We start from the raw sequence: 72,089 nt of genomic DNA, 5'->3' as shown, positions 1-72,089 counted from the left end.
CTTCGTGTACATTTTCCTCCTCTCACTACACTCGTAGGCTTTACGATGAAAAGTTGCTTTAAGTGTCCAGCTGCCAAAGGAACTGGTTCATATTCTGCGAATAACAACTTTTACTTCTATTCGTTTGATCATATGATATATATGTGGTCACTGCCACATTGGTCAGGAGTTCCTCATTCCTTCGGGATAGAATTGATTCTTGGTCATCCTCTAGTTGAATAATTCAGGAGGTCTGAGCATGATGACTTACAGGACGAAATTTGCTAAAACTGAGTAAGTACTTCTTACTGTCGATATCAAAAAATTATAGAAAAGAAAGTAAACGCAGAATATGCCTCTCTTGACCTATACTCACATGTTTGGAATCTTGTGACTGGCTGTTTGTTTATGACATCTCTTAGCGTGTGGTGTGACAAATTCTCGAAAGTCCGTCACAAGACACAACAGCGCGGCAGAAACGCGTCAGTTCTAATAGCGTCAAGTTAGGTTCTATGCTCTGCTTTCTTCAAAGCAAAGCAATTCGAGGGTACTTTTGTTTTCAACTGGGCTGTCTTGATCAACAGGGTTAAATGAATGACTGGTCGGGCTTTGGAGTCAGTGTAACTGGATAATACCAGAAAAAGACCAATGTTCATAACATATGGAAACATTCCTTCCTGTGAAAAGAGAACGGTATGTTTTCATATGCTTCTACGTTACTGATGACGACTCGATACTATCAGTTTACATCTTGAGGAGTGAGTTTGGAGTTTTACGCCACACTCAGCAATATTCCCCGCCATGTGTCGTCGGTCTGTAAATAATCGAGTCTGGACCCAGATAACCAAGTGATCAACAGCATGAGTATAACGATTCTGCGACCTACCATTAGGAACCGATGACATGTGTCAACCAAGCCAGCGAGCCCGACCAATCAGATCCCGTTAGTCGCCTCTACGACAAGTTTGGGTTGCTGAAGGTTCCATAATAATGATATTATACTTGTAATTGCTTGCATCTAATATGCCAAACAAACTAACCATCTGTACTCACCCTCGTCAAAGTGAAATATAATGTAACTGGCTTTTCTGGTCAAGTCTTTAAATTGATGCAGCCAGTGAAGCTGCCATTTCTGAGTCCACCACCATGAAATTGTATGAAGTTGTTAAAAGCTGCGTAAAACTAAAACTCACTCACTCACTCGTTACTTACTTACGTCCGCAGAAACATATTAGGTTGGGTGTAATGAATTTATTATGTCGAAACCTGGTATCCTCGTGATAGATGTTATGTCACAATAAAAACGTGACACTTGCAGCCGGTGTGAATGACATGAACAGTAATATATTTCCGACACAACCGGTATAAATGAGATCAAATGACGTAATACATTTGATGTTGCTAATGTAAACAACCAGGGCCTAGAAGCATTTGACGAAATGAAAACGTAAACTGAAAGTACTCACCACGAGTATAAATCCAATACAATTCCTTCGTAAACTCCAAACACACCACGAATGCCGCTCCAGATCCTGAGAAAATCTTCTTATTTTCCCCGGCGTTTTGTCGATTATTCGAGTCAGGTGAATATCTTATAAAAATGCGGCCTAGATTACGTGTACTCGGTCGACATATTTTATAACAGAACCCCCTAACAATTTATTTTCTAAAACAAAATACAATTTAAAACGAAATATATGGACAAAAAGAGCTAGCATTAACTATGGAGCTGAAATGCAATAATAAATCACTAAAGATGGACAATAAATTATAACTGAACAGATTAAAGCGAAAGTTTTAAAGATGTACAGAAAAACATATTAACTTAGAATAAAAACCAACAATAGCAATAACAATAACAAAATAGTGCACAATAAATGGATAATCTTTTAAATTTGAATCCTACCCGAAAATTATATGTCTGTATGAAAAATGGAATGATGAAATCAATATCGGAATTATTTTATTTATTTATTGTTTTTTTTAGAGAACTTAAAATAAGAATTACTAATCGGAGTTGTCAGTAAAATAAAATAATGTACTTTAAAATCTAAAGGATAATTTGAGATACTAGGCGGGGTAGGATTCAAATTCCAAAATTTACATCGTGGAGATACGCTCCTCCATTTCTGATATGATTGCGCGGCCCATTAATATAAGGACTCGTAGATCTTGCTTCATCTGAAAAAAAAGATAAGGACAAATACAATTCAGAACTAAAAATAAATCTAAGTCGCGTTAGCCGTTTTATTTTCGCGTCTATTAGTATAAATGAATACACACTTTGTCCGGGGACAAACTTTTCCCACTGACGGCTGTCTCCTCGATCCAGGAAGGAGACTGGGGGGAATCTTTCTGGGGGGAGATCTTTCTGCATTTTCTAAATTCAAGGAAAACAAATTCATGATTATACGCCTTATATACGGTAACGCGCAGTAGAAATTAATCGCGTATGCGTGAAGATTATAGCTAAATCTAATTTGTACCGTTAACAGTGCACTGGTTTACTGATACTCGCATATATCGTGTATGAAATCGATTTTGATACAAATGAAATCTAACTTACATTACTGACGACACTTCCCCGCCAAAACTAAGGCGTTGCTGCGCCTTATAGGGGTTCGCCAAGCCCAGAGGTGTGCTCACGGGGGTCTCCGTTATCCACGACTGCGATCGTAGAGGACATGCTGCCGGCGTGTCCATCTTTCTGGATTCGCTAAATTGACAAAACAGAAACAAATTCAGAATTATGCGTCTTATATACCGTAACGCGTAGTAGAAAATAAACGCGATAGCATCAAGATTATAGTTAAATCAAGTTTGTACTCTCTGCAGAGGACTGGTTTACTCATACTCGTATATACCGTGTATTAAATCGATTTGGATACAAATGAAATCTAACTTACATTATTGACGGCACTTCGCCATCAAAGCTGAGGCGTTTCCTAGTCTTGCCGGGGTTCGCCAACCCCAAAGGTGTGCGGGTGCATCGGCTAGAAAAGCCGCCTCCTGTCACCTACAGTCAATTTTCTGTGCCTCCCTGCGCCTCCCTGGTGCTCAATGCCATACCCATTTGCAATAGTTTCAAAACACGATAAACAGTGGACAAAGGGATGCCTGTTCTACTTGAAATCACTTTAGCTGATTTGAAGTCCTTGTTATAATACTCTAAAATCAACTTCCTTTTCTCAAAATCATCCATACTGAGGATCACTGAAAATGTCGTCTGCTAGCAAGTAAACAAAGGGGGATAACTCTTCACAAACTAATGAAAAAGGATTAACAGAGTTGTCTTTCTAGAATGAAACCAAGCACTTGATAGCTGGTCAAAGTTGTTTATACTAGAAATCCAATTAAACATATTCCTTAAATTCTGAGTAATTTCTGGTCATACTATACTTTTATGTAGTCATTTAGCACAATAACAATCCATTCCATTTGTAAAATCCGTTTTTCTTTACATGTAACAACGGGCACACAAGGCCAAACTCTTCTTTCTTTATTTCTTGCTTAACGTCTCACTCAGCAATATTCCAGCTATCTGTAAATAACCGAGTCTGGGCCACAGGCACCAGTCATCAACAGCATGAACATTGATCTACGCTACTGAGATACAAACTCAGCGAGAAAGATCACCCGATCCCGGTAGTGACCTCTTCCTACAATCATAGGTAGCTCAAGACCAATTCTAAACCGGATCTTCCCGACCCATACTATTCACTGATTAAGGCTGATCAATGGCATCCTTGTCCACGAATCTACCTGCGTTTTGCTAAATACCGTCTTTTTGACGGAAATGTAAGGCAACAGAGGTATATTTCGATGTTGTACCAGTCGGCCTGGAATGACTCCCTAGTAACAGTTATATAGGTTTGTAAACAAATTTACCCTGAAGTATGAGTCAAGTCAAGTCAAGTATTTTTATTCCGTATGTAGGCCACAGGCCCATATACAACATACATACATTTGTTTACAAATATAGATACACTTTAAAGGGCATACATATCTATAATACACGTGTTATTTGTTCAAATAGATTTCTTGTCAGTATGAATATAATATTTAATATAAACATATATGCACACCTTTATAAAGATTTAAAATGGAAACATTTGTGGTTTAAAGAAAAGTTATTGGAGTTTGATTGCTCTGATTTTATAAGCATGAAAGATATATTTACACAAATTTCTTAAACGTGTTTCATTATTTGTCGATAACAGGGTCTTAAATTTATAGTAGTTTGGTTGTTTCTGATATACATATGGCAAGTATTTTAATCTAAGGGAGTTATATTCAGTGCATATAAAAATAAACTGATACTCATCTTCCACACCCAGCTTACACAATGGACAGTTACGTTCTGCAACCTCAACATTTAACCATCTTCCCTCATTATACTTTAACCTTAATAACCCACATCTAAATTTGATCAAAATATTTCGAAACTTTTTGTCCAAGATACATGATAAATATTTTTCTGGAGTTAACAGACTTTAAACTCTCGGTAAATACGGTATCGTGAACTGTTATTCAATGTACAATTCCATGAATGAAAAAACATATTGATTGCAACAGTCTTGAATCTATTTACAAATGAAGCTGAATCACCAACTGTCTGAGACATCCAGACGTAACCAAATCCATGTGAAAAAAAGTATTTCTCTAATATATGAAGTATATGTCTTATATCCAATAGTTATCGTAATACATTTGCATTTTGTACACTTTCAAGGGAGTTCTATCTTGATGCATATGAATAACCTTTAACCAATACTTTAAAGTTTTACACAATGCGTTTATAAAGAGAGTATATATCTTCCACAATCGCCATATACAATAGCAGTAGGTGTTTGAGGGCTGACATTCAAAAAACGTTTGCAAGCTGTTCGATGAACCTTTTCAATTTCATAAAATTTATGTATTCCCAGATTTCTGCCCCATACAGTAATATCGGCTGTATCTGCGCATCAAATATCTTAAAATACACACTGGGGTCTACTATTCCAATTCCATTTAAATTACTTATTACTTCCATTAAAGCCCGCTTACCCTCAGTGCTAAATCACTGATGCAATTTCTAATCTTAAATGTTGATGAAAATATAACTCCCAAATATTTATAAGTATTTAATGTTGTTATTAGTTGGTCATTTAAAAAACACTTTTCATTTCTTGCTAAGCACCCTCCACTCCCAACAATATTTGTCTTGTCTAAGTTTACTTTTAGACCTGAATATTCAGTGTAATTATGTAGAATATTAAGTTGATTCTGTAAGCCTGGAATTGTATCAGACATAAGAACAACATCATCGGCAAACATAAGTAACATGATTTCTAATAAGTCTGGAAATAACTGCGCTCCATATTTACCATATCTAGATATGTCGTCTGATAATTCACTAATGAGTCAGTACAACGATTTGTAGCTGAAGACGAGGTGCACAAACGAAGTGTGAAAATCATGCTAGTTTTGTGCCTCCCTGGCACAGTGGTTAGTGAGTGTTTTACTGAAGTGTGTGTTCTGAAATAGCTTTAATCACGTATGTTAAGCTGTTTATCTGACAGTGAACGTATATAATTCTAATGGGCTATCGGCAACTGGTGCGTTATCCAGGCAAGTACCATATTTAGATCGATGTACAAATGCAAGTGAAATTACCTGCCAGACAAATCAGAATGAAGGTTTCATCGGTTTCACGGTAGAATATAGCGTGTGGTATGATGCTATTTTATAAGGTTCAAGGTACACAAGGTACACATTTGTGACAAGGTACACATTTGTGCGGAAAAATCAATACATTTGACATTTTGAAAATGACGAAGAAAAAGACCCTTATTTATTGGCTATCTAGACCTATGTATATTGCTAACTTCATGATAAATCGTCTCAAGCATTAATTTTTTCGTGTGCACAACTATATTGTCCATTATAAAGTTGGTATAAGTTCAACGGTTTTAAATATCTAAAAAGGGTCCTCGAAGTATTCATATATACATTGGCTTCAGCATCCTAAACGAGTACATTATGGAAATTATACCTGAAAGTTATATTCATGTGATGCCACACATTGGTTGCAAATGTTTTGCATGTGACTTAAGAAAACACCATCACCGAAGGAAACCATATATAATCATGCTCATTAGGGATACCCGTGAAGGTCCGGGTTAGAACATTGGCCTTCAGTAACCCATGCTTGTCGTAAGAGGCGACTAACGGGATCGGGTGGTCAGGCTCGCCCACTTGGTTGACACATGTCATCGGTTCCCAATTGCGCAGATCGATGCTCATGCCCTTGATCACTGGATTGTCTGGTCCGGACTCGATTATATACAGACCGCCGCTATATAGCTGAACTATTGCTGAGTGCGGCGTAAAACTAAACTCACTCAGTCACTCACTCATTGATACACAACTTGCATGCATCTCTTAGGGTCCTGAAGGACGGCTCTGTCTGGGCACAGTTGTCAGCCGTCATTGAAACCAAAGCAGGGCTAATGTGTACATGCTGGCGGGTATTACAGGTTATTTGCGTATAACGGCGCAGGAAATTCTCACTCACTCCGATGTTTTCCTCCAGCCTCCTTAACCTGTCCGTACAGGTTTTATGTAATAAAAATGACGCTGAATCGTCTATGATGACACCCCTGAGTGAAAAACAGCTCCATGTCTTTCGAGTCCAACACTTGGACCATCAGATCGTCCAAAACGATGAGACCGTGCTGACCGTCGGCAAAGTCTTCGATTTCTTCGGGTGCGGGTAGGCCAGAATGTAAACTCAGTCGTGGCACTGTTCTTTCCATCTGGTCAAATAAACGGTTGATAGATGCATTAACAGTATAAAAGTTTGTTGGGCGGATCTTTCATGTACCTACCAGTTACATTTTGCAACAGTCTATAGACCCAATGAGTCTTTCCACTGCCTGTAGGACCAGAGATGCAGATGCTGGAACACGGTTCGGATGGAGTTAAACTTTGCGTCTCCCACCAGGGTTTCGTGGGATCGATGACGGCTTCGGGACTCCAAGTAATAGCACTCTTGGGTACAGTTGGTTGAACATCTACACATTTCTTCCTTTTAAGAGTATTTATCCACGGTGATTTAGATTCACTATCCATTTTGTGTACTGGTGCGAGGTGATTGGACAATCTCAATAAAATTTTAGCTGTACAGCCAGGTACTGGACAATCCTTTCTGACACGACCCATATTCACGTCTTAACACTACAAATTGCGTAAAGAAAATGATATATTTCGATGAAAACAAAAATAAATGTGGAACTCAGAACCACACACCACGTGACATCGTGGCCCTGTGCCCACACACCTCGTGACACCGTGGCCCTCGGGGACACACACATCTCGTGACATCGTGGCCCTAGGGGACACACACATCTCGTGACATCGTGGCCCTCGGGGCCACACACACACACACATCTCGTGACATCGTGGCCCTCGGGGCCACACACACACACACCTCGAGGCATCACATCGTGGCCCCTGGGGCCACACACCTGAGACATCGTGGCCCTCGGGGCCACACACACACACACAATCGAAACATCACATCGTGGCCCTCGGGGCCACACACCTCGAGACATCGTGGCCCTCGGCACCACACACACACACACACCTCGTGACATCGTGGCCCTTTCTATCAAATGTGTCTGTATTCACTCGGTACTAGAGTGTACCTTTGAAAAATAAACAGACTTTCTAATGTCCATAGGGCAGTGTACCTAAATCGGGTTGGATTACTCTTTTGGTATACACCATCCGATATGTCTTCTTTTCGACTCAGTTGTATATTTTTGAGTTGTTGTGGTAGTGCGATATTTTGGAAGGGTTGGTGACGACGATGTTCCCATCCCTGGAAGGTAGTAACACTGTCTCGCGGATGGTATCAAAATTGATCAGTTGAGCGTTCACGTGGTTTAACGTGAAACCACGTACTTTACAGGTTTCTTTACCGCTTCTGGTTTTGTAGGCGTAATTTTTGGCTCCACCGCTGACAAAAATGGCGATAGAATCCCCATCTAACTCATCGGTTAATTCCCCGAGGTAATCGCCAAGGGGTGGATTAATGTCACACGGTTTACTCTTGAAAATGACGCTGTCCGTGTCCATGTAGAGTACATGCTCTTGCAGCTTGTCCAGGAGTCCGTACAGTTTCAGGCGGGCATAGCATGTAGTGAAGGAAGCTATGAATACGTTGGTCGAGTCGCTGTCTGGTACGAATAACTCATTCGCGTGGAACCATTGCAGTTGTAGAACTCTTGGGGTAAGAATGTGGAAACCCTGAATGGATTTTGATGGATCCGTCAGAAAACCGAAAAAGTTTTATAGGTCATTATGGTTAATGAATTTGGACTGTGTCATGTTGGAACACTAAGCGAACTTGCCCCAGAAACTATTTAAAGACAGTTTGGACAGGGCCCTGAGCCCTGGATTCTTTTGAATTTTATTACAATCTAACTGAATGCCTTCATTTTGGAGATAGTCAGTAATGTACTTTTGCTTGTCAGACTCGTCTTTGCACCAGGCAGGCCATTATTATTTTATTATTATTATTGGATATTTATATACCGCACATATCCACGCACTAGTGCATGCTCAAGGCGCTGGTAGTTTTTCCCTCGATCATTGGATGTCAGTCTCAACAGCACATCGTATTATCAATCTCAACTCCCTGGGGAGGATACAACTCTTGCAGCCACTAGGCGCACCGAGTTATTGTGGCTTTCTCATCCTAACGAGGTACCCATTCACAGCTGGGTGGACTGGGACACATAGTCACAGTACTTTGTCCAAGTTCACTGCACGTTGCTGTACCCGCAACTTGGTGTTTGCACGTATTCATGTGGCCACCATCTGGTCATATACCAACGGATTCGTGGGTTCTTTTAAGTGCGCAGAGTTGTGTACTGTACACTAGGGTTTGTGACAACACTGAAAGAGTCTGCACACAAAGTTGACTCCAAGGTTTGACTCCATCCGGACGATTCCTGTTTGATCTTCAGGAAGGTATTTATATAATCCCCCTGTTCTGGAGCTTGGATCGTACTGCGTGGTTTTGGGCCAGTGGTACACTTCGTACATCTTTACGATTTGGTAGCCTTTCTCCGTGGCTTTGAGAAGCTCCGGAGTGCAGAAGATACTGACGAAACATCTCTCCTTTTTCGTAAGTTGACACAGTTCTCGTTGTTCCGCATCAGCGCAAGTATGGCAGAGTGGGAACTTGTGTTTCCCGTTCGAACGATAGGGCAAGACGGGATGATAAAGCCCTCTGGGAGGATGGATCTTTGCTTTAGCTATGCCAAAGTATTGGTCCAAAGACTTAAAGTTCTGCGTGACGATGTTTGGGTGACCCACTGGATATCGTCCATACTTGTTGAAACTGGGGTACAAAGAGGTGAAATCTTGATACAAGATTTCTTCATCTTCGCTGGCTTCGTAATAAAGTTTGATGGCATTGGTACAACCTCTGAAGAAGATGTCTCTAACATCCAAACGCTCCTGCAGATCCAACTTTTCGACATAGTTTTTTAGTTCAGCATTGGTTCTGGCCTTTTCAGTAAAAGTTCCCAGGAGCGTTTGGATGTTAGAGACATCTTCTTCAGAGGTCGTACCAATGCCATCAAAGGTACACTCTAGTACCGAGTGAATACAGACACATTTGATAGAAAGGGCCACGATGTCACGAGGTGTGTGTGTGTGTGTGTGTGTGTGTGTGTGTGTGTGTGTGTGTGTGTGTGTGTGTGTGCCCCGGAGGGCCACGATGTCATGTCTCGATGTGTGGCGGCGAGGGCCACGATGTCACGAGATGTGTGTGTGTTTGTGGCCCCGAGGGCCACGATGTGATGTTTCGAGGTGTGTGTGTGGCCCCGAGGGCCATGATGTCTCAGGTGTGTGGCCCCGGGGGCCACGATGTGATGTCTCGAGGTGTGTGTGTGTGGCCCCGAGGGCTACGATGTCACGAGATGTGTGTGTCCCCGAGGGCCACGATGTCACGAGATGTGTGTGTCCCCGAGGGCCACGGTGTCACGAGGTGTGTGGGCACAGGGCCACGATGTCACGTGGTGTGTGGTTCTGAGTTCCACATTTATTTTAGTTTTCATCGAAATAAACTCTGTCAAAAAAGAAACGCAACCCCTGTCCTCAGATATGAAAAATTCGTTTGAATGAAGTTATTGCTTCCAAACTAAATTTTATTCGAATGTATTGAAATTATACACGTAATTAATGAAGATTACCATCCAAACAACTGCATTTGTACGCATAAGTGTATTTTATTGCTTATTCCGTCACAACGCATGAAATGACCCTCATGGTGACTTCGCACAAAAAAAACACATGCAAATCATGAAAATGGCAGTTAATGTAGGGGTGTATAAAAGCCCATGTGCTTTCGTGTATTATATTCATTCATTTGTCGCCGAAAAGCTGTGTTAAAATGCCACGATTGAGTGCTGCCGACCGAAATATCGCCATTGGTCGTGTTCAAGCCGGAGAAAGTTTTGGAACTGTTGCACGGCACCCAAATGTTCACAAAACAACGATATCCCGACTTTGGAGCCGCTACAACAACTTCAATTTGACCAACGATCGCCCGAGAAGTGGAAGGCCAAGAATCACGACCCCCTTCAAGATCGGTACATCCGGGTCCATCACCTGCGTAATCGGCATGCCCTACCAACCGTGACTGCCACACAAATACCAGGTTTGAGGAGAGTGTCAGCTCAAACGATTAGGAACCGTCTGAAAGAAGCGGGTTTACGCGGCCTGTAGACCAGTTGTTGGACCTGTACTACGCCCCTACATCTCCGCCGACGACTCAGGTGGTGCAACAACGTAAATATATGGACTTTACAAAACTGGAGGCGCATCTGGTTTTCTGATGAATCCCGTTTTCTTTTTGCAACATCACGACGGAAGAAAACGTGTGTATAGGAGACGTCATGAACGTTTTGCGCCCATCTGCGTCCGACAGGGGACAGATTTGGCGGAGAAAGCGTTATGGTTTGGGGATCCATCTCATACAACCAGAAATCAGACTTGGTGATCGTTGAAGGAACCTGACAGCCCAACGTTACATCAACCACGTATTACAGCCTCACCTTCTCCCGATTATTGACCAACAGACACAGATTTTCAACCAGACAACGCCCGGCCTCATACTGCACGTGCAACAATGAACTTTCTGCAGAATTCCAACGTCAATGTCTTGCCATAGCCCTCTAAATCACCAGACCTCAACCCTATTGAACACCTGTGGATACTCTGGGTCGACGCGTACGTCAACGTCAGCCGCCGCCACAGACGCTGCAACAGCTCGGCGTTGCACTGCAGGAGGAGTGGAGAGCCATTCCCCAGGAAAGAATCCGGCGTCTTATCCGTTCTTGTCCAAGGAGATGCCGTGCAGTGATTGCAGCTCGTGGTGCTCATACGAGATACTGAGAAAGACGCCCCCCTGGTGACAAACTGGTGTCTGTGAGATGACTTTTGAAATGACAATTTTAAACATGCCCATCTTGGTTATTATTCTGCCAAATTTCAGACTTCTGTCTTAAATAATAAAAATGCTGTGTCGTCTTAAAACTTCAGATCAAAATCTCTAAAATACAGGGGTTGCGTTTCTTTTTTGACAGAGTTTATATCATTTTCTTTACGCAATTTGTAGTGTTAAGACGTGAATATGGGTAGTGTCAGAAAGGATTGTCCAGTACCTGGCTGTACAGCTAAAATTTTATTGAGATTGTCCAATCACCTCGCACCAGTACACAAAATGGATAGTGAATCTAAATCACCGTGGATAAATACTCTTAAAAGGAAGAAATGTGTAGATGTTCAACCAACCGTACCCAAGAGTGCTATTACTTGGAGTCCCGAAGCCGTCATCGATCCCACGAATCCCTGGTGGGAGACGCAAAGTTTAACTCCATCCGAACCGCGTTCCAGCATCTGCATCTCTGGTCCTACAGGCAGTGGAAAGACTCATCGGGTCTATAGACTGTTGCAAAATATAACTGGTAGGTACGTGAAAGATCCACTCAACAAACTCTTATACTGTTAATGCATCTATCAACCGTTTATTTGACCAGATGGAAAGAACAGTGCCACGACTGAGTTTACATTCTGGCCTACCCGCACCCGAAGAAATCGAAGACTTTGCCGACGGTCAGCACGGTCTCATCGTTTTGGACGATCTGATGGTCCAAGTGTTGGACTCGAAAGACATGGAGCTGTTATTCACTCAGGGGTGTCATCATAGACAACTCAGCGTCATTTTTATTACATAAAACCTGTACGGACAGGCTAAAGTGGCTGGAGGAAAACATCGGAGTGAGGGAGAATTTCCTGCGCCGTTATACGCAAATAGCCTGTAATACCCGCCAGCATGTACACATTAGCCCTGCTTTGGTTTCAATGACGGCTGACAACTGTGCCCAGACAGAGCCGTCCTTCAGGACCCTAAGAGATGCATGCAAGTTGTGTATCAATGAGTGAGTGACTGAGTGAGTTTAGTTTTACGCCGCACTCAGCAATAGTTCAGCTATATAGCGGCGGTCTGTATATAATCGAGTCCGGACCAGACAATCCAGTGATCAAGGGCATGAGCATCGATCTGCGCAATTGGGAACCGATGACATGTGTCAACCAAGTGGGCGAGCCTGACCACCCGATCCCGTTAGTCGCCTCTTACGACAAGCATGGGTTACTGAAGGCCAATGTTCTAACCCGGACCTTCACGGGTATCCCTAATGAGCACGATTATATATGGTTTCCTTCGGTGATGGTGTTTTCTTAAGTCACATGCAAAACATTTGCAACCAATGTGTGGCATCACATGAATATAACTTTCAGGTATAATTTCCATAATGTACTCGTTTAGGATGCTGAAGCCAATGTATATATGAATACTTCGAGGACCCTTTTTAGATATTTAAAACCGTTTAACTTATACCAACTTTATAATGGACAATATAGTTGTGCACACGAAAAAATTAATGCTTGAGACGATTTATCATGAAGTTAGCAATATACATAGGTCTAGAGAGCCAAAAAATAAGGGTCTTTTTCTTCGTCATTTTCAAAATGTCAAATGTATTGATTTTTCCGCACAAATGTGTACCTTGTCACAAATGCAATGTTCCAAGTATTGTGAATCATAGTTGCATTTATGTCTAGGATGATCTTAGAACCTTATAAAATAGCATCATACCACACGCTATATTCTACCGTGAAACCGATGAAACCTTCATTCTGATTTGTCTGGCAGGTAATTTCACGTGCATTTGTACATCGATCTAAATATGGTACTTGCCTGGATAACGCACCAGTTGCCGATAGCCCATTAGAATTATATACGTTCACTGTCAGATAAACAGCTTAACATACGTGATTAAAGCTATTTCAGAACACACACTTCAGTAAAACACTCACTAACCACTGTGCCAGGGAGGCACAAAACTAGCATGATTTTCACACTTTGTTTGTGCACCTCGTCTTCAGCTACAAATCGTTGTACTGACTCATTAGTGAATTATCAGACGACATATCTAGATATGGTAAATATGGAGCGCAGTTATTTCCAGACTTATTAGAAATCATGTTACTTATGTTTGCCGATGATGTTGTTCTTATGTCTGATACAATTCCAGGCTTACAGAATCAACTTAATATTCTACATAATTACACTGAATATTCAGGTCTAAAAGTAAACTTAGACAAGACAAATATTGTTGGGAGTGGAGGGTGCTTAGCAAGAAATGAAAAGTGTTCTTTAAATGACCAACCAATAACAACATTAAATACTTATAAATATTTGGGAGTTATATTTTCATCAACATTTAAGATTAGAAATTGCATCAGTGATTTAGCACTGAGGGGTAAGCGGGCTTTAATGGAAGTAATAAGTAATTTAAATGGAATTGGAATAGTAGACCCCAGTGTGTATTTTAAGATATTTGATGCGCAGATACAGCCGATATTACTGTATGGGGCAGAAATCTGGGGAATACATAAATCTTATGAAATTGAAAAGGTTCATCGAACAGCTTGCAAACGTTTTTTGAATGTCAGCCCTCAAACACCTACTGCTATTGTATATGGCGATTGTGGAAGATATATACTATCTTTATAAACGCATTGTGTAAAACTTTAAAGTATTGGTTAAAGGTTATTCATATGCATCAAGATAGAACTCCCTTGAAAGTGTACAAAATGCAAATGTATTACGATAACTGTGGATATAAGACATATACTTCATATATTAGAGAAATACTTTTTCACATGGATTTGGTTACGTCTGATGTCTCAGACAGTTGGTGATGCAGCTTCATTTGTAAATAGATTCAAGACTGTTGCAATCAATATGTTTTTTCATTCATGGAATTGTACATTGAATAACAGTTCACGATACCGTATTTACCGAGAGTTTAAAAGTCTGTTAACTCCAGAAAAATATTTATCATGTATCTTGGACAAAAAGTTTCGAAATATTTTGATCAAATTTAGATGTGGGTTATTAAGGTTAAAGTATAATGAGGGAAGATGGTTAAATGTTGAGGTTGCAGAACGTAACTGTCTATTGTGTAAGCTGGGTGTGGAAGATGAGTATCAGTTTATTTTTATATGCACTGAATATAACTCCCTTAGATTAAAATACTTGCCATATGTATATCAGAAACAACCAAACTACTATAAATTTAAGACCCTGTTATCGACAAATAATGAAACACGTTTAAGAAATTTGTGTAAATATATCTTTCATGCTTATAAAATCAGAGCAATAACTTTTCTTTAAACCACAATTTTTTACATTTTAAATCTTTATAAAGGTGTGCATATATGTTTATATTAAATATTATATTTATACTGACAAGAAATCTATTTGAACAAATAACACGTGTGTTATAGATATGTATGCCCTTTAAAGTGTATCTATATTTGTAAACAAATGTATGTATGTTGTATATGGGCCTGTGGCCTACATACGGAATAAAAATACTTGACTTGACTTGCCTTATACTTCAGGGTAAATTTGTTTACAAACCTATATAACTGTTACTAGGGAGTCATTCCAAGCCGACTGGTACAACATCGAAATATACCTCTGTTGCCTTACATTTCCGTCAAAAAGACGGTATTTAGCAAAACGCAGGTAGATTCGTGGACAAGGATGCCATTGATCAGCCTTAATCAGTGAATAGTATGGGTCGGGAAGATCCGGTTTAGAATTGGTCTTGAGCAACCTATGATTGTAGGAAGAGGTCACTACCGGAATCGGGTGATCTTTCTCGCTGAGTTTGTATCTCAGTAGCGTAGATCAATGTTCATGCTGTTGATGACTGGTGCCTGTGGCCCAGACTCGGTTATTTACAGATAGCTGGAATATTGCTGAGTGAGACGTTAAGCAAGAAATAAAGAAAGAAGAGTTTGGCCTTGTGTGTCCGTTGTTACATGTAAAGAAAAACGGATTTTACAAATGGAATGGATTGTTATTGTGCTAAATGACTACATAAAAGTATAGTATGACCAGAAATTACTCAGAATTTAAGGAATATGTTTAATTGGATTTCTAGTATAAACAACTTTGACCAGCTATCAAGTGCTTGGTTTCATTCTAGAAAGACAACTCTGTTAATCCTTTTTCATTAGTTTGTGAAGAGTTATCCCCCTTTGTTTACTTGCTAGCAGACGACATTTTCAGTGATCCTCAGTATGGATGATTTTGAGAAAAGGAAGTTGATTTTAGAGTATTATAACAAGGACTTCAAATCAGCTAAAGTGATTTCAAGTAGAACAGGCATCCCTTTGTCCACTGTTTATCGTGTTTTGAAACTATTGCAAATGGGTATGGTATTGAGCACCAGGGAGGCGCAGGGAGGCACAGAAAATTGACTGTAGGTGACAGGAGGCGGCTTTTCTAGCCGATGCACCCGCACACCTTTGGGGTTGGCGAACCCCGGCAAGACTAGGAAACGCCTCAGCTTTGATGGCGAAGTGCCGTCAATAATGTAAGTTAGATTTCATTTGTATCCAAATCGATTTAATACACGGTATAAACGAGTATGAGTAAACCAGTCCTCTGCAGAGAGTACAAACTTGATTTAACTATAATCTTGATGCTCGCGCTTTTATTTTCTACTACGCGTTACGGTATATAAGACGCATAATTCTGAATTTGTTTCTGTTTTGTCAATTTAGCGAATCCAGAAAGATGGACACGCCGGCAGCATGTCCTCCACGATCGCCGTCGTGGATAACGGAGACCCCCGTGAGCACACCTCTGGGCTTGACGAACCCCTATAAGGCGCGGCAACGCCTTAGTTTTGGCGGGGAAGTGTCGTCAGTAATGTAAGTTAGATTTCATTTGTATCAAAATCGATTTCATACACGATATATGCGAGTATCAGTAAACCAGTGCACTGTTAACGGTACAAATTAGATTTAGCTATAATCTTCACGCATACGCGATTAATTTCTACTGCGCGTTACCGTATATAAGGCGTATAATCATGAATTTGTTTTCCTTGAATTTAGAAAATGCAGAAAGATCTCCCCCCAGAAAGATTCCCCCCAGTCTCCTTCCTGGATCGAGGAGACAGCCGTCAGTGGGAAAAGTTTGTCCCCGGACAAAGTGAGTATTCATTTATACTAATAGACGCGAAAATAAAACGGCTAACGCGACTTAGATTTATTTTTAGTTCTGAATTGTATTTGTCCTTATCTTTTTTTTCAGATGAAGCAAGATCTACGAGTCCTTATATTAATGGGCCGCGCAATCATATCAGAAATGGAGGAGCGTATCTCCACGATGTAATTTTGAATTTGAATCCTACCCCGCCTAGTATCTCAAATTATCCTTTAGATTTTAAAGTACATTATTTTATTTTACTGACAACTCCGATTAGTAATTCTAATTTTAAGTTCTCTAAAAAATAATAAATAAATAAAATAATTCCGATATTGATTTCATCATTCCATTTTTCATACAGACATATAATTTTCGGGTAGGATTCAAATTTAAAAGATTATCCATTTATTGTGCACTATTTTGTTATTGTTATTGCTATTGTTGGTTTTTATTCTAAGTTAATATGTTTTTTTTTCTGTACATCTTTAAAACTTTCGCTTTAATCTGTTCAGTTATAATTTATTGTCCATCTTTAGTGATTTATTATTGCATTTCAGCTCCATAGTTAATGCTAGCTCTTTTTGTCCATATATTTTCGTTTTAAATTGTATTTTGTTTTTAGAAAATAAATTGTTAGGGGGTTCTGTTATAAAATATGTCGACCGAGAACACGTAATCTAGGCCGCATTTTTATAAGATATTCACCTGACTCGAATAATCGACAAAACGCCGGGGAAAATAAGAAGATTTTCTCAGGATCTGGAGCGGCATTCGTGGTGTGTTTGGAGTTTACGAAGGAATTGTATTGGATTTATACTCGTGGTGAGTACTTTCAGTTTACGTTTTCATTTCGTCAAATGCTTCTCACACTCGTATGGTCATAGCGTAAAAGTCGCTGTTATCGCCGTTGAATATCGATCGCGTGCGCGCGAGTGGCGGTGTTCAAACGGCCGGGCGAGGTCGATGAAATTCTTTTGTCCGGTCACGCGTTCGGGACAGGCTAAGCCTTGAATGGAATTCTTTCGTTTCATTAGGCTCGATCGGGTCCGAGGACTGTTACTATCGGCGCCCTAATGCTCTTACCGGCAATGCGTGAACGGATTAAGAACTTATATACCCATTTTCGTACGTAATACCCGTATTGCCCGATATATTTTCAACTGTTTGCGCGTTTGAATCAGCGTAAACTCCGTCCATCTCGTTATTCATTATATTTATCGTTGTAAATTTTGTATTGTCTCGTGTACCACTGCTTGTGGTTTTCCGAAAATAGGTTTCTGTCTACGCTTATAAGGACTTGTTACTACGCGCCTAAAGGTTATAGTATAGTTTACCGGCATCGAAATAAACGCTGTTGAAACAAAAGGGGTAATGTTAAAGGCATAGGTCAATTTATGATTAGTTTTTAAATGCTTTTGTGTGGTTTTATTATGATTATTATTTTTGTATCGTCAGTTCCATTTCGCTTAATATATAAAGTAATAAATAAAATGAACGTATTTACCTCGATTTTTTAATATTTGACGTCCTGGGAACGATGTTTCGGACGTTGATGACGCTAATGACGATAGCGTGGGGACGCTATAGTCTTTTATAGCGAGCAATCGTTCCCTTTGGTAAATTATGATCGGAAACCAATCGCGGCTCGCGAATGTATCGATTTTTTTCGAGACAATGAGGACGATGATCCGACGGTGACGGTACCGCGTCTTTTCGTGACGTCACGCGGTCGAATGCCTCCGATTGGGTGAAATTGGGTGAAATTATGATCGGAAACCAATCGCTACGACGCTCTTCGGCCACGCCCCTTTCCGATCAAAGAGAGGTATATACAACATATATCATCCCAACTCAACAATACCGAGACCAGCCTATTATTTTGTGTGCCGTGTTACTGTACCCCCCTGGCCCCACTATAATGGAATCGTCTGACCTACTTATTTTCTTGGAAGTAGTTGTTGACAGCGCAACAGTTTGAAATGACGGACTAGCCAGTGTTTACATTTTGAGAAAGGTTGAAATTGGAAGCTACAGTGAAATAATACTTGCCTGACTGTCGGATCTGAACCCTGCAGAATCGAAGAATAGATCCTTTTCTGATCGACCTACGACCTGTAACTCATCAAAGACTGTTGATTTTTATGACAAGCGAGTGTCGGTCATGATTTCACGTACGTGCCTCCGCCCGCGCATGCGACTAAAGAGTGACAGTGCTGCTTTGTGTACACGCCACTAACTTTGGATTCCTTGGAACATTGTTTTGATCACTTGGGACTGGATTATGGCCAATCCTTTTTCAAATTGTACGAACATAGATCTCCAACAGTGACAGCCGTGCGGGGAAGCTAGCAGAGAGCAGATTTCTGGTGGTTCAAGTTTTGACATCTATTTTTGGACATAATGGAGAATGAGTGGCATACATTTGGTGTTTCTCCCGGCCGTTATCTTGTGAATTTCCCACTCTAAACGGAAACAAATATACCATTTACCAGGTAGGCAAATGAGTGAGTGAGTGAGTTATTATTTACGTCACGTCGGCAATATTTCAGCCATATTGTGACAGAACATATGTGACACTGAGGTAGACAAATGTTTACTGACGTTTTGCTGCAAATGTTGTATTGATAGGGATGTATTTTTACAAGGCTATCTGATTTCTAAGTTATATATTGTTTGTTTATGTTTGGGGCTGTGTATTGTAATTGAGTTTAAATATTTTTATAATAGAAGGTAATATGATAGTGAGTTTCCCTAATAATTGTGCAGGAAAAATCATATTATTGTATTTTTCGAGGTTTAATAAATGTTTTGTAAGCATTTACATCACGTCTGTTGTGTTGTTGTTAGCTATGTTGGTGGTCAAGCTGAAGTAGTGCGGCAGTGTTGTATACGTGCGCAGTGAAACGCCGTGAAATCAGACGCATTTTCAATCCAAAATTGATATCGTCTGATGTTACTGATTGACCAATAAAATTCGAGCATTTCACGTAGCCTTGGTAGAATTCATGCTAACGCATGACACTTACGACTATTTTAGCGCTAAGAGAGCTTCGAAAATCTAGGCCCTGATGCGGTTTGGTAAGAGGAAGTAATCCTCTGAGCAGACGTTAAGAGTCAAAGTGAGACTACTCTTCACACCTTAGATGTCGAATTATGTGGAGAAATTCTGGACGATAATTTCCCTCGAAGTACGTGATTTGTTTAAAATAATGGATTTTTACAGTTAGGTATAAAAAACACAAACAGTGACCAATAACACATCCCTCCATGATACATCTGATGTCGTAGGTGTTACTGACAGTAAACGTCTTATATAAGGTCAGTCAGAACGACAATATTTGATCGTAGATCGATGTTCATGATGTTGATCACTGGATGATTTTGGTCTAGACCCGGTTATTTAGATACGTCCGCCATATGTTTTTATTGTATCCCAATTGCGTAGATCGATGCTCATGATGTTGATCACTGGACTGTCTAGTCCAGATATAGCACCGCCATATACATTATCATGATGTTTTTGTTCACTTTTGTTCAGTAAAAATACATGATTATGTACAAATCATATTCCAGTGGGAAAGACAGTTAATATAATGCACTGGAGGTGATTGAATGAAATGCGAATCATAGGTAAATCCCGCACTGTAGGTTCCACGAACTTATGCTCATGGCAACAATGTCAATGAATTGGATTAACGTACGTATGTCTTTCCTTACCATTGTATATGTTTTATGACACCCCTTTTCAGTTACGTTTATATGAACATATGTTGGCATGTTTTGTTACGTCTATTGTTTGCTTGTGTATGTGTTAGATCCGTTTGATATTTCGACAGCCAAAACCGTTAACCTTCACGTTCCAAATTGTCTGTCAGTCCTGAATTGTCATGCCGAAGTGAAATAATGTGAGGTCTTTCCCTATCTCAAGTTCCCCCGCCGATGTGAAAATACATACCCTGATATGATAAAAGAAACTCTTACATGCTCAGGAAAGGTTTAAGTTTTCTTTATCTGAGCAGATATGCAAAATGTACACACTTAGTGCCTTGGGATCATTTTCCAAAAGACAACGTGAAAGTATTATATTGTGATCTTGCCAATGTGAGTGAGTGAGTGATTACTTAACGTCACATCGGCAATATTTCAGCCATATCGTTACAAGAACATAGGTGACATTGAAATGGAATAAAAACCTGTCTACGAAGGACAGTAAAACAACTAAAGGTAGTGTGGAAAATTAAAACTAATACCACTATTTGGACAATACAATATAATACCAGGCTGTAGATCGCCAACAACTGAGGGTAGATCACCATACTAGGGACCATAGGGACTTACATTACTTCTGCTACCTGCATGGTCCCTAGCTGGATTTATATCACCCCTTCAGCCGCTGGTGATTGAAGTCAAATTTAGCCAAAATCAAAATGATAAGAATACTGCAGCTGGTAATATTTAAATTCTTGCCAATCTTGTGCAAGCAGCTATAAAATTTCAACATCAATTTCAATGCACATTCCGTTGTTATGGCTCACAGTGAGAGGGTGACTTAACATTTCTAGTCAAGTCAGTGTTGCGTGCTGTATTTATAGAGATCCATGGGACACACCGAGCTTGTCTGCAGGGCGTGAAAACAGTAAATAGGACACCCCAGTTTATAAAGTCTACTTGCCGTTAAACTTTCCTTGATTCCGTACTTCCCGCCTCTGTCAAAATACCAAATTATATGCACTGTTATGACCACATTATAATTCAAAATTTCTCGTCTATTCCGTGTTGCTTGAATATGGCATGGATTGCACAATTCTCGTTTACTACCGTACAAACAGCGACGCCTTTGTATGTCGCCCTTTATATCACAAGGTTTATACATGACAATCAGAGCATGAAATATTTATTACAAAAGATCCTCGTGATATTATGGTGAGAAAACTGACAGCGCTAGTCAACAGTACATGTACTTTGATGGGCACAAACATTTATAAAGAGTAAACATGTCCTCCTAGATAACAAATGACCATTTCGTTTTTGTTGTACCTTGAGCCAACATCAACTATTGATTAAAACGTTCTTTTGTTAAGTTATGAATACTTGTTAACTGATTCTTTACGATGTATCAACATTTGAGAGCGTCTTGTATTATGAATGCTGTATAGCGTGACCCACATTCTTCAAAGTAACAATGACAAACTGTGCCAATAAAGATGAAAAGTAATCAACGGAGCCTTTTATCCTTCTCTTGAGTTAATCGTGAACGGGATATTTAAGTTTAGTTCGCACAATGCTGTTGAACTGTAAGCACAGCTGATAAAAATATGCACGTTTATTCGACTCTATGCAGCTAGGCTAGATATTTCGGATTGTGTCGAATGTTCAAGTACAAAAGGTTTGGCTACCGCCATACATATCTGAATACACAAAACGTGAAAGGTTTTCTACGAGGTCGACGGCTGAGAACACACAGGGATAGGTGTGCTCCACACATTACCCAGCTCTCCACGGTTTCATAACTCAAGGTATGATTTGTCTTTATACATGGTTGTTTTATAAGCTGAATCTAATTGAATAGGTTGTCTAAATCAGCTTCTTAAAACTAATATGTGTTGTTGAAGACGATTTCTCTATCGGATCTATCTATGAATCCCGACATCATAACACTCACATAAATGGAGGCAGTGACAATAATCCGGTGTCAGAATATAACAGTAACATTTCTAATATGATTCGCTGCTTGCATGTCATTGTATCCCATGCGTCGGTTGCTGTGTGTGGTTGCCTTGTCTAGAGTTGTTGATGTACAGACAATAATAATTTGCTAGGGTATTGCTGAGTATTGCGATCATCAATGAGCAAACTCAATCTATCGTGAGTGTTTGAACCACTTCCACTCTCCGATTTCAAGAATACTGTAAAATATCTTTCAATGTCTTTCACTGAAATATTTAATCACAATTTAGCGATTGCACACATGTTCACTCACTCATTCACTCACTTACTCACCACCCTTGAAGATCCGGCTTAAAATTGATCTTCAGTAACCCATGCATCGTAAGAGGCAAAGTAACTAACGGGATCGGGTGGTCGGGCTCGCTGACTTGGATGACACATGCCATCGTATCTCAATCTTTCGTAGATAGATGCTCATGATGTTGATCACTAGATTGTCTGGTCCAGACACGATTATTTACAGACCGCCGCCATATAGCTGGAATATTGCTGAGGGCGACGTAAAACTAAACTCATTCACTCACTCTCTTCTGGAAACCCAAAAGTCAAGAAACTCTCCGCACTGTGGCCACTTTCATAGGCCTGCTCATGGGCCTGCCCAGGGACGAACAGTGGCCCATGGGTGTGAATGTTTATGTATAATGATCCATAGTACTATAATTTATATTTTGAAGGTAGTAAATTAATGACAGTATGTTTATAAGTATCATGACAGAAACTTAAACTCATTGTGACGTAGTGCGGCTTATTTAGAGCGATATTAAAATATCTCGACCTTGGGTGAAAAAATTTGGCCTATGGGCGAGAATTTCTACTTTCACTCCAAATTCATGTGGGTTTTTTAGGTTTGGAATGAAAGTATGTTTATGTCATGACTCAAAAGTTAATCATTTAGACTTAATTCGACTAGTTTAGATCGGTATTAAAAAAATCTCGCGGTTCACTCCCAAAAGACAGACTCAATCAGTACGCTAATTAGCTGAGCCATGCCGTCCACCCCTATTTAATTAATGAGCTGATCCAGAATCGCTGCAGGGTATGCATAGTAACACCACACTCCTATCTCCTGTGCCTTTCACAAAACATATTACTAATCCTTTTACTGAACAGAAAGTTTATTCTCAATAATCACATATAGTGACACCGAGAACATACAGCATATTGATACATATTATAACATTGAACAAAGTCCAGTTTGATAAATTTGGCAACTTTAGAGTTAAGAGGTGAATAATCATTTTTCATTAGATAAATATTTTTTTCAATAGTAGGATCTTTACAGAGCTAATAAAAAATTGACACTATGCATAAGCTCACCTCAATAAGCTCATTTACATTTCCGAGGCTAGTTACATCATGTTCATGAAGCTCGGTTGTCACGGCGGCTTATCTGATTGGCTACTGTGAGAATGAGCCAGCAAACGGGGGTAATAAAATCAACGGAAACATAGATGCATCCAGGGTATAGTGATTTTTTATCGGAACGTATACCCTGGAGATTATTGAGGATGGATCAGGAGATGACTGAAAATGTAATCAGAAATATGGCTATTCCGAGATGCCGCTTTGCAATGTGTTTAACTGCAACAATCTGCAAATGATCCATAGTTCTATAATTTGGATGTGATAGGGTTTCATAGAACCACAGACAAATACTACCTTGTGATGGAAACTGTGTATCTGGCATACTGTTTCAATGATTCATTGGTTCAAAAATCAATTGAATCTATTTTACACAGAACGTGATTTTGACATGTACAAGTATTAAAAAAAGGCACTTTTCGGGAAAGAGACAGAAAATATACGATATATCACAGAAATAGGGAGGCGAGGGACGTGTTATCGTGAAACATCATGCTCTTTTTTTCAAATAACCTGCGCTCACTGGACCGAGCGACCTACCCTCTCTCATAGCAAGACTTGAATAGAGGATACAGGGGTACTTAGGCATGACTGACTGGCGGACTGTTCTATTCTCTCTCATAGCACGACTTGAATAGAGGATACATGGGTACTCGGGCATGACTGACTGGGTGACTGTGCAGTAGTGGTGGTCCGATTAATTGAAATAATCGAAGATTGGTCGTAGAGACTAAACGACCAAGCAATTGATCATAATTTCTCACAATCGAACATAAACAATTTTGGAACATTTGTTTTCATTAACAATATTTTACACATGGTTTGGTTTGTCTGTTACATTTTGTAAGCACTACAAGCTCGTTTCAAGTCATGATTGAATTTATCTTAAAGGCTCCAAGACATTTATGTTCCTAACATACTAGTCATCCTTTAAAGATGTGAAATGTTGCCAAAAAGCCCAAAAAGAACTACATGGTTTTTTTCCCTTATTTTTATGTGCATTAACAAATTATTTTCGATGATTGATCGGTTGAAATGAACCAGTCATCAATTATGAGATTTTAACCAATTCCCAACACCACTGTGCAGTCTCACCTCACGGCTAGATCGAAAATAATTTGTCATGTATGACATTAATAGATTGATATACATGAGATTGATGTAGACAACATATCATTGGGGATTGAGAGATATAGCGAAGCAGAATGGGGTGGGACGCGTTAGCCGTTGTAACCCCAGAAAACGTACTGGATTCACTCATTCACTCCCTCACTCCTCCTTCCCTCACTCAGTCCTCTCCTCCCTCCCTCCCTCCTTACTCCCTCCTCACTCAATCCTTCTCTCAATTCAGCCTGCCTCCCAACCTAAACTCAACAGGTACATTGGTAAATACCCCATTCAAAAGACAGCTCTATAGGTCAGGCCTGACTGACCACCTACAGTCATTTTGTCACTCTATAGCTTAACTCTAAAGGTCTGTCTCTATGTGCCAGATGAAAATGTGATATTTTGACAGTAAATACATTTTGCCTTCCTTTTCACGTCAGATTGCGTGCTGAGTGTATACAGCATCGAATGTGATAAGGGACGAACACAGTTGTGTCGATATGCTATCGGTGTCGCAGTATACATAGGAAAGGCTATGAAGGCAAGAGCCAGAACACGTCTGTTGTCATAGATTATTCACTGAGATATTAACACCTTTCTGTATAGAGTTTAACTATTTGAGCAGCCAATATGTATAATCCCGGTCGTACTTCAACTGTATTTTAGGTGAGGTAAAAGGTATCCTTATTTTGACTATTTGAATAGACAACTGTGTATATGACCCGTGAAGATCCGGGGTAGAATTCTTCAGCAACCCATGCTTGCCATTTCTTGACTAACGGGATTTCGTTGACACAGTAGGTCAACGATGTGTATATCACATGTACCAGACTCTTATAGACCGACGCCATTGTGTATGTCACCACACTCTCCATACCCTCTGCGATGAAGGAAAATGACCCTCTTTCTGGGTCAACATAATCTTCTGATCTGGCGTTTTACAAGTGGATAAGCCTTTACTGACAGAAAATAAAACAGACATGCATGAGAGAAAATCTATTTTTTATTGAAACCAAAGTTGTGATGCAAATTAACACATATTCTCAATGTTTTAGTTTTAAGTATACAACAAAGTGAATTCTATTCGGTAAGGTAAATGTCATGTAGTTCATTCCTGAAACCAACATCAGTTCGGAAATGTAACACCTACAGTGTCTCGGCGTCAGTCGACCGCCTCTGTGGTTTAGTGGTTGGAGCGTCCGCCCGGAGAGCGGAAAGTCGCGGGTTCGATCCCTGCCTGACGCTCGGCATTAATGGGTACAACAAGGACTGGTCGGCTCGGAGTCAGTATAATGTGTCTGAGTGGGGTATTCATGCTTCACTGCGGCATGGTATCTCAGTGGGCTAGCACTATTAAACCAGCTGAAGTCTGGGCTAGTACAAGCAGCCGCACATACACATACACATGCATTGACGTCGTCATATGAGCGAAATATTTTCAAGCACGACATTAAACCCAATTTCACCTCACCTCACCTCACCTCACCTCACCACACCTCACCTCGGCATCAGTAGTAATGAAATTGAGGTGTCATCCACAAAACACACTCACACATCCCAATTCATGTTTAAGGATGTGTATGGCTGTGGAAGTTATGTGAGTATGAGTATGACCCGTTCTTACCGCTCTGCCTTTTCCAAATACAGATCACGTACTGCTCCTCTGCATTTGGAAACCGGCAGATATACAGATGTGAATGTGAATAAGAGGGTATGTTTTCAGTGTAGTGAGAGCGTTGAGGATGAAAGAGTGTTGAGGATGTTCTGTTGTATTGCCCTATGTATGATGATTTACGTGAAAGTATATATGAAAATGTCTGTTTTGCTATCCCAACTTCTTAGATCTCTGTGATGATGATAAATTAGTTTATTTTTTTAACACCATGCATAGTTAAGTTCCAAAACCTCTTTTATATCTTACACAGACGAAAACATATTTTATACGGATATAATTTATACTGTCTATAACTATACCATTATCTATTTTTAGTGTTTATAATGCATTAATACATTGTAGTCTCCCATAACCCTAATAGGGTGGTTCATTTATATGCCATATTTTATATATGTCTTTAATCAATAGAGGATATTATATGAGCGCCCATGTCATACTATGTTTACGATACGAGTGCCTAAATGTTGGTATATCCCGAGCGACTGTGGGGGATATGCCGATATTTAGGAACGACAGAAACTGTCACTGACATAATTTTCAAACCAAAGCATTAGATTTTCAGTTATTCCTATGGATTCAAGTTTAGATAAAAACCCTACGTGCCAAGCACGATCGAATGCCTTGCTGATATCACAAAAGATGACCTTTACCCTCATCGAGAGCCTTTGATAAAACGTGATAAAGTTCGGGTAATTGGTACACTGTGGAGTCCCCGGGTTTAAATCCAGATGGGCGTTTCGATATCATATCATTATCGACAAAGAACTTGTAACATGCTTCAATATACACTTTTCAAATGCTTTAGCCAAACAATAAGACAGAACAACTGGCCTATATAATTGCTATAATCATGCACACTTCCTATCTTATGAATAGGGACAACTGCCGAATATTTTCCAATATCGGGAAATTGAGAATGTTTAAGGATAAATTAAATAGCTTTGTAACGGGTACATGAAAAGGCCATGCTAAAACTTTTAATAATTTATTGCTGATACCATGCTGGTGTCTAAAAAACAGCAAGACGTCTAATACTTCATCTTCCGTTAGAAAAAAATGTATCTAATTGGTTTTCGCTGAAAAAGGGAGGAGGTGATTCTGTATTAGGTTTGTCGATTTGGACTTGGTCTGTGAAATATTCATTGAACGCACTGAACGCAATGCCATCTGTATCTTCCAGAACAATACCGTTATGGGTGATAGGTGGGAACTGTTTACCCGAATTTCTATTTTTCTTGATATGCTCATTAAGTAAACGCCACCATGATTTCGTTCCTCTCTGGGGCAGTGGGGTATCCTAGTGGTTAAAGCGTTGGCTCGTCACGCCGAATCCCCACATGGGTACATTGTGTGAAGCCTATTTCTGGTGTCCCCCGCCGTGATGTAGCTGGAATATTGCTAAAAGCGGCGTAAAACCAAACTCAGTCAGTCAGTCAGTCGTTCCTCTCTCAGTGTTAATGATATCATCAAGCTTCAAACACTTGCACGTTTAGCTTATCGAACTTCCGAAATGACTTTTTTCTAGCGACTTTCAAACATTCCCAATAATAAGTATCGTTTTTTGCCTTTTTGCAACTTTATGTAGGCGGTTTCTTTTCCTCATTAATTTTCGCAGATATCCGTTCTTCAATATGCAATCTCGAGGTCTTATAACGACTTCTTTATTTGGAATATAGTTATTGATTATTCTAAGATTCCTAGCGGAAAAAATACATTATTAGACAATAAAGGTATAGTTTTATGACGTTATCCCGTTACTGCGCCATTCTAGTGTGCCCCCCTCGTAATCGAACCATTTTACATTACGTCACAATGTAAGCGACGTCACGATGCATGTCAGTTGTCATTGCCTCGTACGGCCTCCTACAGTAAACTACCCCGTTGCATCCCGTTTCTTGGTTTGCTTCAGGCAGCTAACATCACTGGTGCAAACATTACGTTTTATGTTATGTCGCTCTACCACCATGTACAGGTTGCTGGCGGTCTGTAGCCTATATTTATATTGGGTATTTTCCGAACAGTGCTATTAGTTTAACAATAAATGCTAGCTATAAATCTGACCGTGATGCTCTAGTCTAGTATAATTAGTCCACTTATATCCCATGATACTTATAAACATACTTTCATTCATAAACAACCTCCTAAACATGAAACAATACATTAAATTGGAGCAAAAGTAGAATATGTCGCCCATGTGCGAAAACAGTTTGGCCCATGGGCGAGATATTTCAATACTGCTCTAAATTAGCTGAATCAAGTCACAGAGTTGCATTTTCTGTCACGATCATTTACAACCTCCAAAACATGAATTCTGAGTCCATGATGTAGTTTAAGATTTTAGTTATAGTTTTTACCATGTTTTCAACACAACTGCATGTTGATTTTTTTCAGTTGGTTTTGATAGGAAGTGGCCACAGTTCAGGGAGTTTCTGGACTTTGGTGTTAAAGTGTTAACAAAATTGGGTGTTAAACTCACTCACTCACTCACTGACTCATACAATACTATTTTATTCATTTCACAGACAAACCACGATGCAGATACTGCTGTACACCCTGGTCTCCTTCCTCCTCTCAATAACACAGCTAGCTTCTGGACAGGAAGTTGACACCACGCATGGCAAAGTTGTTGGTCTCAGATCTACTGTCCTTGGCAAGACCATCCACACGTATTACGGTATTCCGTATGCCAGACCACCCATAGGTGATCTCAGGTTCAAGTACCCACAACCAATGGATTCTTGGAGCCCGGAAGTCAAGGAAGCACGTTCAATGAAACCATCTTGCCTTCAAACAGTTCAACCTTCACCTGGAATGCCCTGGAGAGCAGTTCCGTCCAACTTCAGTGAAGATTGTCTCTACATCAATGTATGGGCACCAGCTAATGTCACAACTAGTAGGAAACTTACAACCATGGTCTGGATCTTTGGCGGGGGATATCAGAGCGGATCTATGAACACGCCTTTGTATCATGGTCAGTATCTTGCTGCTGAAAACAACGTCATCGTAATGTCCATGAACTATCGTTTAGGAGCTCTTGGATTTCTATATCTTGGACCTGACACGTTTCCTGGTAACCAAGGTCTCATGGATCAGGCTCTTGCTCTGCAGTGGATTCAGAACAATGTTGGAAGATTCGGTGGAGATGCAAGCATGATCACCTTATTTGGAGAAAGTGCAGGTGCAGCCTCGGTTGGTCTCCATTTGTTATCGCCCATATCACGCAACTTCTTCACGCGTGCCATTCTTCAAAGTGGTGCCCCAGATGCACCGTGGGGATTTACTACAGCACCAAAGGCTATGGGCAGCACTAGAAGACTTGCAGAGCTGTCGAACTGTAGTGCATATTCCCATGCTGACATTTTCCAATGCATCCGAGTTCTACCACCAGAAACGGTAATACAAACTCAAGCACTCGTTCCTATTGATGGTTCTGCACAATTCAGTCCAGTCGTGGATGGTCATTTCTTACCCGATTCTCCAGCATCACTCATTGAAAAAGGACAAATGAAGCAAGTGGAAATCCTTCTGGGGGTGAACAAAAATGAAGGCGTCGGAATGCTCATGGGGATTTTGCCTACAATATTTACTCCATTTACAGATCAACTTAATGTCAACAGAACACAATTCCTAACGACTGTAAAAGCCCTAACCAGTGTGCAGCCGTCTGCCATTTTCAAAGCTATTTCCGCTCAGTATGCTGATATCTACGTCCCTTCTTTACATCCAAACTACCTGGACAGTGCTGACGGCGTCCTAGGAGACAATTTCTTTAAGTGTCCAGCTACCAAACTAGCTGCTTCACATTCTGCAAATAACAATGTTTACTTGTATTCCTTTGAGTATAGGATCCCATCGTTGCCACTACCACAATGGATGGGAGTTGCTCATACGTTCGAGATAGAATCGGTGTTTGGACATCCTCTCGGGGATGCGTTTACTTCGACAGATGTGGATAAGTCAATAAGTCGGAGCATGATGACTTACTGGACGAATTTTGCTAAAACTGGGTAAGTACTTTTTATTGTAGATATGAGAGGAACCGTGGTGTATATTCGACAGTGAATGAACAGGTGTGCCTGTTAGTTGTTTATCATGTTGTATATTTGACAGTGATATAACAAAATATTTGCAATCTTATGCTGCTTGGCTGCTTGGGTAACATGACTTGTGACATAAAGGTGAGGTGAGGTGAAATTGGGTTTAACGTCGTTCTTGAGAATATTTCGCTCATATGACGACGTGCATGCGTGTGTATGTGTATTTGCGGCTGCTTGTACTAACCCAGACTTAAGCTGGTTTTATAGCGCTAGCTCACTGAGATACCATGCCGCAGTGAAGCATGAATACCCCACTCAGACACATTATACTGACTCCGAGCCGACCAGTCCTTGTTGTACCATTAATGTTAAGCGCCAGGCAGGGACCAACAAGTACCATATTTTAACGTCTTTTGGTATGACGCGATCGGGGATCGAACCCGCAACCTTCCGCTCTCCGTGCGGACGCTCTAACCACTACACCACGGAGGTGGCAGTGACATAAAGACGGGAGATAATCTGGGCTGCTTGGTTAACATGACTAGTGACATAAAGACGGGAGATACACTGGGCTGCTTGGTTAACATGACTAGTGACATAAAGACGGGAGATAAACTGGGCTGCTTGGTTAACATGACTAGTGACATAAAGACGGGAGATAAACTGGGCGACGGGAGATAAACTGGGCTGCTTGGTTAACATGACTAGTGACATAAAGACGGGAGATAAACTGGGCTGCTTGGTTACCATGACTAGTGACATAAAGACGGGAGATAAACTGGGCTGCTTGGTTAACATGACTAGTGACATAAAGACGGGAGATAAACTGGGCTGCTTGGTTAACATGACTAGTGACATAAGGCACGGAGATAAACTGGGCTGCTTGGTTAACATGACTAGTGACATAAAGACGGGAGATACACTGGGCTGCTTTGTTAACATGACTAGTGACATAAAGACGGGAGATAAACTGGGCGACGGGAGATAAACTGGGCTGCTTGGTTTACATGACTAGTGACATAAAGACGGGAGATAAACTGGGCTGCTTGGTTAACATGACTAGTGACATAAAGACGGGAGATAAACTGGGCTGCTTGGTTAACATGACTAGTGACATAAAGACGGGAGATAAACTGGGCTGCTTGGTTAACATGACTAGTGATATAGAGACGGGAGATAAACTGGGCCGCTTGGTTACCATGACTAGTGACATAAAGACGGGAATGAACCAGAACAGAAGTTAGAATGAATCGTTATTTGTGAGAGCTCTTAGTAGGCGGCCTTATCCACTGTCTTGATCCGAGTATCCATTGGGTATTCAAGTTAAACGTCTGCATGTTGTCGCTGTGGGGTAGCACTTTCGAAAATAGCAAGCGCTTCCTTCGCCAGGAAGTCCCGGTGTCCTCATTTATTTTCATTCATAAGACTTTCACAGTTTGTTTGCCTTTATATTAAATGAAATCTGATTCTGAGAATAACTGGGTATTTGCACTGACTTCACATATTTCCAAGGGTGTGTGGTTACCTCCCTGGGAAACAATTGGCCAAACATCTAGATCTAGGAACATAAGCAAGTAGAATGTCTGTCCACTATGGCGATATTCCAACATGTGCTGAAATATCTCTAACTAACCAAACTGATCTCCAAATAGGTACAATGTGTGAAGTCCATTTGTGGTGTCCCCCGCCATGATATTGCAGTAATAATGCGAAAACGGCGAAAACCCATACTCACTCACTCACTCACTATAGAAGTTAACCACGTTAATATCGTTTTCTATCGAATCTCTGTAACACCCATTCCGTGTGAAATATGCGAGGTGGGTGTTACGAACAGAAAACATCCATATCAAGAAAGAGAGAGAGAGATATCGAGAGAGAGAGTTCTATATAGTAAAGGACCACATGCCCAGTGTACATCAGGTGTACAGAATATAAAGTTCATATACATCACGCCAGTAACAACCATCGTGTATAGATCCATGTCAGCTTAGTACCTTTTCTCTGATTGGTCAATTTCATTTTGTGGTGTAATGAGAAATCCATATGTTGTGTGTTTTCTATATAAAGATGGATATTAGTAATTGCTAAATGTTTTGTAAGGATAACTTACTAATTGCACAAGCAAGTGGAGAAGTGTTATGTTGAAAGGTAGTCTAATCATTTTCACAGAAACCCCAACCTTCCGAAAACACCAAACTACCAATGGCCTACGTACAACTGGATGGATGAACGTTTCCTTGTCTTCTCCTCGTCCGGACTGTCCACAGAGCAGGGCATGAGAAAGCAGCAGTGTGTGTTTTGGAACACTCTCATGCCGTTGATTCAAAAGACCCAAGACACATCTACAGGCAGTAAGTTTCATTTCTTCTTTTGCATATGTATGTGTCGTAGAATTAGGATGACCTTGATGTAGTCAGGCGTCTCAACGACCGAACTCCATCGGACATTCGGAAATCGGGGCTTTGATTCTATCTTAGAGTACCATAGCTATTTGTTTGAAGAAATGGTTGCAATCGATGTAGATGATACAGCCCATCATATTTAGCTGTTAATAGCAAATTGGTAATTTCATTTGGGCATTCCAATGTTTCTACAACTTAATCGGGAAAGAGATCATTTGTTTTAATGGAAAAAATCTTTTCATTTTACTATGGCACTAATATGCTTCCATGTTATAGGCCTGATGGGGAGTGTGATATGACTCCCGAACAGAGACTGTAACTTACATAATATAGTCATTGAGGACCTTTCTGAAAAGAAGCCGTAACTTACATATTGAGGACCTTTCTGAACAGAGACTGTAACTTACATATTATTTTCCTTCGGGACCTGTCTGAACAGAGACTGTAACTTACATATTATAGTCATTGAGGACCTTTCTGAACAGAGACTGTAACTTACATATTATAGTCATTGAGGACCTTTCTGAACAGAAACTGTAACTTACATATTATAGTCATTGAGGACCTTTCTGAACAGAGACTGTAACTTACATATTATAGTCATTGAGGACCTTTCTGAACAGAGACTGTAACTTACATATTATAGTCATTGAGGACCTTTCTGAACAGAGACTGTAACTTACATATTATAGTCATTGAGGACCTTTCTGAACAGAGACTGTAACTTACATATTATAGTCATTGAGGACCTTTCTGAACAGAGACTGTACATATTATAGCCATTGAGGACCTTTCTGAGCAGAGACTTACATATTATAGTCATTGAGGACCTTTCTGAACAGAGACTGTAACTTACATATTATAGTCATTGAGGACCTTTCTGAACAGAGACTGTAACTTACATATTATAGTCATTGAGGACCTTTCTGAACTGAGACTGTAACTTACATATTATAGTCATTCGGGACCTTTCTGAACAGAGACTGTAACTTACATATTATAGTCATTGAGGACCTTTCTGAACAGAGACTGTAACTTACATATTATAGTCATTGAGGACCTTTCTGAACAGAGACTGTAACTTACATATTATAGTCATTGAGGACCTTTCTGAACTGAGACTGTAACTTACATATTATTTTCCTTCGGGACCTGTCTGAACAGAGACTGTAACTTACATATTATAGTCATTGAGGACCTTTCTGAACAGAGACTGTAACTTACATATTATAGTCATTGAGGACCTTTCTGAACAGAGACTGTAACTTACATATTATAGTCATTGAGGACCTTTCTGAACAGAGACTGTAACTTACATATTATAGTCATTCGAGACCCTTTCTTAACTGAGACTGTAACTTACATATTATAGTCATTGAGGACCTTTCTGAACAGAGACTGTAACTTACATATTATAGTCATTGAGGACCTTTCTGAACAGAGACTGTAACTTACATATTATAGTCATTGAGGACCTTTCTGAACAGAGACTGTAACTTACATATTATAGTCATTGAGGACCTTTCTGAACTGAGACTGTAACTTACATACATATTATAGTCATTCTGAGGACCTTTCTGAACTGACAGAGACTGTAACTTACATATTATAGTCATTGAGGACCTTTCTTAACAGAGACTGTAACTTACATATTATAGTCATTGAACTTTACATATTATAGTCATTCGGACCTTTCTGAACAGAGACTGTAACTTACATATATTATAGTCATTGAGGACCTTTCTGAACTGGACTGTAACTTTCATTGAACTTTCTGAGAGAGACTGTAACTTACATATTATAGTCATTGAGGACCTTTCTGAACAGAGACTGTAACTTACATATTATAGTCATTGAGGACCTTTCTGAACAGAGACTGTAACTTACATATTATAGTCATTGAGGACCTTTCTGAACAGAGACTGTAACTTACATATTGTAGTCCTTCTGAACAGACTGTAACTTACATATTGTAGTCATTCGGGACCTTCTGAACAGAGACTGTAACTTTTGTAGTCCTTCGGGACCTGTCTGAACTGAGACTGTAACTTACATATTATAGTCATTGAGGACCTTTCTGAACTGAGACTGTAACTTACATATTATAGTCATTCGGCAGCTTCATTCTGCTAAAAAAAAACAACATTTTGTTGAACTGCAAACGTTACTCCGTAGCATGGTGGTCATATGAGATTAAGCTAGTAAACAATCGTGGTATCTGATTAAAACTATCAAACAACAATCAAAAGCATTGTTCTTTCTGAAACCATGTCTGAAGCATTCCTAATTCTTCTGTTTCAGCAACAACTGAGGTTAACAGATGTCACACCAGTGGAAGCAGGATGTCATTTACTGTGAACACGTGTCTCATTGCTGTACTTGCAGCATTAGTGAGTGTGTAAACATGGAGCGATATCCACAATGTATTCACTGAAAAATCACAAAACAATTTCCGAGAAGCGAGGCTCGTGTTACATATCATGGGATAACACAAAGCTTTTTGGGGTTACTTTTGGCTTCCGAGAGAAAAATCCAATTGAAAACTGTTGAATAGATGCAGAATCGATTAGATTTATCGATTACTGCCTCTTTTAAATCCTGAATTCAATTGCCATTTCTTCATTTTGTACAGCTTATTGGCCATTATATTTATACGCGTTTTGCACGTAGCCTCTTTTATTGTAAACATCTAGCTTTTGTCATCTAAACATTATATTTACATACCTATTTCTCGTAGCCGCTTTCATGTGTGATTTGCTCTGTACCATTGTGTACATTTATAGGACAACCTATTTCAGTTAAGTTTACATGCATATACGTCGGTATGATTTGTAATGCCTATGTACGTCAGTGGCATAGGGATGTGTTATGACTATTTAGATTTGAATCCCTAACACAATCACTAAAAATCAATTTGTTGTACACTAAGTACTTGATGCTGTTTTTCATTTTTAGCATAGTTTATACTGTTATATCACTTGTGATGGAAATTCTACCCATTTCCCTCCGAATTGTAGTTATAGGCACTGTCATCAAACTGTGGGCGTCTCGGGGGTTAAACAATAAATTAATATAATAGTTTCATAGCGGGTGGAGTAGGTTAGGTAGTTGGGTGGGCGGCTGACGTAGTACCTACCTTTGTAGTTCTATATGTAGAAGCTTAGGCCCATGCGGACCGATGTCACGCGCATGGCCGCCATCTTGAGGAGACAGGACGATGTCACGTGGTGCGATGTCGGCTTCTTGCACTAGGTAGGGAATCGTCAGTCGTCCGATACCCGCATCGGGTAAGTTCTCTGCGATCGCGAGTCTTGTATCAAGACCAGATTAAGTTTCCACTTATTGTTTATTGTTTTTATTGTCGTGTTGATTTAGTGATAGCTTGGGAAGGGGGAGAAATAGCATAAGAATAAGTAGGTTTTATCTTGTTATTTTCGGGAGTAGGCATAAGGGGTGGACATAATCAGCAGTTTATCGTATGTTGAGTAGGATTTAGGTAGGTTGGGAGGGGGAGAAATACGTAGGATTGTTTGCTCTGAATATTGGCTTTGATTTAACTGTCTCATTCATTTATTTTTCTAATAAACAAGAATGGAAACATAATACTCTTTTGTTGTGACTTTCATTGAGTTTAAGTTCGGAAAACCTGTCAGGAATCACTCACACAGAACCCGCAGACAAGATGTACTGACCACGCCAAGAGGCCAATTCTAAAACACAAAGCAAAGCATAACATATCAGTAGCCAACCGACACTTGTCGCACATCCGCAGCGTTCTGCTGTCACTGGGCGTCTATTTTACACCACTCACGCGCTAGGCGCCTATTACAGAACCATTGATAAAATATACTGGAATAAGGATACATTTGGATGTGACAATATATCAATCGTCCTTTCACGTCGACACATCACATGTTCATGTATTGGATGCCTTTTTTCTAGACATATGATGTAAAATAAACAAATTATATTCGATTCAGTTGCTGGTTTCCTTTACAGTCAGTATAGTCGAGATGTCTGGCTTGATATTACATGCATTGATGAAGATGGCCAAATCCAGTTCTTTCCCATTGAAGGTTTGGCCAAATCCAGTTCCTTTCTGTGGAAGGTTTGGCTAAGTCCTGTTCGTTCCCGGGAATGGTGTGCCCAATTCCAGTTCTTTCTCTGGAAAGGTGTGTCTAAGTCGACATCTTCCCCGGAAAGTTTTGCTAACAAGATTTCAAACAGAACCATATGACTCTTGTTCATATATATTTGATCAAGGTTACAGCATTCAAAACCTCAATAAAGTTTTCAAAACGTTTTATGTTAGATATGAGTGGGACACAGAACTTGGTACAACTTGGTTTTCCTTCATGTGAGAGACATTTCCCATTTTGACACATTCGTGACCGAAGGTCTGATGCAATTCCCAACTTTGACTTGTACCATACGTTCACACTGACTAGCCTTGCATTCATTTTTGAAGGGTGCAACCGGTGGGGTGGGACAGTATATTGTCGCGAACATCTGGTATCAATCAATCAGTTTATTGCATGAAGGCCAGAGGCCCATATACAAAATAAATATGCATGATATATACAACATATACAACATGCGACACACACGTTACATTGAATCTCTTCTCAATATAAGCGCGTGATAAATAAATAGAGCTACCTTATATTGTAATAGGGATGCTTTACATGAAAGTATTGAATACAGTTTTGTAGCATTAATATTTGATTGTAGCCATTGTGGAAAATACAGTTGCCTTAAATCATTATATGCAGGACAAAGAAATAAAAAGTGTAATTCATTCTCTACAGTATTACAAAATGGACAGAACCTTTGTGATTTTATAATAGATGAATATCTTCCTTGATTGATATATAAATCATTTAGGCCAAGTCTCAGGCGTATGAAAACATTACGAAGCTTTTTACTACGTAAGTTGTATAGATACGACTCAGGTTCAAGTAAAGATTTAAACTCACGATAACAATCATATCTTGAACTTTCATATAAAGATGAATGCCAGTCTTGTTTAAAGATATCGATAGCCCTGGTACGAAAGAGTTTGATAAATGCATTAACGTCGCCCAGGGTTTGGGATAGCCAAACAAATCCAAAGCCGTATCTAAACAAAAGATTACGAATACGGGTTGCCCAAGTATTTTTACCAATATTATCAAGATGGACAATCATATTGTAGGTTTTTTGGCAGACGATGTTCTGGCATATTTATTACTTTACACCAGTACTTTAAACAGCGAGAGTAAGAAATTATGTACAAAGGAAATCTCCCACATTCACCGTACACCATATTATTAGGGGTAGACATCCCAACATTTAAAACCTTTTACATGCAAGAAGGTGAACCTTTTCAATGGCATAAAATTCCTTATTGCCCCAAATTTCAGACCCATAAAGAAGAATAGGCTGTACTTGGGAATCAAACAATTTGAAAAATATATTGGGACCAACAACCCCCAACTTTGGTATAACAGAGAGCAATTGAAGTAGGGCCCTTTTCCGCAGAATCAAAAGCCTTTCTAAAATCAACAAAAGCTGCATACAATTTTCTTTTACGAAAAGCTAAACATCGCCCAATTACTGAGTATACAGTAAAAATATGATCAAAGGTTGAGTATTCCTTTCTAAATCCAGCTTGTGAATCTGGAATCAAGTCCGTCATATTTGTCCACTGTGTTAGCCTATTATTGATAATAGATACAAATGTTTTACCAACAACACTTGTCAGAGAAATGCCCCGATAATTGTTAGGCTTATTTATGTTTCCATTCTTAAATAATGGAACAATTATTGATTTAGCCCATTCAGACGGAAAACATCTAGAATCAAATATCCGATTAAAGCTTTTAACTAGAAACGGCATTATCTCAGGCAAGGCAGTTTTGATCATCTCTGAAATAACACCATCCACACCAGCAGACTTTCCAACGTTAAGACGAGATACAGCATCAACTATTTCTAATTCTGTAATAGGAGACACAAGTAGAAACTTATCAACGTCACTAAACTCGTTACATCCATTATCTGTATCTATTGTGTCATCATGTACATCATAGATAATATCGTCCTTAGAAAACAAGTCCCTGAAGTGGTAAAACCATTCTGTTTGTGATATACTTGATACGGGTGGGGAGCCTCTTTGGAGGGTGCGAATATTTTGCCAAAACAGCTTTGGACTGTGGAGGGCACTATTTAGTCGACATAGCCTTGAGTTTTGCACTCCACGCTTAAAAGCTCTACAGGAACGCTTATACTTATTTCTAATTTTACAAAAGCTCCTACGTTTCTGCTCAGTGCGACAACGCCTAAACCGCCTAAGAGCCTTCCTGGATTCCGATCTAGCTACATTACACTCCTTGTTAAATTTAAGTTTACGATTTAGATCACCTTGTCTAAACTGTCTCCTCATACAAGATGCCGAATCTAATATACACTTTATGAAATTGTCTATACCCTCTTCAAGAGAAGTCTCCAATTTACTAAATATTGACTCATTATTGGCATCCAAACTTTCTCTGAAAGAACTTATAAATTCATTCTGCTTAGAAGCATCCCATACAAGTTTACTAAAACTAGGAATCTCAGCACAATCAACTGTCCGGTTAGACCGGTATGTACAAGGAAACCTGAACGACAACTCCAGAGGAAAATGGTCAGAATCGCCAACATTTAACTTTTCTACGAACTCAACAAATCAGCAGCTGCAAGAAAATAATCAACGACACTTGAGCCATTTGCTCCAACAAATGTAAACTCTGCACATCTGTCTCCTTCTACTCTATCGTTCATTATGAACAAGCGACACGCATAACACAGATTCAGTAGTACACGCCAAAATCTGTTAACGATACTGTCATGTGACACACGCTGGTGAACAGGAGCATTATCTACATTTGTATAGACATCATCATTACCAAATTAATCACGATCTTCGCAAATAGGATTATTTTCATTACTAGTACGAGCATTAAAATCGCAACATAGCAGTACATGCGAAGTAGACATATCAGACCAGTTGTCTAATGAAAACGACTCCAGTCTTTCAATGAGACATCTTGAATCAGTACTTCGGTCGGGAAATGGAGAATTCACAGGGGGAACATATATACAAACAAGAAATAAGTCATTTGGTAAATTAAATACAAATCTCTGGAATTTCAAACACACTAAATTGTTGATTTCAGTCTTCAGTTCAACACATTTGTTTGCAATGTCCTGTCTCATACATACACACACGCCACCTGAGTGTCTGCCAGCTTAGCTGCTGGGGCGAAAAACAATTGGTATCTTGTTAACCAGCTTAGATTCATGAAATCTGTTATGAACGTTTCCAGCAAACATACAACGTGAAATGAATAAAGATAATCAATAGAATCCCTGTCATCAAGTTTCTTCAATAGTCCATGACTGTTCCAAGATAAGAACGTCACATGATTAGTACTACCGGTGTCTATGTTCGTAGTTCCCTCAGTGAAACGATCTGGGTCCTGGCCTGATTGCTACATCCTCTTCTGTCCACCGCGCTGAGACTTACTTCTTGGTGGTGTTCTCGTTCTCTCGGGTGTCTCCGTTTCGCGTGGTCAAGATATGGTTACTGATCTACATGACTTTCTCCTAAAAGGACTGCAGTCACAGCCAGCTATGTTTGTAGTGAGTGAGTACGTGATAACATATCGGCAGTACTTCAGCCACATCGTGACTATGAGAGTTGTATGATAAATTGTAGTAATGTAACTATTAACGTGACTGAATTGACACGTAATGCTCCCTTAAATACCGAATGTAAACAACTGCTCCATGTGTACCCCAATGCATGATGGGACTATTACGTCATCGGGCCATGTGCTTCCCACCCAAGTATTTATGCTACATCCGACCGCAATAAAGCTGCTGCTCTCCAAGTCGTGTCGTGTGCTTTTGGGGAATGTTAGTCACGATAACACATTTTGGCGACGAGGATACAAGGTTATAAGGCTGTGGAATTTCGCATCCAGGTGCGAGAAAAACTCATCAGAAAATCTCCCGGGACCCTGATTGAAGAGAACGGAAAGCGCGTAAGTGAAATTCAAACAAAATGGCGGCGTTTGGAAAAATAAGGGAATTTGATCCAGATAATGACGATTGGGGCGAATATACTGAAAGATTGAGACATTATTTCACTGCAAATAGAATGGAAGAGGCAGGAAAGCAAAGAGCAATTATTTTGAGTGTGATTGGAAGTAAATCTTATAAACTTTTGAGGGATCTGACCATACCGTCGAAACCGGGCGATCTCTCATACGAGACAATAGTCAAGTTAATGTAGAATCACATTAGTCCAAAGCGAACAGTCATGGTAGAGCGGAGACACTTCAATATGAGAGACAGACTGCAGAATAAGAGTGTTTCGGCTTACGTAGCGGAACTTAGGCGCCTTGCGTCGACATGTGATTATCCAGATATGGAGGCACAACTCAGAGACAGGTTGGTGTGTGGAATCAATAATGATCAAATGCAAAAGAGGCTTTTGACAGAAAAACTTTGGATTATTATAAAGCCTATGCACTTTGTGTTGGAATGGAAATGGCAGCTAAAGAAGTTCAAACCATTAAAGGAGAAACTCAACCCCCTAGGACTGTGAATAAAACTTGAGCTGGGTGAAGGTCGATCTGCAAAGTGTGACCGGTGTGGAGGCATGTTTCACACAGGGTCACAGTGTTTCCATAGGAACAGTGACTGTCAGAGATGTGGTAGACGTGGTCACCTTTCGAGAGTTTGTCATTCTGCACCGAATTACCCTTCGCATCAGCGTGGGCGTGGTTTTAGAGGTAATCGTCGAGGTAGGGGGCATGGTCATGGTCAGCGCGGTCATCCCAGTAGCCGTGACAGAGGAAGAGGAAATCATGCTCATCACATTGAAGAGAAGCCAGTTGAGGAAGAAGTTGAATATGAAATGTACAGAACTGAATGCAATCCAGACAAGAGACGATCAGTGAGATCAGAACCCTCCATGATCGAGGTGACTGTTAATCGAAAAAAGGTAACATTAGAATTGGAGACAGGGGCAGCTACCACGGTGATCAACGAACTAACATACAATCTGTGTGGAAGGATAGGCCAGCTCTGCAAGAAGCGAAGGAAATTCTGAGAAGTTATAATAGAGAGAGAATTCCGGTTCTTGGAACCACTGAAGTGGAAGTCAAACTGCAATGTTACCCTTGACTGTTGTTGAAGGAGATAGAGATAATCTCTTGGGCCGGGACTGGTTACAAGTGATCAAGATAGACCGGGGGAGAATCATGAACATCAGGAATGAAGGTTTGCAGGACATTATAAAATCACATGAAGAAGTCTTTCAAGAAGATTTGGGAGAACTCAAGGGACAGACAGTGCAGATTCAGATAACAGCAGATGTGCCAAGATTTTACAAACATAGCAATGTGGCCTACGCATTGAGAGAAAAGGTAGAAAATGAACTCGATAGGTTAGAAAGGCAAGGATTTCTAAGACCTGTGCAGTTCTCAAAGTGGGCCGCACCTATTGTGCCCGTCGTCAAAAACAATGGCAGAGTGAGAGTATGTGGAAATTACAAACTCAGTGTAACAGAGGCGTATCAGCAGTTGACGTTAGTTGAAGAATCCAAGGAGCTCACAACTATAAATACTCACCGTGCACTGTACCAGTATCGAGATTACCGTTTGGGATCTCTGCCGCTCCGGCTATTTTTCAGCGTACAATCGAGTGTTTGTTGAAGGGCATTCCTCACGTCTGCGTTTACCTTGATGACATCCTGGTGACCGGAGACACTGTAGGCGAACATCTTGACTACATACGAGCTGTTCTAGACAGATTGAAGAAGGCTGGACTGCGACTCAACGGTCAGAACTGGAAGTATTTGGCCAAATCAGTGGAATATCTGGGACACCGAATGGACAAGGATCGGTTACATCCCCTGAATGAGACGGTCGAAGCAGTTGTGTCGGCTCCAGCTCCACGTAACGTCAGTGAACTGAAATCCTTCTTAGGCTTGGTACAATATTACGACCGTTTTCTCCCAAAACTTGTCCACAACATTGGCACCCCTGCATCATCTCCTCGGAAAAGAAGTAAAATGGAAGTGGGAAAACCGAGAAGAGACAGCTTTCAACAAAGTGAAAGACCACTTGTCATCGTGTAAGCTTCTTACACACTATGACCCGAAAAAGAAGATTCTCCTAGCCTGTGATGCCTCTCAGTATGGCATAGGAGCGGTACTATCTCACATCTTGAAAGACGGGATTGAACAGCCTATCGCATTTGCCTGTCGATCCTTGTCTCAAGCTGAGAAGAGTTATTCTTAACTAGACCGTGAAGCTCTGGCAATTATTTTTGGAACAAAGAAATTCCATCAGTATATATACGGAAGAACATTCACACTAGTGTCTGATCACAAACCTCTTGAGACCATTTTAAGTCCAGACAAGGCTATCTCACCAATGACATCTACCAGAATTCAACGCTGGGCCCTGACTTTATTGTGACGTTAAATATTAACTCACTCACTCACCCTGACTTTATCAGCGTACAGCTACACCATTGTGTACAGGAAAGAAAACATATTAGCAAATGCAGACTGCATGAGTGGCCTCCCCTTGTCGAGGTCCGTTTGTGATCCACCGCTACCTGGAGACACAGTTCTGCTGTTAGAGAGTTTGGAGGCATCCCCAGTGAAGACACAGCAGATCAAGCAGTTGACAGACAGAGACAGCATCCTATCTCGTGTAAGATCACTTCTACTGAGTGGCTGATCTGATGACATCACCTTAGGAGAAGAATTTCTTCCTTATGAGAAGAGGAAGAATGAACTGAGTGTACAATCTGAATTTATACTTTGGGGAAATCGTATTGTTGTGCCACCCCAGGGTCGACAACGAGTGATGGACACTCTACATGAAGCTCACCCAGGTATAACACGAATGAAGTAGGTAGCACGCGGAATGGTGTGGTGGCCGAATATGAATCTTGAATTGGAAGAAAAGGTCAAGACATGTGAATTTTGTCAGCAGAGTCGTCCCGTTCCTCCCGAATCGACAATACATCATTGGGAATGACCAGAGAAACCGTGGAGTCGTCTACACTAAGACTATGCAGGCCCGTTCCTTGGAAAGATGTTCCTTATTTGCACTGACGCTTGTTGTAAGTGGTTAGAATTTGTTCCATTTAACAGTTCCACATCGACTGTAACCATTGAGTGTCTGAGACGGATGTTTGCTACTCATGGGCTACCGGAGACAGTTGTCACAGATAATGGGACTTGTTTCACAAGTGACGAGTTCACAGTCTTCATAAAGAAGAATGGTATCCACCACCTCTGTGTCGCACCTTATCATCCAGCATCGAATGGCTTAGCAGAAAGGGCTGTTCACACATTGAAGAATCGAATGAAGAGAATGACAGAAGGCAACATCGATACAAGAGTTTTCCGTTTTCTGTTCAAGTACAGAATAACGCCACAGACTACGACTGGAGTCTCAACAGCTGAGCTACTCTTCGGTAGAAGACCAAGAACGCACTTGGATCTACTACACCTAGATGTGAGTCTGCGAGTGCAACAGAAGCAAGAAAAGCAGAAAAGCACCCATGATGTATCGTGAAATTCAAGTTGGTGATCTTGTGTATGTGTTAAATTTCCGCCCTGGTGAAAAGTGGTTACCTGATGCTGCCGTACAGCAAACAGGCCCTGTGTCATACAAACTCCGCCTAACAGAGGGTGGTGTTGTGCGTCGTAATCTCGACCATGTGAGGTTGAGATGGGGGATGAGTTGCGAGACGGAAGGAAGTGTGAAGACTGAGCCCGTAGTGGTAAAGTCTGATGTGCCAAATGTTACAGAGGTGATAACCCCTCTTGTGCCAAATCAATGTGATGTGATGATAGCCTTAGGTGATATTCAGTATCTAGGCCTGAAGGCCACACTAGAAGTTGAAACCGGGTGGAGACTCCGCAGATCCCCAAATCTACTATGACTGGGCTGTCAGTGCCTGAGGGACTGCGTCGCTCAAGCCGTGTGACCAGAGCACCAGATAGACTAAATCTAAAGACTGAACTTGTTTACATGAAAGTTATTGAACTCTAAAGTTTCAAGTTTCTACAGTATGTTTAAGTAATTGTTTAGGTTACAATTGTCTGAGGGTGTCATTAATCATGTAATTGCATCAGTAAGGTAACAGTAAAATGACCTTGACTACATAAGTACATGTAGTTGCCTTCAATTATAAGAATTACCACTTCATGATAATATCATGATAAGGATATTAATGTTTTAAAGATTATTAATCACAAGTATTGTTGAGATTTTTTTTATGGAAACAAAAAAAATCTGGAGGGGAGAGGTGTAGTAGTATAAACTCAAGCAATATAAACAGAACTTTTATGGCCTGCATAGATTAACACCATCCCTTCAGTCCCTGGCGATATTGTGGGAATTGTAGTCAAAATGTAAATGACAAATATTCTGCGTTTACCAGTTGTAAATAAAACATACGTTGAATGATATGAACTTACTGTACCTCATCAGGCTATGCCCGTAAGTGGTGACTAAAAGTTGCCACTCAGGCATCTAATCGCCAGCACATAAAGTCAACGATCTATTCGCTATTGTTTTGCAAGTTTAATTGTCCAACTGATTACAGATCCCTTTTGGACTCGCTCCTTTTCTATACATGTCCCTGCCACAAGCATACTACCCAGTACAAGGCGGCAACGGATAGAACTTTGTATGTCTAAAGGTTCCCTTATTTTCTTCCCATTTCCCGCCAGACCAATTTCATTCCAACGTGACCCGTGAAGATCCCGGTAAGAATTGTTCTTCAGCAACCCATGCTTGTCGTAAAAGGCGACTAATGTGATCGGGTGGTCAGGCTCGTCTACTTTTTTGACACGTGTATCTCAATTGCGTAGATCAATGCTCATGATGTTGATTTCTGGTCCAGACTCGATTAATTGCAGACCATCGCCACAGAGCTGGACTAATGCTGAGTGAACGTGAAACAACAAACACATACTCAGACGTGAAACAATAGAAAACCTTCCCTATCTCATACGTTGGCGAAATTCCACATAAGTCCACTGTTATAGCTCACATAGACAGGTTGACTAAACATTTCTCGTCTATTCAGCGTTGCTTGAATAGGGTATGGGTTACGCAATGCTCGCCTACTGTCCTACAAACAGCGACACTGTATGTCGCAACACTGACATATCTATTACAAAAGATCCTTGTGAGGATATGCTGAGAAAACACACAGCGCTTATCAACAGTACATGTGGTTGTAAGTGCTTTGGGCCTAAGCATACAAAAACAGTGTGAACAAGTCCTCCCAGTTAATATTTGTAGTGCATATTTATCCACGATAAAAATAAGTTCGACTTTCTTTTATTTAGCTAACAATGTTTTGTTTTGTCAATGAATGATTGCTACAATACACTGTATTAACATCGGAAACTTGTCTCATTCTCAGTGTTATTTGGGTGGTTGTGTACCCTTATGATTAAAGCGTCCGCTCGTCACGCAGAAGACCCGGGTTCGATTCCCCACATAGGTACAACGTGTGAAGCCCTTTTCTGGTGTCCCCCGCCGTAGCATTGTTAGGATATTGTTAAAAGCGGTGTAAAACCAGACTCACCCACTCACTAAACTCAGTGTTATACAGTATGTTCGGCCTTCTCCTATATAACAGTCTGCAGTGAGAAACTATGATAATAAATATGAACCATAATTAACGGTAACCTTTCCTCTGGTGTCAATCGGGAACTGAATGCTCAAGTTCAGCTCTGTGCAGTGTTGACTTACAAGCAAACTTCAAAAAAAAATTATTAAGGTTTCTCATAGCATCAGAACACAAAACACAGACAGTTTATTAAAATCTCACCTTGTTGCAATACATAATAACACGTTACACACAGATAAAGAACATATACTAAAGTGCAACAAACCACCCTATATCAGTGTTCTAATAAAATATACTAAGCAGCAAAAGAAACGTCAGTTAGGAATTTTCCTTCCCAGAAACGGATATCTGTGAACTCATTTATTGTTTTGATAGTATATTTTAGACAACATCTCCAACTTTACCTGAGCAAAGACATTCCTTCCCAAACTCAGAAAGGACCCCAGGAAATGGTCTCAAAAACGTGACCTGATCTCGGAGATGGTAAGGTGTTCTCCATGTTTTTCATGCAACTCATGCTGCACGTGCTGTTCACAATGACCAGCCCTATAAAATGCACCCCCAAACCCGGTGGAAATATTTACATTACAACGTCAGCAGGATGCGGCGACTCACGACAGCTGAGAGGAACCAGGCGCTAGGAAGATTTGAAGCTGGCCACACTGCACAAGCCGTTGCCAGTCACTTCCAGGTAGACGTTCGGACCATCTACAGGCTGCAGCAACGTTTCAGGGCCAACAACACCACAAATGATCGCCCCCGTACTGACAGACCAAGGGTGACCACAAGATTACAAGACCGCCATGTTGTGCGACAGCTTGTACAGAATCCCTTCATGCAGGCATCCGAAACAGCACGCCAGACAGTGGGAACACACGGGAGACCAATCAGTACTGATACAGTACGCCGACGTCTCAACAGCGGGAACTTCCATTTCCGTAGACCTTACCGTGGACCTATCCTCACCCCTCGTCATCGGCGTGAACGTCTACAGTTTGCCCTACAACACAAAAACTGGCGATACAGGCAATGGAGAACTGTTCTGTTCACAGGTGAGAGTCGGTACTGCGTATCAAATGCAGATGGTAGAACAAGAATATGGCGACGACGTGGCCAGCGTTACTCAGACCAATGTGTTATGGAAAGAGACTCATGGGGAGGTGCAAGCATCATGGTATGGGGTGGAATAGGCCTGAACCAGAGAGTGGGTCCTGTGGTGTTCCAGAACATTGGTCGGGAGGAGAGAGGCGGCATTACAGCGGTGCACTAAATCGACCAAGCTCTCAGACCCCACGTCATACCACATTTCGCACGTCGCCGAAACAACATTTTCCAGCATGATAACGCCCGGGCCCATACTGCCAGAGCTACACGGGACTTCCTACAGCAGATCGGTGTCAACAGTATGCAGTAGCCAGCCCTTAATCCTGATTCGAACCCAATTGAACAACTTTGGGATGAAATTCAGAGGAGACTGAATAATGTAATATCAAGGCCGAACGCAGCCGATTTATTGCGCCAGGCCTTTCTCAGAGTGTGGTTCCAGGTGCCAATGGCCTTCATCAATCAATTGGTGCACTCCATGCATAGACGCTGTGCTGCAGTTATTGCCGCTCGTGGTGGTCACACTAGATACTGAAGTCAAGAGTCTGAATGGACTGCAAACTTTCACATGATGTCTTGACCTTGTGCTGAGTTATTCATCGATGTATCAAAATATTGTACACAAAAAAATGTTTTTGATCCGCTTTTTATGTCCATTGCTGTTATGATTTGATTACAGTGCATATCTAAGTTTGAATTCGTACTGACGTTGGGTTTTTTTGCTGTTGAGTTTATTTAAACATAAAATATTAATATATCATGACCGCATCATCTAAAAACAATCTAAACAGTATATAAACTTATAAAAGAGATATATGAACAAAAAACAAATAACTCATTACGTTACATAAAAACGATTTAGAAAATATATGAAACATGTACCTATATACATGTGTATTTATATATAAAGTCATACATTAATAACATACGATTTCTGTTTTCGGATAGATAGAATAGTTTTACAGGCCTTGCATGCATATAAAATCACTCCTAGTCTAGAGAGTATAAAACCTACTTTCTGAATATCATAAAAAATTGTCCAATTCTGTACAAGTTAAAATGTGGTTATCGCAAAGGTCATCTATATAAACTGGACAGTGTAGAAAAACGTGTCCCTCATCTTCTATAAAATCGTTACATAATGGACAAGTTTCTTTTTCCTTTAAAGGAGTGTTGTTGTAGCGTCCTGTCTCAATTGGAAGATGTGCTACTTAGCATCTAAACTTGCCAATGACAGTTCTCTGTGGTCTCATCCTCATACTCCCTTGTCAGCCTCCAAATCCTCTAAAGGGGCAGTCTACGCCATTCCTCGTGTTAAACAGCTTGCAAGTGGGCCAGCTTCTGTACAGGATGCACCATATGTTGCACACGACGACCAATCATGTCCCAGATATGCTCCAAAGGGTTACGATCGGGGCTCATTCAATCGTGAGATATGTCAGGGGGGTGCTTAACTATGTTCTTAGTGTATAGTAATAGCGACAAGGTCCTTGATACGACTGTCCAATTTCGACTGAGTATGTGTTTATAAATTACTATACACTTGTTATGATACCAGATGTCCACGACATTATACTGTCACACCCCCACCCACCCACCCATCCCCCATCCCCGAACCCCGAACCCCACCCCCGAACCCCGTTACACTCTTCATAAATGAATGCAAGGGTAAAATTGGGAATTGCATCGGACATATCACTCACTGGTTTGTCAAATTGTGATATGTCCCCACATGTCTAACATAAAACGTTTTGAAAGCTTTACTGAGTAATACTGATGTCAAATATCTTTTGAGCAAGAGTCATATGATTCTCTATGAAAAGTTTCCCGGGAATGAATTCGGCTTGGCCAAACTTTCAATGGGGAAGAACTGGACTTGGCAAGACATCCCTTCGAAGAGGAGGTGGTCGTGATTACATCTTCCTCATAGAACAAGTGGACTAAGTGAAACCTCCCCTGTTGTAGACCTGACCTAAATCAAATCTTCCATCGAAGAAGAACCACCGAGATATTTCGATATGTTTCGGATGATGTTGTATCCTTCATTCAAAAACGTTCTTTCCACCAAAGTGGATGAAGACGCCATCCATTACATGAACATGTATGTACCGACGCGTAAGTACTATTGATATATTGCCACATCCAAATACATATAGGTCCTTATTCCAGTTTTGTTTGTCAGTTGTCATATGACTCATATCACAGTTCTATGAATATGTTTCTCAGTAAACCAGACAGCATTTCCAATGAAGGTGACACGAAACCACAACATTTGCTAAAAATGACATATTTTGTACTCAGCGTACAACAAATTGATTACAAGTGATCATGTTATGAGATTCAAATGTAAATATTATCACATCCCTATTTGATTGGCGTACACGCGCTATTCAAATTAAATGGCATGGGGTTTTGCTGAAGAAGTATCCATGGGATCTAACAATGACATACACAAACAATAGGCTTTACAAATGAAAACAACGTTTATACATGTAAGCCTTACTGAAACAAGTTGCCCTAAAATGTACACAATGGTACAAAGAGACTTGCATATACATAGGCAACCAGAAATAAGCATGTAAATAAAATGTTTACATGAGAAAAGCTAACTGTTTATTATGAAAGAGGATACATGCAACACGCGTGTGAATATTATGGATATTAAGGTAAGCATCTTTGTAAGTACAAAATAAAGAAAATGAATGTAATCTCCCTGAAATTTCGACAACCTGTTTTGCAATAACGTTAGCAACAATAACACAGCGGCAGTCTTTGTTCAGGAGCCTCGTCACATTACCTATTAGTGTCATGTTTTTTTCTTCTATCATCTGCTTACGTGAAACTTTTATCCACGTATACGATACTTACAACTACGTGGACGATATTTTACCTGTACGTAGATGATACGTATATTTACGTATATGCCATCATAATCTACTTAGGAAAGTACTGTCTACAGTCAGATTATTGACGTTCGTAAACATATTTTGTGGAGTTATCGACAATAGTTCCAAGCCTGTTAATGTAACCTCTTGCTTAATACATATATTTTATTTACTTTCAATCTTGATACGTCTTGAGGTACGTACTTTGTTCAATAAATTGTTCATAAATTTTAGCGCTGCTAGTGATTTTCTGATTTTTTCATTATGTTGTAAAAATACAGAAAAGGCCAAATGAAAATAAATGACCAATGTGCGAATAAACATTACGATGGAATTAGCAGATATCAGCATCATCTATCTAGATTACAAACTTTTCTTTGACAATAACACTGACACTCTTCAGTTGAATCTCAACCAATGCACCTCAATGGTTTAGAAGCCTGACTACCTCAACGTCTATATATTTCTATGACACATACGTGTGCAAAACAATGAGACTTACTGCCTGTAGATGTGTCTTGGGTCTTTTGGATCAATGGCACGAGAGTGTTCCAGAACACACACTGCTGCTTTCTCATGCCCTGCTCTGTGGACAGTCCGGACGAGGAGAAGACCAGGAAGCGTTCATCCATCGAATTGTACGTCGGCCATTGGAAGTTTGGTGTGTCCGGAAGGTTAGGGTTTCTGTAAAAATGGATTGACCACCCTTTAACATAACACTTCTCCACTTACTGGTGCGATTCGTAAGTTATCAGTGCACACATCCACATTTCTAAAAGAAAACACACAACAAATGGATTTTTCATTACCGCACTAAGTGAGACTGGCCAATCAGAGAAAAGCAATTATACCCCATAAGGTCCCGCACAGTTAGTAAAACTCCACGGTGGCGGTTACTGACTTGACATGAGAGGTATACTGTCCGTAACACCCACCTCATATATTCATATGGGATGGATGGTGCAGTGTTTCGTTATTGGACAATGTTTATGGTTTCATTATATGTTCAAAGCCATTATTTAAAAACATCATCTTCGCAACTTTACTAAAGACCCGAATGCCGTTGTACAAAGCAACCGTAGCGCTGAGAATATCTTACGTGTATGTTAAGGGTGGGAGTTACGGTCACCTTAGCCATAAGACCGGTTTGTGCAAAGGCACCCTGGTTTCTAAGGTGTGCAGAACAGTCTCCCATTGGCCATAATGTGAACATCAAGGGAATACCCCAATGAATATAAGTGATGGCACCAGATGTTTGAAGTAAAGGTAAGTTTTAAAAAGGACCATATCAATTAATACAAGAATATATTGTTCATCTGGGAATGAAAGCACTACTAGCAGAGATAGCAAACAGATATCCCACTCAGACACTCTGAGAAAACCAGAAGATAGAGCGACCTACTTGAAGCACTCACAAATGACTATTTGTTGTGAATTTTGCTTGACTTCATCATTGTTTATCAATTTAGGAGGAATTCTCTTAAAATTGTTTACTTTTGTTGTTTCAATGTATGTACTGTCACCATGTAAATAGTGACCCATGTGAATATAGATTAACAGACACGTCTGCTAAATAACTGTCGGATATCTACAAGAAGAAGTACTTACCCACTTTTAGCAAAATTTGTCCAGTAAGTCATCATGCTCCGACTTATTGACTTATCCACATCTGTCGAAGTAAAGGCATCCCCGAGAGGATGCCCAAACACCGATTCTATCTCGAATGAATGAGGAACTCCCACCCACTGTGGTAGTGGCAACGATGGGATCCTATGATCAAAGGAATACAAGTAAACATTGTTATTTGCAGAATGTGAAGCAGCTAGTTTGGTAGCTGGACACTTAAAGAAACTGTCCCCAAGGACTGCGTCAGCACTGTCCACGTAGTTTGGATGTAGAGAAGGGACGTAGATATCAGCATACTGAGCGGTAATAGCATTGACAACGGCAGGCGACTGTCCACTGAATGTCGCTAAGCTTCCTACAGTCGCCAGGAACTGTGTTCTGTTGACATTTAGTTGATTTGTAAATGGAGAAAATATTGTAGGCATGAACATCATGAGCAAAACACTGCCTTCATTTTTGTTCACTCCCAGAAGGATTTCCGCTTGCTTCATTTGGCCTTTGTCAACGAGTGATGCTGGAGAATCGGGTAAGAAATAGCCATCCACGACTGGACTGAATTGTGCAGAGCCGTCAACAGGAACGAGGGCCTGATTTTGTATTACCGTTTCTGGCGGTAGAACTTGGATACACTGGAAAATGTCAGCATCGGATTTTCCACTACAGTTCGACAGCTCTGCGAGTCTTCTTGTGCTGCTGATAGCCTTCGATGGTTCAGTAGATGTCCACATTGCATTTGGGGCCCCGCTTTGAAGAATGGCACGAGTGAAGAAGTCACGTGATATGGGCGATAACAAGTGAAGACCAACCGAGGCTGCACCTGCACTTTCTCCAAATAAGGTGATCATGCTTGCATCTCCGCCGAATCTTTCAACATTGTTCTGAATCCACTGCAGGGCAAGGGCCTGATCCATGAGACCTTGGTTACCAGGAAACGTGTCAGGTCCAAGATATAGAAATCCATGAGCTCCTAAACGATAGTTCATAGACATTACGATGACGTTGTTTTCAGCGGCAAGATACTGACCATGATACAAAGGCATGTTGATGGATCCGGTCGTAAAGCCTCCGCCATAGATCCAAACCATGGTTGTGAGTTTTGTTGTTGCTGTGCCATTAGCTGGTGCCCACACATTGATGTAGAGACAATCCTCACTGAAGTTGGACGGAATTGCTCTCCAGGGCATTCCAAGTGAAGGTTGAACTGTTTGAAGGCAAGATGGTTTCATTGAACGTGCTTCCTTGACTTCCGGTCTCCAAGAGTCCATTGGTTGAGGGTACTTGAACCTGAGCTCACCTATGGGTGGTCTGGCATAAGGAATACCATAATACGTGTCGATGGTCTTGCCAAGCACGGAAGCTCTTAGACCCACAACTTTGCCATGCGTGGTGTCAACTTCCTGTCCAAAAGCTTTCTGTGTTGTGAGAAGGGAGAAGACCAGGGTGGACAGCAGTATCTGCATCATGGTTTGTCTGCGACAAAAGCAGTGTATAGACATGCATGATTATTTTGAGCTGGTGTGTGTTTGTGAGTGCGTGGGGGAGCGGGTGTGTGAGTGCAGGGGTGAGAGGATGAGTGTGAAATTAACAACAACAAAATGTCATTACCATGTCTTCACCGGCATTTTGTGTGATTAAGTGTTTTAGCTTTTTTGAATTTTGGATTACACTTGCTTATTAAAGTGCAGATTCTAGTACTTCTACTGGGTTGGGTTCCATCCACGATTCAAACCCACACCCTCACAGTCAGGCACCTAATCACCAGCACACAAAGTCAGCAGTCAAAAATGGAAGTTGGACAACTGGTAATCTAGACCACGGACTTTGTGTATCCTTCTGATGAATGTAAATTAGCACGGCTCCCACGGTCGAAAGCTATGAATACACAATGCCATTTAGAGAGTGGTGAAATGTAGCACATGTTATATTTGGGATTATACTTTCTCAGTAAAGCTGAGACATGTCACTTACGTTTGACCACTTTATAAATGTCAATGTGTATTTCTAAATTGTTACAGTGGAAGCGTTTCAGTTACTTACAATTGTTTTACTTTGTTCATTGACGAACGCAATACTCAGCAATATCTAAGCTAGATGGTGACGGTCTGTACATAAGTGCCTCGAGACAAGGCTACTATAGGCATCCATCCTCCGGGGAACCAATCACATGCCATCAACAAATCATCTTGTCCGTTTCTTACGGCAAAGAAACGTGACCATTGTATTCTAACCCGGAATTCCCGAGGGCGCCTCTGCATATATAGGTAAGGCGGTACCGTTTGTCACAGGCTAGTATTTCCCTCAGGATCCAAAAAGGACCGGACGCCAGAATTTAAAAAGGGGCACCCCTATTCCAATAATGGCATGCAATGACAGCTTTCCAAGTATTATGTTAAGTTGTTCATGGGGGATGCATAGTGATTCTTAAAGTGCATAGTTATTTCGCATAACTTCAACATGAAATTGCAGATAAAAACCCAAGTGTTAAGATCAATTATTGTATGCAAAGAAGGGCAAGGCACCAAATAAAAGGGCATGATGCCAAATAAAAAGGGAATTACGCTGCGCCTCGCTAAAAATTCCTGGGGGAAACACTAGGAGAACACCAATGACGACCCGGTGGGGAATTGGTCTTCGGCAACACATATTTGTCATAACAGGCGACTACGATATCGGATGGTAGCTGACTTGGTTGACTGGTCTCATCATATCACTGGATTGTATAGTTCAGACTCGATTATTTACAGACAGGCGTCATGTAGCTCAACATTGCTGAGTGCAAAGTTAAATAGCAACCAAACAGACCTTTCATATATACACAAAGAACTTAGTTAAGCACCCCCTGACATATCTCACGATTGAATGAGTCCCGACCGTAACCCTTTGGAGCATATCTGGTACATGATTGGGCGTCGTGTGCAACAAAGGGATCCTCATGTACAGAATATGGCCCACTTAGAAGCTGCTTTACACGAGGAATGGCGTAGACTGTCCCTTCAGAGGATCAGGAGGCTGACGGGGTATGAGAAGGAAAGTGCTGGTAGTCATTCATGAAGGTTACACTCGGTATTCACCTTGAATCGTTTAAGACATGCAAAATGGCATTCTGAATGTTCACATTCACTAATAGATTGAACACTATACATTCCAGGGCCATACTTTTACAGACATGGTTTTGTATGAAAATCAGTGGGGTTTTTTTTCCATAAAAAACAACATGGCTTCCAAAATTGAATTATTTTGTCAAAGGACCATGCGGGTCAGAAAAACTCATGTATTTTCCATCTTGGTCACCACGACTTTTATGTACTTGTTGAAAACCCATCATTGCAAAAATACAGGGGTGCTTAATTAAGTTCTTTGTGTATAGAATGTACAAAATGACATTGGTGATGCGCCCACTCTGTAATCTCAGTTCCACCCAATATCCGTTGCAAGGTACCTTGAACATTCTTGAATGATGTTAGTATAAAATAATTTCAATTTGATTCAATTTAGAATACAGGAAATAATCCAAGCAACGCTTTTTAAAATCGGTTAATTCATGGATCCTACCCCATGTTCATCTACCCATCACATGTTCAATGGTAGCTTGACAAACGAGAATTGGTCACACAAGAATATATACAGATCCTACCTTGGCGGATACTATGGAGACGTGGACACTGATACAGTCGTATACACCTGGTGTGAAGTACACCCGTCCCTGCAAAGCCAAACCTGAGTTTGAAGAGACGAGCGGCCGTCCTCATTGAAAACCTTTCACGTGATGTGTATGGAGACGGGCGGGACGTCTCCCGAACCTATTGAAATTTAACTCTCTATTCATTCGACATAAATAGAAACCTATGACCAAGTTGCTCCAAATAAACGTCGAATAAACTATTTCTATTACATACACACATGCGCGCACACACACACATAATTTATCAATCAGTGACAGAAACTGAATTTTGCAGTTTTGTGTTCTTACTAACAGTCGTATTTGTTTCAAATGTTATTTAATCTTTCATTCAACGGCATGTACAGATTTGAAACTGGATTTTCAGATCACGAATGAGTCAGTTAGGAGATAAACATCATGTGTTGGCCAATTTTCCGGGTGTTATGGAGTATTTAAGCACGACATTGTGTGATACTCGATTCTGATTGGCTGACAGCTCATCAAAACCGTACTTAAGTGGCAGTTTAATACCGCTAATTAAAGTGACCGATTCTCCGCGTATGAATACAATGAACTCGTTGACCCTTTTGTTTGTAATCAAACATGTCGGACATCGGCAATTTCTACCTCGGCAGTTTCTTTGATGTTTTTTAAGTAAAAAGCGAATAATTTCTGAGAGGCATTTTAGAAGTTGTGAAGATGAAGGGGAACTGATTTCTATGGATAGTCAACTTCTTTATTGCAATGAGTGCGACGTTTCGGTGTAGGTACTAACACCGTTATCAAGCAAGTGATACAACAACTGAAGCAAGGAGAATATATACATAGCTGTATAGTGAGTATATACAATTAACAAGGTTGATGTACATTGGATATTTGATAAGTGATTACAGCCGAGGAGGTTGATGTACAGAGTGATTGATTGTGATTAGAGTTGAGTTTATACAATTGATAAGTTGACGTACAATAGTTGTGATTACAAGCACAAAGGGGGGAGCATGGAAGCCACATGGACAAAGGAGGTAGGGAAGCGAATAGTTTGAAGAAGAATTTCTTGACCCTACTCCCAGTGAAGAAACTGCGCGTTCGGTTTTTAAATTACATTTAGAGGTCTTAAATCAACGATAAAGGACCGCAAAATAGAAAACAGAGAAGCTTTATCTTCTAATTTGAAGCACGGGAATTCATTTGGAACCGACGGCGTTACCGACTCAATAAGACCCGGAAATTGGCCAACACATGATGTTTATCGACATTGTAAACACAAAAGTAAACCAAAAGGCCCACATGGGTTTTACTGTCTGCACTCATTGACATCGAGTACGGGTACAGCAGTGAAGTGTCATCAGCTGGCTGTTTCAGCTGGTTCCAATGGTAGCATCTGGAACTGCTCATTTGTGACGTTATTCCGACTTTACGTCACAATATGATTTAAATGACGTCACCACTGCTGACGACGCAACAATACAATGGTCTGGGCGATATTTGTACGTGTCAATACGCAGTGAATAGTCTTGCAGTTTCCTGGAATCGAATACCATTCGATCATGTTTTCCAACAAATCGGATTAAAGAACACGGTGACTTTTCGTTTACAATTTATTACAACAAGCTCCCAAATGTTAATACGGCGTACGGAATCAAACAATAACTATTTATAATCAAACAAGAGAATGATTAAATCTATGCTTGATGGTGGCTACATCTGCAGCGAAAACAAAATGGTCATTTATCGGCAGGGAGACTGTAAAGGGTAGATCCATTTTAAGTTGTCTTATACTGTTTATACCTACGACACCGTCACCAGCCTACATGTACTTTCATTGTTTTTACTGAGCAACCACACGTAGTTCCCATGGAGTGAGTGAGTAAGTGAGTTTAATTTTACGCCGCTTTTAGCAATATTATAGCTATATTACGTCGGTAGACACCAGAAATGGGCTTCACACATTGCACCCATGTAGGGAATCGAACCCGGGTCTTAGGCGTAACGAGCGACCGCATTAACCACTAGGCTACCCCACAGCCCCGAGATCTCATGGAAACATACTCTCTGTATATGTGTTATCTAAGATGAAGGTTGACCTGGATAGATCTCCACTTCCAGCATGACCTAGTCGCTGTTTGCACAGCAACAGTAAGAGAGCACCGTGCACACATACCCTATCCAAACACTGACTTGACAAGCAGTGTTGATTCTTCTTCTCAGTGTGTCACAACCGTGGGGTTCAACATTGACACTGATACCGTTACACCATATCGACAAAATCACAATCAAAAGAGTTTTCAATATATTTATGTAGTTTCATTTTTTAAAGGATATTTTGTTAAAATAACCTCAAACACTACGTGTGTACTTTCTATTGTTTATCAATTCAGATAAGGTGTGAGTGAGTAAGTATCGTTTTACGCCGTTTTCAGCAATATTCCAGCAATATCACGGCGGGGGACACCAGAAATGGGCTTCTCGTATTGTACCCATGTGGGGAATCGAACTCGGGTCTTCGGCGTGACGAGCGAACGATTCAACTACTAGGCTACCCCACCGCCTTCAGATAAGGAAAGAACAACCTTGTATGAAAGGGTAAAATATTTTTAAATCATACCAGGGCATACATTTCCACAGCGATGGGGAAAACATGGATGAAATGTTTATCATGTAGATCAGTAAGTATATCTTGAGACTGACAAGATATTGACTTCGCACATCGTACTCATTAGAGGCCACGCTGGCGTGGGAGAAGGCCTTTGCTCCATGGTAATATTTTTGGAATCACGACAGGGACACAGGAAATAGGCTTTACAAATGGTACCCTTGTGGGAACTAAAACCCATGCCTTTGTCGTGACGAGCGAACTCTTTATCCACAAGGCTACCCACCGCCCCATCCAGCTTTAGGGGGTGATTACGACTTTCTGCTGTCACTCGCGACCTAAAGGCGAGATGTCTTCATGAATATGAACTAAAACGTTCATGGTTTCATTTCAGAATGTGTATGTTTTAGGAACATTGTACCCGTGAAGATCCGGGTTAGAATTGGTCTTCAGCAACCCATGCTTGTCGTAAGAGGCGACTAACAGGATCGATTGCTCAGGATCGCTGACGTGGTTGACACATGTCATCGTATCACAATAGATCGATGCTCATCCTCTTGATCACTGGATTGTCTGGTCGAGACATGGTTGTTTACAAACCGCCGCCATACGGATGGAATTTTGCGTAAACTAAGCACACTCACTCACTGAACATCCTAGCATACCGGAATAAGGTTCTGATTATGATGTAATACGCGATCTATGAACAGCTGGCGATGCTGCCTCGACACCACACCAGTTATTTAGCGAGTGTTCTAAAGTCGTAGCCTTGCTTTTAGTGTGCATGTCCTTGCTGCGAGTGACCTAATTCCTTTGTCCTGCATCTGAAAGGAGATCGTTCCCCTTCAGTTGGCGCGGTTAATTCACGTATAGTTGAAGAAGAAGGTAAGTTGTTGACAGGTTTTTGTCACAATAAACACGTGGCGAGTCCTCCGTTAGATTCCGCTGTTAGTACAACACTAGTGTCATTCAAAACGTGAGTGAAGCGAGTGAGACGCGCTTTGAAATGTGCTTATTATACATACGTGTCTTTATGTTAGTGTATCACCAGGGCGGTGTGAGTAAGTGAGTGAGTTTAGTTTACGCCACTTTTAGCAATATGGCAGCGTGTCACAGCGGGACGGAGTGTGGTGAAAACAGTGATTAGGCGATTAATAAAAAGAAGAGGATGAAAAGGAGGAATATGTTATACGTATTTCATTGCAGTGTCGCATGCCGATTTATAAATATGTGTATACACAAAACAGACACGTTACAGCATTATCAGGCCTGACAAGTGTGGGCTGCTGAAGACCTTTACTAGCCCGGAAAGTTCTCAGAGTGTGAGTGAGCAAAACATCATAGTCACATCGGCAGTATTACAGCCATACCATGGCTAGAAAATGTTGGCATACGTCATAAATACATGTGGTTATAAAATCCAGGCATCGAAGGTCTGTAAAACAAATAAACTATCAAATATGGTGTTTAAAACTACCATGTAAATTTGAAACTATTTTACTATGGAGGACAATTCAATCTAAAGACGAAATGGTTTGGATTGCCAGCAACTGAAGGTAAATCATCACACTAGGGATAGTGGGGAATTACAGTGCCTTTGCTACCTACATGAACCTTAGGTAGATTTACACCATCCCTTGTACTAAGATTTAGCCATTACCTGAAATAACAAATATGCTTCGATGAAAAAGTTGGTAGAGAGTTATCAGAGTCATCCAACTAATCGCCAGCACACAAAGCTAAACCCTTCATCCTACGGCAATTTGTTGTTTTATTGCTGGTCTGTATCCAGATTGTGCTGTACTCGATGTATTGGGCCTAAAATACAATATCAGGGTACAGGATCCGTTTTCACATGACCAATGAACATCCGGGTTAGCATTGGTCTTCAGCAACCGATGCTTGTCGTAAGAGGCGAATAACGGGTGGTCCGGCTCGCTGATTTAGTTGACACATACCCGATCCTTAGTCGCAACTTACGACAAGTATGGTTCACATTGCATGTTGGACTAGGCTGTGCAAATACCAATCCAGGCAAATGGCAGTACATTCAGAAGCACTTGTAGTGCTTCTGAATATGTACTGCCTCAGAATTATCTCCTGACAAAGTTCTACCTTTGTGCTCATTTGTGAACTCAGTATATATAATATTTACAATACAATAGTTAATTTGTTATTTACAGCTCATTGTTGGTTGTTTGATGATTCCAAACTTATTTCTCTCACGGACACCGGGATAGAATTAATCTTCAGTAACCCATGCTTGTCGTAAGAGGCAACTAACGGGATCGGATGGTCAGGCTCGCTGACTTGGTTGACACATGTCATCGGTTCCCCATAACACAGGTCGATGCTCATGCTGTTGATCACTCGAGTATTTACAGACCGCCACCATATAGCTGGAATATTGCTGAATGCGGCATAAAACTAAACTCACTCACTCACTCTATCACGGACGGGTTCCCGTTGACTTTTAAGTTTCAACTTTGGAATCAACACGTTGCATTATATGTATTTGGCAACACAATGAACCATCATTTATACTTCAAATATATAGGGAGATGGACTATTTTCACTGCATCAAACGTATTGTTTTGTTTTTTGCTGAAATATTTTTTTCTTTTTTCCCAATTTCCCAATGTTCACTAGATATGATGCTTCCAGAGATCGACCATTCAGCAAATTATTGTTCACTGAAAATATGTGTTTCCGAGCATCCAGAATGTTCAGGGAACTTTATTTATTTGGTAAAGAATCATTTGTTTGAGCAGTTTGTGGACCCGAATATATTTTAATCAAAACGTATTTAAAATGTTTTATCCTAAAATTTGGAAATTTAACGTCCGTATTCGTTGCCCTATCAATATATATGATCTATGTTTTGGCATTCCGAAGTTTTGGCAACGTCTCGTTGAAAAGAGATGATACTGAAATAATGCTTCACCGGTGTTAAACCCAAGTCATTGATTTTTTTTGCTTGTTTATTTAACGCCACACTCAGCAACATTACAGCTATAGGACGATGATCTGCAAATAATCGAGTCTGGACCAGACAAGCCAGTGATCAACATCATAAACCTCGATCTACGCAGTTGGGATACGATCTCGTCCATAGGTGAAAATATTTTAGCTTTCTCAAAGTGAGTGAGTGAGTGAGTTAAATTTTACGCCGCACTCAGTAATATTCCAGCTACATGGCGGCGGTCTGTAAATAATCGAGTCTGTACCAGACAATCCAGTGATCAACAGCATGAGCATCGATCTGCATAAATGGGAACTGAGGACATGTGTCAACCAAGTCAGCGAGCCTGACCACCTGAACGCGTTTTCGGCTCTTACAGCAAGCACGCTTTGTTGAAGATCAATTCGAACACGCATCTTCACGGGTGCCAAGTGCTAGCCCACTGAGATACCATGCCGCAGTGAAGCATGAATACCCCACTCAGACACATTATACTGACTCCGAGCCGACCAGTCCTTGTTGTACCCATTAATGCCGAACGCCAGGCAGGGACCAACAAGTACCATATTTTAACGTCTTTTGGTATGACGCGGTCGGGGATCGAACCCGCGACTTTCCGCTCTCCGGGCAGACGCTCTAACCACTACACCACGGAGGCGGTCCTTCTGAGAAGGAGAAAAAAATCCAGTATCCCCTGTTACGGAGAAAATAGGCTGTTCAAGGATTTTTGAGAAGGCGAATATATCCAATACATCCTGCCATGGAGAAAACATGCTGTTCAAGGATTTCTGAGAAAGAGAATATATCCAGCATAGCCTGTTACGGAGGAAATAGGTTTTGCAAGGGCATCTGAAATGGAGAATAAATTTTTATAATTTATACCCTGCCACTGAGAAAAAACGTCGTTCAAGGATTTCTGAGAAGGACAATATATACCCAGCACACCCTGCCAAGGAGAACACAGGTTGTACAAGGATTTCTGATATGGCGAATAAATCCAGTATAGCCTGTTACGTAGAAAACAGGTTGTTCAAGGATTTCTGAGAAGGAGAATATAAACAGTACACCCTGCCACTGAGAAAACAGGCTGTTCAGCAGGCCGCGTGGGAATTTGTATGCAGGAGGATATATATAGCCCCTATACCCTTCCACAAAGGAGAAAGCTGAACTCTGAAAGCTCCTCTTTCAGAGGAAAATACTCGACGCAGTTACATTTTACCTGTGCTCAATGGATCACCTGTGTTCTATCAGGATGTTTATTCCTCCTACAATAACATACTCAAACATGTCTGTAAGACAACAAAATATTTTTAGAGTAAGGTGATTGGTAAAGGTGGCTATTTTGTCAATATAAATCGATTAATTTGTGACAACCACTGGAATAGCTAAAATGCACTAATGTTCGACGCAATCCCCTTTTTCAACTTGTAACGTATGTTCCCAGCCTTTTACAGGTGAACAATTGACTCGCTTTCGCGAGTATTTGTAACTAATGAAACAGGATACACTCACCTTGTCGCGTCCACCTAGCACCATCATTTTTGTTTTATTGATTCATAACATTATAATATAGTGTGGAACAGAGTGCGAAATAGCCACTGGCCCGCTAGCCCGTGGCTAGTAAAAATCCAGCTGGGCCAAGAAATCTCCACAGTCACTGGCCCGACTGGCTAGTGAATTTTCATGGGTTCATTTTTTAATACATTACTCTCTCCGACTCGTTAAGTTATAATACTCCTTTAAAACATGCAATATTATGGCCTGATAAATGATGGTATTTTACCTTTCGGTAATATTTGGCTTAGTTTCTACATTCAAATTTCGGGCTAGTGAATTATTTTGTGGGCTAGTAACTTTCAGGCATAGCTATCCCGATTGGCCAGCAAAATTTGGAAACTATTTCTTACACTGGTGTGGATGTGGCAACACGATTTATGGAACTTGGTTTGGGGTCACACATGTTGGATGAATGTAAGCGGGACAGGTCAAACAGATTGTTACGAAGTGTATATCACCTTACTATGTAAACAAAAGATGTTCAATGCGAGCGACGGCTCCTCTGCTCGTATGCAAATTAAAACCTACAAAGGCGGGTGTGTTCCAAACACAACAGAGTGCTCCACGGTTGTACAACTGTACCGTTGTGTTATTCATCAAGGTAGGATGTGCCTTTTTTCTTTCACAAAATATGTAAAGAGGTAGAAAAAATAGAGGTAATTTTACGTTTAGTTAGCTTGACACGAGATTATTACTCAGATAATATGTTGCAGCGATTCCTGGATGACCTGGACAACCAGAAATTATTGAGAATTTAATGATTTTAATTGTTTTTTTCACTCATTACTCACGTATTAAATGTGAATATTAGCAGAACATAACTCCAGATTCAAAGACAGGGGAACAGTTAGTATTTTGTCAAGTCACCATGGGCAGCAATGCAGGCTTCAATGCGGCGGGGCATACTACTGATCAAATAAGTTAGAAAGTCGTGGTCCATGCTGTCCCAATATCGGGCCACCTCTTCTTTCATTTCAGCAATATTTGTCAGATTTTTCTTATTGACACTTTCCTTCATAAGTCCCCAAACATTTTCTATTGGATTTAGGTCAGGGCTATAGCTTGGTCAATCTAATAATGTCATATTTTGGGTCAGAAACCAGGCCTGTGAATGCTTTGAACGATGTTTTGGGTCGTTGTCCTGCTGGAAAATCCTAAATTTTCCATAGAACACGCGAGCAGATGGAAGTACATGTCCCTCGAGAATATCTGTGTACCGCTCACTGTTCATATTCCCTTCAAATACATAGAGGGGCGTTGCCCCTAACACAGATATGCCACCCCACAAGTTACATTTCGAACTGTACTTTGGGCGCTGATACAAAGGTTTTTCAGTTTGTTTGGTCCAGAATTTCAGTGAATTAGGAAACAGCCACACAGAACTTTCATCTGAGAAATTCACATTGTCCCAGTTAAAATTTCTATGCTGTAAGCACCAGTTCAGCCTTCGCTCCTTTTGTTCAGGTTTCATGATGGGTGATGGAATTCCTCGACTTTTCTGCCAACCCATTGCATGCAGCTCAGTTCTAATTGTCTCCTTACAGACATCCACAGTTCCTCTATCAATCATATCCAGCCTTACGTTTTCTAAACTCCTTCGTTTGTTCTTGGAAACAAGAATACCAAGCCGCCTCCTGTCACCGACAGTCAATTTTCTTGGCCTACCTGCGCCTCCCTGTTGCTCAGTGCCATATCCATTTGCAATATGTTTCAAAACACGATAAACAGTGGACAAAGGGATGCCTGTTCTACTTGAAATCACTTTAGCTGATCTGATGTCCTTGTTATAATACTCTAAAATCAACTTCCTCTTCTCTAAGTCATCCATACTGAGGATCACTGAAAATGTCGTCTGCTAGCAAGTAAAGAAAGGGGATAACTCTTCACAAACTAATGAAAAAGGATTAACGGAGTTGTCTCTTTTGAATGAAACCAAGCATTTGATAGCTGGTCAAGGTTGTTTATACTAGAAGTCCAATTAAACATATTCCTAAAATTCTCAATAATTTCTGGTCATACTATACATAAGAACTTGGGAGTAGCTTTGTGATTTAATCGTTCGTTCGTTACGCTGAAGTATGTATATAGATAAGAATGCCATCTCACGCACTTAATAGAAGCTACAAAACCCTTTCAACATTCATGAGTAATCTCTGGTAAAAACAGATTGTATAAATGTGACTATATCATGAGCATTAGTTTGTTTCAGTAGCGTTACAGCTGTATGACGTTGTTTGTAAAGAAATCGAGTCTGTGCAATTGCAAAACATTACAGATTTGTGTGTAAAAGCAAGAGGTTAGTTGTCCCCAAACGGAATGGATCGAGTTTCAGATTTAGTTTGACGTGAGTTCAAGTCACCTGAAAACTCACTGTTATTTATCCCTCAAGCCGACAGTTTGCGAACATACCATTGTGCAAGTGTGATTGAACCTCACTCACTTGCTCTTGGCGGTGGGGTAGCCTAGTGGTTAAAGCGTCCGCTCGTCACGCTAAAGACCCGGGTTCGATTGTTCACATGGGTACAATGTGTGGAGCCCATTCTGGTGTACCCCGCCGTGATATTGCTAGAATATTTCTAAAAGTGGTGTAAAACCATACTCACTCATTCACTTGCTCAATCACCTTGACACAGTGTCCAACAATAAACAAAGTAAATAGGTCGTCCCATTACTATGACACTACTCATATTGAACATGTTGTAAAGCACGTTATATTGGTGTGATCCATTTCAGCACCTCCGTCTGAGGTCACTCAAATAGATGACTATTTATGCTTGCCTATACAATAATACTTTATTGTAATAATTGTTTTGAAATGATATTCACTCATTTCCAACTTAACCCGGTGTGACCTCCCTCCCTCACTCACTCACTCACTCACTCACTCACTCACTTATACAATTGTCATGCATGTATGTAAAATGTTATAATTTTAATTATTTCACAGACAAACCATGACGAGGAGACTGCTATGCACTCTGGTCTCCTTCCTCCTCACAATAACTCAGAGAACTTCTGGACAGGAAGTTGACACCACGCATGGCAAAGTTGTTGGTCTCACATCTACTGTCCTTGGCAAGACCATTGACACATATTATGGTATTCCTTATGCCAGACCACCAATAGGTGATCTCAGGTTCAAGTACCCTCAACCAATGGACTCTTGGAGACCGGAAGTCAAAGGAAGCACGTTCAATGAAACCATCTTGCCTTCAAACGAGTCAGTTTGACGAAGGAATGCCTTGGAGGGTAATACCTTCCAACTTCAGTGAGGACTGTCTCTACATCAATGTATGGGCACCAGGTAATGTCACAGCAAGTACGAAACTCGCTACCATGGTATGGATCTATGGCGGAGGATTTGTGGCCGGATCTATCAACACACCTTTGCATAATGGTCAGTATCTTGCTGCTGAGAAGAACGTCATCGTAATGTCTATGAACTATCGTTTAGGAGCTCATGGATTTCTATATCTTGGACCTGACACGTTTCCTGGTAACCAAGGTCTCATGGACCAGGCCCTTGCCCTGAAGTGGATTCAGAACAATGTTGGAAAATTCGGTGGAGATGCAAGTATGATCACCTTATTTGGAGAAAGTGCAGGTGCAGCCTCGATTGGTCTCCATTTGTTATCGCCAATATCAAGTGACTTCTTCACTCGTGCCATTCTTCAAAGTGGCACCCCCTCTCCGTTATGGGCGACATCCGAACCGTCTAGGGCTATCGGTACCACTAGAAGACTTGCGGAGCTTTGCAACTGTTCGGGAGGATCCGGTGCTGAGATTTTTCAATGTATCAACGATGTTCCTTCGGGGACAATATTACAAAAGCAGGGTCAAGTTTTTGGTGTTGCTCTCGCTGCATTCACTCCTGTCGTTGATGGTCATTTTTTACCAAATTCTCCAGCATCCCTCGTGGAAAAGAGGCACTTTAAGCAAACGGAAATCCTTCTGGGGGTGAACAAAGATGAAGGCAGTCTATTCCTTCCATTTATCATGCCAACATTATTTCCCATGTCTGAAAGTCAAATAAATGTCAACAGAACACAGTTTCTAACGACCGTGGAAGCGATCGCGGCCTACAATGGTCAGTCATCAACCATGGTGGAAGCCATGATGGCTCAGTATGCTGACGTCCACGTCCCATCTCTACACCCAGACTACGTGGACAGTGCACTTAACATCTTGGGAGACAGTGAGTTTGTGTGTCCTGCCACCGAACTTGCGGCTTCATATTCTGTTCAAAACCCCGCATACCTGTATTCCTTCAACTATCGTCTCTCCGCGTTACAATTACCGCCATGGGTAGGTGTCCCTCACTCCTTCGAGGTAGATATCGTGTTTGGTGTACCCATTGGTGATGCCTTTACTGCCACAGAAGCGGATAAATCAACAACTCGTAATGTTATGACATATTGGACTAACTTTGCGAAAACCGGGTAAGCACGAATGGCAATATGAACGAACGAGTGAGTAGGTGAGTTGGGTTTTACGCCGCTTTTAGCAATATTTCTGCAATATCACGGCGGGTAACACAAGAAATAATCTCCACCCATGTACTCATGTGGAGAATCGAACCCGGGTTGTGAGTGGGGCGTGCGAACGCTTTAAGCTGATTCTGAAAAACTGTGTGCCGTTTAGGGATTGTGTATTGTATGCTGTTGTGTGTGTGTTCCCGTGTGTTGTTATTGTTGTATGTTGCATGTTGTTGTGTTGTATATTGTTCATAATATTGTGTGTTACATGTTGTTCATGTGTGCTGTAGCTGCGGTGGGGTAGCCTAGTGGTTAAAGCGTCCGCTCGTCCCGATGAAGACTCGGGTCGACTCCCCACATCGGTAAAATGTGTGAAGCCCATTTCTGGTGTTCCCCCTGGAATACTGCAAACAGCGACGTCAAATCGTGCATATCATCATGTGTATTGTATATTGTTGGGTGTGGTGTACTGAGGCATGTAACATCAACTTGATGTATGTGACGTAATCATTAACTGAAATAATTTACTCAGGTTAAAATAAAACCCAAGAGAGTGGAGACTCGTTGTGGCGCTAATTGGTGGTCTATTTCACAGAAACCCCAACCTTCCGGAAACACCAAACTACCAATGGCCGACGTACAACTGGATGGATGAACGTTTCCTGGTCTTCTCCTCGTCCGGACTGTCCACAGAGCAGGGCATGAGAAAGCCGCAGTGTGTGTTCTGGAACACTCTCGTGCCATTGATCCAAAAGAACAAAGCCACATCTACAGGCTGTAAGTCTCATTTCTTGTTTTGCATCTGCAGTTGTCACAGAATTATGTAGACGTTGCGGTAGTAGAGGACACATTTACATGTTCTGGCAGTGAGTATCGCTTCATGCGTACACACTCACATACAGGCAAACATATACACACAGTCATTCATACACAGATACAAGGACACAGACATACGGCACACTGCCACTCATACTCAGACACATAGACACAGAGACAGACACACTGCCACTCATACGCAGACACACGAACACATAGACAAACAATGCCACTTACACAGCCACATAGACACACAGACACACGCGTGGACACACACACACACTGCCCCATACACTCACACATACACACACTGTCACACATACACAGCCACAAAGACAGACACACACACTGCCACACATACACAGCAACATAGACACACAGACACACTCACTGCCACACATACACAGCAACATAGACACAGACACACTCACTGCCACTCATACACAGCAACATAGACACACAGACACACACACTGCCACACATACACAGCAACATAGACACACAGACACACTCACTGCCACTCATACACAGCAACATAGACACACAGACACACTCACTGCCACACATACACAGCAACATAGACACAGACACACTCACTGCCACTCATACACAGCAACATAGACACACAGACACACACACTGCCACACATACACAGCAACATAGACACACAGACACACACCGCCACACACACACAACATAGCACACACACACACACCACTCATACACAGCAACATAGACACACAGACACACTCACTCATACACACAACATACACACAGCAACATGCCACACATACACAGACACAGACACACTCACTGCCACACATACACAGCAACATAGACACAGACACACTGCCACTCATACACACACATAGACACACAGACACACAGCCACACACAGCAACATAGACACAGACACACTGCCACATAGCAACATAGACACACAGACACACTCACTGCCACTCATACACAGCAACATAGACACACAGACACACACACTGCCACACATACACAGCTACATAGACACACAGACACACACTGGAGCTGATACACAGCCACATACACACTCATACACAGACACACTCATGCCACATACACAGCACTGACACACACACACACTCACTCATACACAGCCACATAGACACACACACACTCATACACAGCTCATACACAGCCACACACTGGAGCAGACGCACACACACACACACACACACACACAGACACACACAGTCACACAGACGCACACACACTCATACACTCATACACAGCCACATAGACGCACACACACTCATACACTCATACACAGCCACACAGACGCACACACACTCATACACTCATACACAGCCACACAGACGACGCACACACACTCATACACTCAAACACAGCCACATAGACGTACACACACTCATACACAGCCACACAGACGCACACACACTCATACACAGCCACACAGACGCACACACACTCATACACAGCCACACAGACGCACACACACTCATACACTCATACACAGCCACACAGACGCACACACACTCATACACTCAAACACAGCCACATAGACGCACACACACTCATACACAGCCACACAGACGCACACACACTCATACACAGCCACACAGACGCACACACACTCATACACAGCCACACAGACGCACACACACTCATACACAGCCACATAGATACACTAACACTCATACACAGATTCACAGTCACTCATACACAGCCATACACATTGTCAGACACATACAGACACCCACAATCACACACACACACATTGTCACTCACAGGTGAGGTGAGGTGAAATTGGGTTTAAAGTCATACTTGAGAATATTTAGTTCACATGAGCGGCTGCTTGTACTTGCAAAGACTAAGCCGGTTTTATAGTGCTAGCCCACTGAGATACCATGCCACAGTGAAGCATGAATACCCCACTCAGACACATTATACTGACTCCGAGCCGACCAGTCCTTGTTGTAACCATTAATGCCGAGCGCCAGGCAGGGACCAACAAGTACCATATTGTAACGTCTTTTGGTATGAAGCGGCCGGAGATCGAACCCGCGACCTTCAACTCTCTGGGGGGAAGCTCTAACCACTAGACCACAAACACAGACAGACACACACATTTTACAGTAATAATAAATGAGTTAGTGAATATAGTTTTACGCCATGTTTAGCAATATTTCAGGAATATCACCGCGAGAACACCAGAAATGGATCACAAATTATAACCATGTGGGTATCGAACCTGTATCTTCGCACTGTGTTGTAATGTTGCTTCTAACTATAATATAAAGTAAATGACTGTATTTCACGCCGCTTTATCAATATTCAGGGTATATTATGGTGGCTCACGCCAGAAATGGACTTTACACGGTATTCACATGCAGGGAATACAATTTGCGTTTTCGGATTGACGAGCGAACGCTTTAATCACTAGGCCACCCCATTCGCACCTTACCATTGCCCCATTGCCAAAATGCGGGCGTGAGGTATTATGGTGGATTATTGACATTCTACCTATCCGGCGGGGCGGTGGGGTAGCCTAGTGGTTAAAGCGTTGGCTCGTCACGCCGAAGGCCCGGGTTCGATTCCCCACATGGGCACAATGTGTGAAGCCCATTTCTTGTGTCCCCCGCCGTGATATTGCTGGAATATTGCTAAAAACGGCGTAAAACCCAATTCACTCACTCACTCACTCTACCTATCCGGCACGTAATCCCCATTTACTTAGTTTCCTCGAAGCACAGTTCTAGTGTCACGCACACCCGTGAAGATCCGGGTTAGAATTGTCCTTCAGCAACCCATTCAGCAGAACATACTAACGGGATCGGGTGGTCAAGCTCGCTGACTTGGTTGACACATTTCATCGTATCCTAATTGTGTAGATCGATGATCATGCTGTTGATCACTGGATTGTTTGGACCAGACTCGATTATTTACAGACCGCCGCCATATAGCTGGAATATTGCTGAGTGTGGAACAACGAACAAATCTAGTGTCACGAACAATACGGTTGTGCGTAAAACCGTACTCACACAAACGTATATTTGCAAACATCGATATTTCAGGCCAGAACTTGAAATATATGCATTGACTAGAATATATGCATAACGATTTGACAATGTGTCGGTAAGGTTTGATTGACTCCTCTGTTTCAGCAACAACTGAAGTTTACAGATGTCACACCAGTGGAAGCAGGATGTCATTTACTGTGAACACGTGTCTCGTTGCTGTACTTGCAGCATTAGTGAGTGTGTAAACATGGAGCGATAGCCAGGAGGTGCTTATTGGAAAATCCCAAAATAATTCCCGAGAAGGGAGGCTCGTGCCACGTAATCATGGGATAATACAAAGCTCTTTTGTTACTTTTTGCTTCAGAGAGAAAAGTTCAATTGGAACTGTTGAATATATGCCGAAAGAAAATTGTATGTCACAATTTGCCATGTGTCGAATTCATCGAATAACAATTCAAATGACATGAATTGTAACATGATTCGAAAGAGATAAATGTGACCGTTGGTTTATAGTACCAAATCATGTTTTATATTGAAAAACAACTTGTCTCAGAGAGATTACATTCATTTTACATTACAATACAGTTCCATACCATGCTGGGTAAAAAAAGAGCGTACACTAAAATTCCAATTTTCACAATGACGCAACTGACAACTCTCACTCCATATAAATACCTTTCTATTCAATCTATCCCTATCCATGTTGACTAATCTTCTCCAGTGTCTTAACACAGCTTTCCACTTGGAAACAGGCAGAGACGTCCAAC

General features: G+C 41.0%; 1 protein-coding gene across 2 annotated transcripts; it reads left to right on the top strand.

Annotated features, from left to right (window-relative positions):
- The first annotated feature begins 21,811 nt into the window (after window positions 1-21,811).
- Window positions 21,812-71,834, top strand: LOC124259537 (acetylcholinesterase-like). Of its 2 annotated transcripts, XM_046693677.1 has the most exons (5): window positions 21,812-22,131; window positions 29,009-30,493; window positions 32,696-32,877; window positions 35,127-35,129; window positions 35,230-35,855. In XM_046693677.1, the coding sequence occupies exons 2-5, from the start codon at window positions 29,019-29,021 to the stop codon at window positions 35,328-35,330; spliced, it is 1,761 nt and encodes a 586-aa protein (XP_046549633.1). In that variant the 5' UTR covers window positions 21,812-22,131; window positions 29,009-29,018; the 3' UTR covers window positions 35,331-35,855. The 2 variants fall into 2 exon arrangements, with proteins under 2 accessions (XP_046549633.1, XP_046549634.1); XM_046693678.1 differs by lacking the exons at window positions 32,696-32,877; window positions 35,127-35,129; window positions 35,230-35,855 and adding exons at window positions 68,088-68,269; window positions 71,467-71,834.
- The last annotated feature ends 255 nt before the right edge of the window (window positions 71,835-72,089 follow it).

The sequence above is a fragment of the Haliotis rubra genome, unplaced genomic scaffold (assembly GCF_003918875.1).
Source record: "Haliotis rubra isolate DU_JTF1 unplaced genomic scaffold, ASM391887v1 Scf727, whole genome shotgun sequence".
NCBI lineage: Eukaryota > Metazoa > Mollusca > Gastropoda > Lepetellida > Haliotidae > Haliotis > Haliotis rubra.
This window is presented reverse-complemented; position numbering and strand designations above follow the sequence as displayed.

Bases quoted from the DNA above. Each gene is read 5' to 3' on its own strand.
- LOC124259537 (XM_046693677.1), top strand. From the start codon at position 29,019: ATGCAGATACTGCTGTACACCCTGGTCTCCTTCCTCCTCTCAATAACA. The intron at 30,494-32,695 runs GTAAGTACTTTT...TCATTTTCACAG, and splicing joins ACGAATTTTGCTAAAACTGG to AAACCCCAACCTTCCGAAAA.